This window comes from Lithobates pipiens, unplaced genomic scaffold, assembly GCF_037356315.1.
Source record: "Lithobates pipiens isolate NorthernLeopardFrog02 unplaced genomic scaffold, aLitPip1_a1.2 Scaffold_3, whole genome shotgun sequence".
NCBI classification, from domain to species: domain Eukaryota; kingdom Metazoa; phylum Chordata; class Amphibia; order Anura; family Ranidae; genus Lithobates; species Lithobates pipiens.
Window position 1 is genome coordinate 38,492,407 of NW_027507790.1, and position 71,365 is coordinate 38,563,771.

Consider the following 71,365-nt stretch of genomic DNA (forward strand, 5'->3'; position numbering starts at 1 on the left):
GAGAGAGAGAGAGAGAGAGAGAGAGAGAATAGTATAGTATGGTGGTCAGTTAGTATAGTGTAGTATGATGTGTAGTGGTCAGTCAGTGGTATGGTGGATAGTGTAGTGTAGTATGGTGTGTAGTGTAGTGGTCAGTGTAGTGTATGGTATAGTTCTCAGTATAGTGGTTAGTATAGTTCTCAGTGTAGAGGACAGTATAGTTCTCAGTATAGTGGACAGTACAGTTCTCAGTATAGTGGTTAGTATAGTTCTCAGTGTAGGGGTCAGTATAGTATAGTGGACAGTGTAGTGGACAGTATAGTATAGTGGTCCGTGTAGTGGACAGTATAGTATAGTGGTCAGTGTAGTGTGTAATGGTCAGAAAAGGAATCTGGTTGGTCAGCAGTAGTACTATTGTATTGTTGGAAGGGACTTGGAGTGTTAAAAGTCCACAGGTTAGGGGTCGCAAATTACTTGCCTTGCCCCGGGTGCTGACAACCCACGCTACGCCACTGGGGGTATAGCCATCCAGCCTCCACCCAGGAACATACACACTCCAAGTCAGCTGTGTGCCTCACTCAGGCAACGTAGTAAAGCTCATGCATCAGAGAAAAGAAAAGACTCATCGTGCAATATGTAATGATATTTATTAATTGATAAAAAGTATTGCACCTACAAGAAAAAGGATAAAAAAAAACATTTACCCAGCAGATTAGTGACATCTCAGCTCCTGTGTTACTGGACATGTTTTCGTATAACAGGCATTATCTGGGGTTGCAGGATAGAGCTGGGACATCAGTCACTCGTTTATAAAGCAATCAAGATACCGGATAGGTAATGTGAAGCATGTTAACCTGGAGTCACAGTCCAATGACTTCTAGTAGTAAAATAATAAGTCAACTTCAAGTGATAGAGCTAGAAGAGGAAAGATGAAGACCTCTTACTCTAAATCGATCCAAATACTTATTGAATAGATTTTGAGTATTTTCCAATACTGCACTATAATTTGGAAATGTATTTGGACATTAAGCACTTGATGTGTTAATATTACCATTTATAAGAGTGCACCATATATTTTAGACTTTTTGTTCAGGATTATTCCAATTTTTTTCATGTATTGATTTATTTTCGTAAATGCACTGGTGGTTACTATGTAACATTGAAACAATTGTAACAACATTGGTTCACTATATCACCTTCACTTTATTGTTGTGGTTGGAATAGCAGACAAGAGCAGTCTTTTATAACTTTTTACATTTTTATTTGTTTCTTAATTTGGAAATGTAAAAGTGCAGCAGTCTGCGGTATAAATAATTATACTTTTATTCACTGAATTGTATATCCTGTTTATTTTTTAATTCATATGTAATGGAAGGATTTACAACTTTAAAGTGTGCGTCAAGCCAACATTTTTTTTCAATTTTTAGACTGGTGAAGGATTAGAACTCCTGTCAGGTGTTTACAATTTGGGGACTCTAATCCTTCCCTCTCTGCTCAAAACAAAGAAATAACAATTTTGAGTGGACATACACGTTAAAATGATTGAGCTTAGGTTTATTTGTGACTGTTAGACACAAAGGGTTAATCATGCATTTCCACTAGGGCTCTGCTAGTAAAGAAAGGGTTAATCATCAGGGATCTGGTAGCAATGAAATAGTTAATCATGTTCAGCCTCAGGGGATCTGCTAGCTTTGAAAGGAATGTACAGCCAGCAAGGATCTGCTAGAAATAAAAAGGTTAATCATGTCTCTCTATCCACCAGGGATCTTACAGCCTGAAACCTGGTACACACTATAGGTTTTTTGCCGTTTAACCCAGCAGGTTGAATGACAAAGAACTATCAGCTTCGGTTGGAGTCGCTGTACTCACTATGCGAAGTACAGCGATCTCCCCCACTGAGCTGTTGTATTCTCACCCCCCCCAGAACACTCAGATCAGCGCTCTCCACAATTGGCTGAGAGAGCTGATCAGGAGGCGGTCGGCTGCTGGTTTTCCAGCGTGCACGTCCGACAAAACAATGGCAGATGGCCGGCTTCTGTCGGACAGACCGACATACATATGGGCCGAATGTCGGCCATTTATTTTTTTATCCGGCCGTTGTCTCCCGGCATTTGGCCCATGTGTATCTGGCTTTACTGGCATGATTAACCCTTTTATTGCTAGCTCATCCCTGGTGGCTGGACATGATTAACTATTTCATTGCTGATAGATCCCTGATGGAAGCACATGATTAACCTTCTTATAGAATCATGCCCATATTAAATGAATGTCCCACCCCTAATTAAAGTACATGCTCCGCCTACAGCTGCTTTCTGGATACAGAGAAAAAAAGACGTCCCTAAAACCTTTTTTTAAATGTTGGCAACATGTGTTCCCTCTACCCTTCCTTCTCATGCTAGTGTCCTCTGTCCTACAATTCTCATTACTTCCTCTCCATGGCTTATATACAACCTCTTCCATATTACTGCATTCATCACCTCCTGCAAATACTGAACCCACATGCTGACCTTAACACCAGGACAGAGAGGTATGTGCACTCATATACTGTACATCCCTCTCCCATCTTACTTTCCTCACTCTCCTTCTTTTCCTAATCCTGCCCCCGTTAACCAATCTTGTCTCAAAATATCACCCAAACCGTCCCCTCTTTCCAAGACCTCCTTCTCTTCAGCTCCCTTGTCTCCTCCTCCACCCCGAGTTTAGAGGGGTATACAGTGCCTTGAAAAAGTATTCACACCCCTTTTCCACATTTTGCCAGGTTACAACAAAAAACGTAAATGTATTTTTTTGGGATATTATGTGATAGACCAACACAAAGTGGCACATAATTGTGAAGTGGAAGGAAAATGATAAATGCTTTTAAAAATGTTCTACATATACATATCTGATAAGTGTGGCGTGCATTTGTATTCAGCCCCCCAGTCAATACTTTGTAGAACCACATTTCGCTGTAATTACAGCTGCAATCCTTTGGGGTATGTCTCTACCAGCTTTGCACATCTAGAGAGTGAAATGTTTTCCCATTCTTCTTTGCAAAATCGCTCAAGCTCTGTCAGATTGGATGAAGAGCATCTGTGAACAACAATTTTCAAGTCTTGCTGCAGATTCTCAATTGGATTTAGGTCTGGCCTTTGACTGGCCAATCTGACACATGAATATGCTTTGATCTAACCATTCCATAGTAGCTCTGGCTGTATGTTTAGGGTCATTATCCTGCTGAAAGGTGAACCTCTGCCCCCAAACAGGTTTTCTTCTAAGATTGCTTTAAGGCCAAAAAGTTAAATTTTGGTCTTGTCTGACCAGACTACCTAATTCCACATGTTCGCTGTGTCCCCCGTATGGCTTCTCCCAAACTGCAAAGGGGACTTCTTATGGTTTTCTTTAAACAATGGCTTTCTTGCCACTCTTCCATAAAGGCCAGAATTGTGGAGTGCACAACTAATAGTTGTTGACAGATTGTCCCACCTGAGCTATGGATCTCTGCAGCTCCTTTGGAGCTGCCATGGGCCTATGGCTGTTTCTCTGATTAATGCTCTCCTTGCCCGACCTGTCAGTTTAGGTGGATGGCCATGTCTTGGTAGGCTTACAGTTGTGCCATACTCTATCCATTTTTGGATGATGGGTTGAACAGTGCTCTGTGAGATGTTCAAAGCTTGGGTCATTTTTATAATCTAACCCATGCTTTAAACATATCCACAACTTTTTCCCTGACCTGTCTGGTGTGTTCTTTAGCCTTCATGATGATTTTTGGTTCACTAAGGTTCTCTAACAAACCTCTGAGGGCTTCACAGAACATCTGTATTTATACTGAGATTAAATTACACACAGGTGGACTCTGTTTACTAATTAGGTGACTTCTGAAGGCAATTGGTTCCACTAGATTTTAGTTAGGGTTATCAGAGTAAAGGGGGTTGAGTACAACTGCATGCCACACTTTTCAGATATTTGTAAAAAAAAAATTGGAAATCATTTATCATTTTCCTTCCACTTCACAATTATGTGCCACTTTGTGTTGGCCTACCACATAAAATGCCAATAAAATACATTTACCTTTTTAGGTTGTAACGTGACAAAATGTGGAAAATTTCAAGGGGAATGAATACTTTTTCAAGGCATTGTAATGGAGTAAAGCATATGCATGAATTTTGCTCCTTGGAAGAGGAGTTAGAAAAGGTAGAAACTTTTGAGTTATACAGTATAATGAGCAGGTCAATGCTATCTAGCCTGTTGCAGGCAGACCTCTTTTTCCTGGTAGCTCAGTAATTTGATTAGGAAGGGTCTGAGCAGCTTTCCCAATGGGTCCACTTGGTACCCTGTGGGCCCTAAAACTGAGCTGAGAAACGTTTCCCCTTCCCCAACAATGTACCCTCATAGTCCTCAGAGAGGCTGTCAAGGTGATCAAGGAGCACAAGGGATCTACTGGTGTGCTTTCCAGCAGGGCCGGTGCTACCACAAGGCAAACTAGGCAGCCGCCTAGGGCGCAATGCTGCTTAGGGCACCTAGCCACTGGTGTTCCTACTCTCTTCTCTCTGCAGCAAGCAACCAAGTCCCTGTATCAGCAGGCAGCCAATGCTCCGTTCGCACATAGAGACATGGGCACAGCGGTGGCGGAGGACTGTGTCCCAACACCGAAAGGATGGAAGCAAGCAAACAATCATTGATGGGCACTGGAAGGCTGCATTGATAGGCTCTGGTGAGATTGCATTTGATGGGGGCTGGTGGGGCTGCATTTGATGGGTGCCTCGTTAAACAGGTGGTGTGTACATGGGCAGGACGAAGGGGGTGGGGCTAAGGGGGCACGGTAAAATGAGGTTTTGCCTAGGGTGTCAAAAATCCTTGCACCAGCCCTGCTTTCCAGCAGATCTCATTTGCGGGTGTGGAGGTAAAGTATCCAAGCTTGGCTGCCACCTCCTTGCTCCTATTGGAATTAGATCCAGCACCATCTTGGACTATGTAGTCTGATCCCAGAAACACTACTTATTTTTAAACAATCAGACTTTTTACACTTAAAGTGTTACTAAACCCACAACAGTAAAATCAGTCTGTATATGCAGTAAAGCATGCTTGTTATTCTCACTGTGGAACCTAAGGGGTTAATCCTCTGCATTGTGTAAAAAGGCTGTTTGATCCTGTCTTCTCTGATCCTCCTCTTTTTGCACTGTCCTCAAATATCTGCTGATACAACAGAGCCTTGGGGGCAAGCTGCACATGCTCAGTTTGGTCTGTATTGCTAGAGAGTTTTTTTATTTTTTTACATAGTAGGTGAGGTTGAAAAAAGACAGAAGTCCATCAAGTCCAACCCATGTGTGTGATGATATGTCAGTATTACATTGTATATCCTTGTATGTTGCGGTTGTTCAAGCACTTATCTAATAGTTTCTTGACACTATTGAGACCACCACCTGTGGAAGGGAATTCGGCATCCTTGTCGCTCTTACAGTAAAGAACCCTCTACGTAGTTTAAGGTTAAACCTCTTTTCTTCTAATTTTAATAAGTGGTCACGAGTCTTGTTAAACTCCCTTCTGCAAAAAAGTTTTATCCCTATTGTGGGGTCACCAGTATGGTATTTGTAAATTGAAATCATATCCCCTCTCAAGCGTCCCTTCTCCAGAGAGAATAAGTTCAGTGCTCACAACCTTTCTTCATAACTAATATCCTCCAGACCCTTTATTAGCTTTGTTGCCCTTCTTTGTACTCACTCCATTTCCAGTACATCCTTCCTGAGGACCGGTGCCCAGAACTGGACAGCATACTCCAGGTGCGGCCGGACCAGAGTCTTGTAGAGCGGGAGAATTATTGTTTTATCTCTGGAGTTGATCCCCTTTTTAATGCATGCCAATATTCTGTTTGCTTTGTTAGCAGCAGCTTGGCACTGCATGCCATTGCTGATCCTATCATCTACTAGGACCCCCAGGCCCTTTTCCATCTTAGATTCCCCCCAGAGGTTCTCCCCCAGTGTATAGAGTGCATTCATATTTTTGCCACCCAAATGCATTATTTTACATTTTTCTACGTTGAATCTCATTTGCCATGTAGTTGCCCACCCCATTAATTTGTTCAGATCTTTTTGCAAGGTTTCCACATCCTGCGGAGAAGTTATTGCCCTGCTTAGCTTAGTATCGTCCGCAAATACAGATTGAACTGTTTACCCCATCCTTCAGGTCGTTTATGAACAAATTAAATAGGATTGATCCCAGCACAGAACCCTGGGGAACCCCACTACCCATCCCTGACCATTCCGAATACTCCCCCATTTATCACCACCCTCTGAACTCACCCTTGTAGCTAGTTTTCAATCCATGTACTCACCCTATGGTCCATGCCAACGGACCTTATTTTGTACAGTAAATGTTTATGGGGAACTGTGTCAAATGCTTTTGCAAAATCCAAATACACCACGTCCAAGGGCCTTCCTTTATCTAGATGGCAACTCACCTCCTCATAAAAGATTAATAGATTGGTTTGGCAAGAACGGTTCTTCATGAATCCATGCAGATTACTGCTAATGATACCATTCTCATTACTAAAATCTTGTATATAGTCCCTTATCATCCTCTCCAAGAGTTTACATACTATTGATGTTAGGCAAACTGGTCTGTAATTCCCAGGGATGTATTTTGGACCCTTTTTAAATATTGGTGCTACATTGGCTTTTCTCCAATCAGTTGGTACCATTCCAGTCAGTAGACTGTCAGTAAAAATTACCATTCCAGTCAGTAGACTGTCAGTAAAAATGGTCTGGCAATTACTTGACTGATGATTTATTAATGTTAAGTTTCCCAAGTCTAATTTTAATTCTGTCCTCTGTTAACCATGGAGGTGCTTCCTGTGATGTGTCATGAGGATAAACACTGCAGTTTTGGTTACTGAAGACCTCGATTCCCTTGGAAAGACTCAGGAGAAGAATAAATTCAATGCCTTCGCCATCTCTCCATCCTTTGTAACCAGATGTCCTTCCTCATTCTTTATAGGGCTAATATGGTCTGTCCTCCCTTTTTACTGTTTACATACTTAAAGAATTTCTTGTTTGTTTTTTTTTGCTCTCCTCCACTATGTGTCTTTCATGTTCTATCTTAGCTGTCCTTATTGCACCCTTACATTTCTTGTTGCATTCTTTATAAAGTCTGAATACCAATGATGGTCCCTCAACCTTGTATTTTTTTGAAGGCCTTCTCCTTTGCTTTTTTATGCATTTTTACATTGGAGTTAAGCCATCCAGGACTTTTGTTTGCTCTTTTAAATGTATTACCAAATGGGATGCATTGGCTAATGCCCTTATTTAATATGCTCTTAAAGCAAACGCATCTCTCCTCCGTGTTCTTTGTTCCCAATGTTATCCCTATTTATGCCTTCTAGCAAGGCTCATCATTTAGGGAAGGTGGCTCTTTTGAAATTCAATGTCTTTGTATTCCCCTTATGTTTCCCATTTGTGTGATTTATACTGAAGCCAATTGACCTGTGATCGCTGTTACCTAAATTGCCCCATCCGTGGTAAGGTCTGTATTGTTCGTAATCAGTAGATCCAGTAATGCTTTATTTCTAGGTGGTGTGTCTACCATCTGACCCATAAAATTGTCCTGAAAGATGTTTATGAACTGGCGAGCTTTAGATGAATGTGCGGTTCCCTCTGCCCAGTCTATGTCTGGATAGTTAAAATCCCCCATTATGATGACACTCCTTGCTGCTAATCCAAATTGTGATAGGAGATCTTTCTCCCCTTCCTCCCTCTTGGGGGAGGGCATATGATCAGCACAGGGCCAATCAGCACTCTCCAGAGGGTCAGGGGCCCTGTAGCCTCATATGACAGAGTAGAATGAATACTCCTCCTACAAGCTTTAACCAGACACTGATAGAAGTCACAAGGCTGCTATATACTGCTGATGAGAAAAGGTATTTAGCAGTTTATATTTACTAAAACTATTGCATTTCCATGTGCTGTGTGCTGTGGGAGACCAGATAAAGTGAATGCAAGATCCTAGGTTTAGTAACACTTTAAAGTTTCTTCTTGTATTTATTATGGCCCTTCCCACACACATCTTGATTGAACACAAACTAATATCAGTTTACATGGCTGAAGCAGTAAAATTCTGCTAGTTTGCTAAAATGATATTGAACACAACCAAGAAAACCTTATGGCTGAAGCCACATCCAAATACCTTATTCAAGTTAGGACTTGTGTGATCTCCTACAAGAGAAAGTCACTAAAAATAGTCAGGATGCACCTGGATTGATTTCTCAAGATAAAAAGAGGAGACGTTAGGATATTTTGGACATAAAACAAACCGGAGATCAGGCCAGAAAAGCCATATATTTTAGTGTGGGTGTGGGTAAAGTTTAAGGGATCAAAATCTCCTCTTTCTCTGCCAGTCAGCAGCAGTCTTCACTGGTAGATACTTTCTTCCAACCTCAGGCATGGCTGACTGTTCTCTGCTGTTCTAGATAACTCTTACTTCAAATTCCAGTCTTCATAGTTCAGCAACGCATTGCTTTGATATTTACCTCAAGGCAACTAGGAGGAGCAAATACCAATGACATCAAAGAACTGTTTTTGTACATTTTTTGCATTTTTGTATTTCTATATTGGCATGTTGTGCTACCAAAAGAATGACATGACTTGTAATTAACAAATGCATGGATTCAATTGTTTTTGGACTTCCCTGCCTCTTTTTTGTTTTCTGCAGCTGTGGGTCATTATAAAAAGTTGTTCATTGTATGCTATTTTATTATGATTAAGGCCTCCACAAGAGGCTGAAATGCATCAATCTTTTACAAGGAATTGATTCATTTTTAATGTCTTGTTGGAGAAGAAAAAATGATTCATTTTAATCCAAGATGCTTTGGTGCCAGACTCTCACTTCACTGAATTAACGGCAAGTGCCACGTGAGTCTGGGCATAGGTGTCTGGATCTCGTCCTATTCATATGGGATTGTTGGGGTAAAAGCAACTTTACCTTTTGTATAAAAGCCCTTCCGTCTTTCGTTGGAGGTAACAATCTCGCCAGTAGCTTTTAAGGTTCAACATTTAAGTTTCCTACAAGGAGCAGTTGACCATGGATTGTTTCTTTAAAAAAATATCTCAGCCCCCTATTTATCTATTGTTCATTTGAGACACAGCTGTTTATAGAAGATTAACCATAAATAAATGGGGTTTGCAGCCACTTATAGGAATAGAAAATATGTGTACAATAAAGCTCCCTTTGTGTAGGGAACAGCTCCCTTTGGGGGCTTAATCCCACAACTGTAAGATTGTTAGTTCATTTTACTAACATCAAAGGCGTAGCACCTGATTTTCCACAGTTCCAAGTCCTCCTGTTTAAAAGTGTAAAAAATCCTTGGTGAAGTAAGACCACAGGCAGCACTGAGAAGCCTTCTTCGAGGTGGGCCCCCACTTATGCCTTGGAAGGTAGGGAAAGGGTTCTAGCTTTCATTAGCTTCTAGGTTAGTCATATTTTGAATGCCAAGGTTTGCAAAGTAGTTTCTCCAGGCTACAAAATAGAATACCACTCTGTTCCACTAGAGTATTTGTGTAGGTCCGATCTCCAGCTGACCCCCCAGAGGGGGACAAGACAATTGGATGGCCATCAAGGAACTCTTGGCACCAGGGCTAATTATTCTCACTCCAACTATGGACAGATTCAGATAGTTCTATTTGAGACAATTTACTGTTGCCAAAGCCAAGGTCCAATTCATCATAGACTTGAAGGCTCACAATGTACTCTTTTTTTTCCAATAACTCAATTAAGACAACCAAATGGAAGTTAAACGCTTATTTATTTTGCACTTGCATTAATACCATGCAGGTAACAGTACAATACACAGTAATGTATATCAATACATTTCCCCAAAAATAATATGCAGGTATGTTATATACATAACGGATTGCCAACCCAACCCCGTAATTTCTAGAAATCTGTACATTTTCTGAGAATCAAAAGGTACATCCATAAATTAAGATTTCCTTTCATCAATGGATATACACAATACATATCTACACAAGGGACCAGTGTTTGCTGAGATTCACTGTATTTCCCATTCCAGCCCTGTCCTCCTCTCTTTAAAGCTCCAGCTTGTGGGCGCTCCCTTGGCATCATCACATACCGTGCAGGACTATTAACCTTGTATAGTCTTTGGATGAGGTGTGACTACAGTGAATGGAAAGTGATTATTGCGCTTACCAAAAAAATTTTAAATAAAGAAGTAAGTAGCTACACAAGAATGTGACAAAAATTCTGAAAATGGTGAAGGTGAATATGTAGCACTAAAAAAGCGAATTATATAAAAATCACTAAATAATATACAACTTAAAAGGGAAAATTGATAAAAACAATTAAAATAAATTGTGCTAAAAGTCCCCAAATGAATCACATTTAATAAAAATGTCCATCATAAAAATGAAGGGATATCCCGATGATGATGATGTCCTAAAGCCGTATAGACCGTCGCATTGAAATTTCTTTCAGACAACTTCTACTGGGGCATCTGATGAAAAGCGTCGGGCCAGGTACACCATTCCCCATATTGCTTGTATTGAATTGTGGTCACGTTTATTCCCGTATGCCGGTTTTTATTGATTAAAACCCACCTGTTTTGACCTGCACTATTGGAGCCCCTATTTTATCTCTTCCTTCCATGTTCTGTGGATGAAAGTTTTTTGGGTTCTTCTACCAGGTCGGTGTCACCCCTGTAAGGAGGACTCCATACCAGCATTTATCAATTTCCATCAGATTTCTTGCTGACACCTTCAGCTGTTTAATCCATCTATACGGCTCGATATCAACATATGATTGTTTGCAACCCATCCATCAGTCTTCTCTGTGGTTAACACCATTGGGAGAGCAGCGTAGCGCATCTACAAGTCTCCTGGATTTCGATGACAGTCCGGTCTACTTGCTGATTGGAATGATCTATGCTCGATTGATCCGTTGTCGCTGACAGTCTGGTCCACCAGCTTCAGTAAGCGTGTATAAGTCATACCAGTTGTCTGAAAGAAATTTTAATGCAACGGTCTATACGGCTTTAGGACATCATCATCATCGGGATATCCCTTCATTTTTATTATGGACATTTTCATTACATGTGATTCATTTGGGGACTTTTAGCACAATTTATTTTAATTGTTTTTATCACTTTTCCCTTTTAAGTTGTATATTATTTAGTGATTTTTATATAATTCGCTTTTTTAGTGCTACATATTCACCTTCACCATACGTGTGACTACAGCCATGAGCAGCTTAGATGAGACAGTGCTGGACAAATCGCATTGATAGGGGGAGCCTGTTGGAGCACAGAATAAGGTATTTCTCTCTATTCCTGCACCCCTAAATATAATAAGCATTTAACCGCATTTAACCCTTGCAGCGCAGGGAGGCCCCACTGCAAAGGTATTTTTTGTTCCAGCTTGAAGAGCTTTCTATGATGGCATATAATCTGTACATCAATGGTACAGCCTGAATCCAAAGGAACTCCAATCATCCCAGGTCAAGTAATCCATGAGCATGAGGATTAGGAAGAACTAAATCTTAACATACGTGTTACAATTTAAACATACAATCTACATACAATCAGTTTTAGATCTACCAAAACTATGCAATATGAAGACCTACCTGAGCTCCAATCAATTTATATCTATCCGGACAGGCTCTTGCAACTACATACTTGTTTGTAGACCTAAGAAGATAGTACAATCAGTAACTAGAGTTTTGTCAGGAAGGGCATTAGGGAACAGGCAAGCAGCACAACTTTTCAGTTTAGCAGTGGTCGCTGTCAATTCTCACAACACCAGTAGAAAGATGTATAGTACCCATGATCCCCATGCAAGCAGATATTGAGGGCTTGGACAGCCCTGGTATGAGAACGAAGGGACATACATTTTTCCTAGGGAAGAAGGATATTTGACAGAGCCATGACCAGCATTAGACCCAGGTGTTACAATCTGTGAGATGCTCCATCGTGGACTTCAGCAGGTTGAGGATCCAACCATAGCTCCGCAGGGCTTGTACTATCTGTTGGATGTTGGTGAACAGAAGATCATCCCGGTACCCTACAACATAAATTCCCTGGGTACGGAGCAGAGACATAATCGAAACAAGAACCTTGGTAAAAACCCAGAGGGCTATGGGTAGGTCCATGGAATGGGTGACAAATTGGTAAAGTTGATTGTCACCACAAGTAACTAAGCAGTCTATAGAGGCCAGAGAATTTCCATCAGAAAGGGGGAGGTTATGACCAACCTGGCAGTCAGTTTTTGAACCCATAGGAACTCATTGAGAGTCTTCAGATCCAGAATGGACCCGACTCCTTTGGTTTGGGAACTGTAAAAAGGATGGAATAGAAACCTTGAAAAGGTTCTTCTGTTGGTACAAGGGGACCATAGCTGCTGCAAGTAGATCCGTCTGCCGTGATGGGGAAGGAGACAAGTTTGACAGCAAGAAGCTTGGAGGAGGCAGAGTGCAAAACGTACAAAATTACAGTAAGTACTTCATAGGAAATTTTCAGTTTTATAGACCCTGGAAAGGAAACTCTGGATCTAGGCGCCTGAGATTTTGTCAGACCATAAGGCCTCCAGATGCCCCCTAATCTCCACACACTTTTAGTAGCATGGGCATCCCATCACCAGGAAGAGGTTGTGGAACCAGCATTTGCTGGTTTGGAGGGCCATGTCTTCTTAGATACATTCCCATTTAAAACTTGACATTGTAAGACTGAGAGGCAAGAAACTATCTTCAGGAGCAGAAGTTCTACTGGTAGAGGTGCAATCTCTATTTCTGGAGAATAAGATTATTACTACCCTCTGTGATCACATTCATTTCTTTATCCAAGGAGGGACCAAGAGTGCATTCGCTTTGAAATGGTCACCGTTCAAGACTGCTTGGGAGTGCAACTGACCAGTATTAAAGCCAAAGAATTGTGGATATGCATGTGGATAGTGGGAAGTCTTGAGGTGGCATAAGGAAGTAGGTAAAAAAGGTTAAATTACTGTGAACAGAGGAAACTAAAGATAGAAGTAGGGTTCTGGGCCATGCATTTAGTCCAAACAATTTTGGTCTGGCAGACTGCCATAGAGGCAACAACTAGCATATACAAACAGTGGTATTAGCCAGGGACTTTTAGAGAAACCTATGGATATAAGGAAAACACTGCATATATTGAAAAAAAAAAAAACATAACATTTTTGTTATAACATTCAATAAAAGCAAAAACACATGTACATTCACATGTACTCCTGAAGAAGATCTATCAAAACACGTTAAGTCTCCATAGTGTATTGGATCTAAACAAATACTTGAACCCTATATTTAATATTTTATTGTCTGGTTTGTGTTTTGCCTTTTATTGAATGTTATAATAAAATGTATGGTTTTTATACATAGTGTTTTCCTTGCATCTATATGATCCTTTAGAAATCCTTGGCTACTACCACTGTTGCTTGTACAAGTTATATTAGCTTTCAAGTTGGATGAAATCTCATTTAAAGGTGTGTTATTCTGATCTGATTCCTCAACTGTATCTCCTTCTCATGTAATGTGTCAGGTGAAGTAAAAGACCAATTCAGGAGGGTAGGTCAAAGGGGCAGGGCTTTGACCCTTGCTATCTATGGCCTCAATAGACCTAGAAATCCTGCTCATGAAATCTAACATTGTGGTAAATAATGCCTCTCCAGACAGAAAAGAGGAAACGGGTGTTGCAGGTCAGCGGAATAGTCAGGGGAAGGCAAAGTCAGTGCAGGGGCAACCCAGAGTAGAGGATACTAGGGCCCTAAATGGATAAACTACCATCCTCAGTGGAGATAAAAGACTGAGCTAGGAAGTCCATCTGACCTTTATCCCTGCTCAAATGATCTGCCGTGCTTGTGATCATTGCCCCCAGAGGGGTACTCACGATCCCCACAGCAGTAGAGATAGAGGGGCAATGCTTTGGTGACAATCATTTGAAGGCCATGGTAACCCAGGTAAAAGCTGCTATGTTTTTGCATACAGGAGATGTTTCTGGTCAAAAAGTTCCACCCAGGAGGAATAGTCAGGGCATGCATCTGCAATAAACCTAATGAAAAAGAGGTCTATGCATGCGCACTGAGTGCCATTCTGGGGGCACAGAGGAACGCAGCCATAAGAAAAAGGTGCTATCTTCTCAAAATGAAATGGAAATATCCATACCTGGCTGGATGTCTCTCTAGCATCCTTGGTCTCTTGATGAGCAGCAGCACCAGCATTCTCAGGCATCCAGCAGCACATCAGCAGTGGACTGCCCTAGCCTACCTTAAAACGTTTTAGAGCTTATTTACATTCCCCTTTAAGCTGCAAAGCCAGTGGCCAGGGGGTGTACACATGCTGCAGATGCAATTCTTTGCCCACCGAATGCGACCCATTTTGCCTCCTCACCCTGTCAAATGCTCTCTTAAAAAAGCGATTTGAGAGCAGAACACTTTTCAGAAGAGCAGCCGTCTCTACCGCAAATGTAAATGAGCCCTTGGGGACCGACCACAAAACCACATTCCTTTAGTTTTCTCCCCACCCACTTCTTCATCACCCCCCCTCAATCTAGCCATGCGCAGAAAGGGACCTAAGAGGAGCCCCTGATGAAACATAGGTAAAAACTTACCATGGAATAGAAAAAGGGACACCAGCAATTCTAAATCCCTGCCAAACCAGAAATGAATGGATGTATTGAGCATTCAACTGTGATCAAGGTACGCTGCCTTGTCCCACGTGGAACGTCTATTGCTAAACCTGAAGATTACAGCTGCCATGCTCAGCCTCAGGAAGGAGCAGCATGTCATTACTTCCACCTTAAGCCTGCTGCAAGGCCTGGGGATGACTCAGGACTTAAACCCAGGAGGCAACAGGTGATTCCCCAACTCCCTTTACCCCTTTTCGCCCTCAGGCTGGGACCTTAAAGAGGAAGTAAAGCCTTACTAAAAATAAAAATAGACCCTGCAAGGCAAAGGCATAATGAGATAGTATGCATAGCATACTAGCTCATTATGAATAACTTACCTGAGATGGAAGCCCCCGAAGCGACCCTCGTTATCCTCCTCCAAAATGATACCCAGAGTGACTTCCGGGTATCGCGGCTCCAGCACTGTGACTGACCGGAGCCATGATGACGTCATCCCCGCTCATGCGCACGGGAGCCGCCACTAACGGCATGATTGCTGTTAGCAGAGGCATGCTTAGTGCGTGCCGCTGTCTACGGCGCATGTGCGGCATGCATAGTGCGTGCCGCTGTCTACGACGCACGTGCCGTAGACAGCGGTGCCTGTCATTTGCAAATATCTCCTAGGCAGTGTAGGTTTAGGAGATATTTCTTGGACCTACAGGTAAGCCTTAATCTAGGCTTATCTGTAGGTCAAAGTGGTCTGTAAGGGTTTACAACCACTTTAATGGATTCTCTCCCCTTTGAATTACACCTGCTAGGTGGAAGGGACCAGCCTGAATGGGAGACACTGAAAAAAGCTCAATGTTCCATGGCATTACTCACTTTGATCTTGCTCATGTGAGGGACAGGAAATCACTGATGTGGTGCTTGAGTATGCTTAATTTATTCACTCTTTCTATTTCATGTTCCTTGCAGGTGAGCAGTCCCTCAGGTGTACTGTCATAGCACATTGTGAAAATACCAGGTTCACTAGCCAGATCAGTGCAGCATTGCTCTATCACTGATGGAAATGCAGCAGAGCCTCTCTTACCAAAGCTGGTTATTCTGTGCCTCAGTATAGAGGTCCTGCCACAGATCACCAGTGTTATGTAACCCTTAAACTAGAACTATATGCTTTTCTCATTGCTTTTTTCATTTTTTTATAGAATGGGAGGGGCATAATAACCCTTCAGATTTTATTTTGCCATCCGTGTTCCAATGCAACATTTCCCTGTACTTCCTGTCCCATAGCCAAACATGAATTGAGAGGAACTCCCTGCAAATTAAGGGAATTCCTTGGGAACCCCCAGGCAACAAGACAGCCCCCTCTATTACTTTTCTGGGGACAGCCTAAAATTTGTGATTTTCTTTTACTTTCAATAATGGTAAACAGGACAAATAGAGAGGGAGAATCTCCTTAATGGGGGCACAGACGGCAATAAAAACTGACATGTGTTCTAATCCATCTACACTATATCCAAAACAAAAAAAAAAAAAGTTTTGCCTTTTAGTTATACTTTAAATAGGAATTATTAGTGATAAGGATTAACTTCTCTGCAGGATGTGGAAGCCTTACAACAAGATCTGAACAACTGCATGGAAAATGAGGTTCAATGTAGAAAAATGTAAAATAATGCATTTGGGTGGCAAAAATATGAATGCAATCAATACACTGGGGGAGAACCTCTGGGGGAATCTAGGATGGAAAAGAACCTGGGGGTCCTAGTAGATGATAGGCTCAGCAATGGCATGCAGTGCCAAGCTGCTGCTAACAAAGCAAACAGAATATTGGCATGCATTAAAAAGGGGATCAACTCCAGAGATAAAACAATAATTCTCCCGCTCTACAAGACTCTGGTCCAGCCTCACCTAGAGTATGCTGTTCAGTTCTGGGCACAAGTCCTCAGGAAGGATGTACTGGAAATGGAGCGAGTACAAAGAATGTCAACAAAGCTAATAAAAGGTCTGGAGGATATTAGTTATGGAGAAAGGTTGCGAGCACTGAACGTATACTCTCTGTACTCTCTGGAAAAGAGATGCTTGAGAGGGGATATGATTTCAATTTACAAATACCATACTGGTGACCCCACAATAGGGATAAAACTTTTTTGCAGAAGGGAGTTTAACGAGACTAGTGGCCACTCATTAAAATTAGAAGAACCTTAAACTATGTAGGGGGTTCTTTACTATAAGAGTGGCAAGTATGTGGAATTCCCTTCCACATGCGGTGGTCTCAGCGGGGGGGGGGCATCGATAGTTTCAAGAAACTATTAGATAAGCACCTGAATGACCATAACATACAGGGGTATACAAGATAATACTGACATATAATCACATAGGTTGGACTTGTGCCTTTTTTCAACCTTACCTACTATGTAACATCATATTGAAAAATCCATGCAACACTAAACGTTATGCCTGTACATTTCCATGCCATTAGGGAGCTCCTGCACAGCCTGGGAGCTGCTAGCAACTCTGGATGGGAGACATGCTTTGATAAACATGGAAGTCAACATATCTTACCTCTCCTTCTGAAAAGCTGGTTACCTTGCTGTCATGCTGATCTACTGGCTTTAGTGCTTTCTCAACGGATGATCAAGTTCATGCTGAATTCGCTGTCCGCATGCTTGCTCTATAACAGTGATTTTGACATAGATTAAAAAGAACATTGCATGGAAACACAAGGTTCACTTATGCCTAGTATACACGATCAAAGAAATTGGAGAAAAAATTGTGCTTTCAAAACGATTGTTCAATATGTCTGATCATTAGTACACAACTTTCGAAAACTGATCACGATGGTTCATGCAAAATTATCTGAAGGGACAAACAGGAAAAAATGTATTTTACGATATCAGATTATACGATTTTTTTTTAACCACTTCCCAACCATGCTATAGCTGAATGAAGGCTAAAGCGCAGTCATCCAGTTCTGGGAGGGCATAAAATTATGTCTTCCCATGCTGCTGTGGCATGCTGTGATCGTTGTATTCTTAGGACAGAGCTGAACACAAGCCGGTTATCGTCATTCCTTCATGAAAAGAGTCGTTAACCGACTTGTGTGAAAGGGACATCTACACTGATTATCAGTGCAGTCCCAACAGTGCTGCCAAGCAGTGTCACCTATCAGTGCTGCCTACCAGTGCCGCCTCATCGGTGAAGGAGAAAAATTACCTGTTGGCTAAATTTCATAACAAACTATGAAAAAGTTTTTTTTGGTCTTTTTTCGTTTATTTAACAAAAAATAAAAAAAAACAGTGGTGATTAAATACCAAAAATGAAAATTGGCCCGGGCAGGAAGGGGTGAAAGCACCCTGTAGGCAAGTGGTTAATCAGTACAGTATTCATCCAAGACCACACATGCTCAGAAACGACAGGGTACATTACAATACAACATATTACATCACTTACGAAGTTGCATTCTGTCGTATGTTTTGTAACTTTAGTAACCTATTGATTTTTTGATATGAGACTATTACGGTTGCACCGATACTGGGCATTTACTTGTACTCGTGCAAATGCTCCGATGCTTGACCTGACACTTTAGAAGCCTCAGAGATAATTGGTGCGGCGGTGAGAGGAGTTACAAGCACCGCTCTCCCTGTATAGCTTTTCTGACAGACGCTTCTCCTCCTCTCCCTCCCATGGCTGTCAGGGAGATCAGTGGCTTGTAACTGCCCCCACCGCCGCCCAAACACCCTCAGCTGCCCCCCTCTGTGCTCTGTGTCCTCCTCCGGGTCCTGATCCAATTCGTCCTCCAGGTCCCCCTGCAGCCTCCTCCGGTCTCCGCTCATCCTGGAGCTTTCAGGATGAAGAGCAGAGGAAGGAGCCAGTAAAAATGTCATTTACCAGTTCCTTTCTTTTCCGAATGCACAGAGTCAGTGATCACTGACTGTCCATTCATAACAGAGCATCGTAAACTGTGTTTCCTCTGCTTCAGTTTGTGAATGGAGAGGAGCCTCTGTCCATTCATCTTCAGTGCAGCGAAGTCTGCAGAGAAAGGGACCGGGGAATCTCTATCCTCAGTAGAGCTGGGCGATTAAAAAAAAAAAAAACTTGGTGGACACTGCATCTGTCCTGAAGAGCTGCGGACATGAGTTTTTAGGCGAGGCCGCGGCTTCGGCCTAGTCTGCGGCCTCACCTAAAAACTCCTGCCCGCAGCTCCTCAGGCCCGTTGAGGTGTCAGCGTTGGTCCTGGGAGCTGCAGGCAGGAGTTTTTAGGCGTGGACTGGGCCGAAGTCGCGGCCTCGCCTAAAAACTCCTGTCCGTAGCACTGGTGCAGTGTCAGTGCCGGTCATGGTGAAAAAGAAAAAAAATCTAAAAAAATCGATTTGCTGAAATTTTTAATCGATTTGACCTCTCAACTCGATTCAAGATTTAAATCGATTTTCCCCCCAGCCCTTTCCCGGTCTCAAAGGGGAGATATCGGGGGGTCTGTGTAGACCCCTGATATCTCACCAACCCCCAACAGAGCTGATAAAGTAAAAAAAAAAAACACTTACACTGTTCACCCCCCCCCCCCCCCCCCAAAAAATTAGAAAGCATTGTAAAAAAACAATATAACAAAAAAATATAAAATTGTAAAAAAAAAGACTGACTGACACAGTCCACACCTCATCAGTGCTGCATTAGTGCCACTGTCACATGACATTAAAAAAAGTAGTATCAGTACTTGTACTCGGTCTTAAAGAGGAAGTAAACCCTGATAGGTTTTACTTCTTCCTTTGCTTCCCGCAAGGTCTGCAAATTAAAAGCATAATAGGCTAGTATGCATCACATACTAGCCCATTATATGACACTTACCTGCAAACGAACCCATCGCTGTCCCCTGTGCAGGCCACGTCCATCTTCGCCCCTCTTCCTTCCAGGACTGTGGACTCCGGCTCTGTGACTGGCCGAGGCCACGTGACGTCGCATGCGCGCAGGGGCCGTCAGTCACGGCACACGCTAGGAGAAGAAATGGCGCGGTGGCCCGCTTCTTCACAGCGCACACGCTGATGATGACATTGGTGCACTATACGTGAAATATCTCCTAAACAGCACATATTTAGGAGACATTTCCACTATCTATAGGTAAGCCTTATTCTAGGCTTACCTATAGATAAAAGTAAGACAAAAGGGTTTACAACCACTTTAAAAAAAAGTGGTATTGGCGCAATCCTAAAGAGTATCATGCAAAAAAACAAAAAAAAAGATCATTCGTCTGATATTCGCATCGTGTGTAGGAAGTCCCACAATATCAAATTTATAAAAACATGCACATGGGGGGTTTGTTTTTAAGGATGAGCTCAGGCGTGCTCGCATACTCCATGTGCAGAGCCCACTAGGAAGTCAGGAGACATTGCCCCGATGCACGCCTGCAGAGATCGGCAATGGGGGTTATTTACGAAAGGCAAATGCACTTTGCACTGGAAGTGCAGTCACTCTAAATCTAAGGGGTAGATCTGAAATGAGTGGAAGCTCTGCTGATTTTATCATCCAATCATGTGCAAGCCAAAATGCTGTTTTTTTATTTTCCTTGCATGTCCCCCTCGGATCTACAGCGACTGCACTTCCAAGTGCACTTGCAGCGCAAAGTGGATTTTCCTTTAGTAAATAACACACCCAATGTCTCACTGCCTGTGATTAGCGCAACGCTGCGCCACCTTCCTGGCAGGCTCTGCACGTGGGCCATGCGAACACACCGGAGCTCATTCCTATTAATTACAGGTTTTGGTAGGTGGTGGTGAACAAACTGGACCTCAAGGTAGGTTCCTGGGAAAGCTCAGGATTCCACAATGTGTGACAGGGCACTCCACTACCACATTCCTAAGATTTGGGCTCTTCAGTTTTCTCAGTGACCCCATTATATACAAATATGATCCACAAGATAAGGTGTCAGCTTAGGATTTTCCACATTGTTTTTCTTAAGCACTTTTTATTCAAAGATGGCTGCAGGACCTTCCTTTTCCATGCTGAGACAGCCAGCCCACATTTCTTAGAACTGGCCCTCCTATAATCACCCGAAGAGCGGGTCTTTGTGTGTCCGCCCCCTCAGGACAAACAGTCCAGGTGGCCAGACTGGTTCCTAGCCGCCGAGCACAGTCTTTGTGCCATTCTTCTTCCTCCTCCTTAGTCGCGCTCCCGCAGCCACCTCCCACAATATCGCGCGCCTTCGCCACCACTTCCGCTCTCAGCTACATCCGGTGCTCTCCCGCCGTGCTCTGCGCGGCCGGTCACAGGAAGCGTAAGGATGTCTAGCTGGGAGCGTGAGAGCGGACGGAGCTCCGGGGATGGGCGGATCTATGTGGGGAATCTGCCGTCCGATGTGCGGGAAAAGGAGCTGGAGGAGCTCTTCCATCGATACGGCCGAATCCGCACCATCGAGTTAAAGAATCGTGGCGGTGCCGCCGCTCCGTTCGCCTTCATCAGCTTCCAGGACCCGAGGTAAGAGGAGGGCAGATGGGTGGCCTTGTGTGTGGGATCGGGCGGTGGTGGGGGCCGGTTGTATGGGATGAAGGGCGCACATGGAGAGTTTGTAGTCGGGGATGGCGGGAGAGGCGGTGGGGGGAGGGGACTCCCTCCCATGTGGGACTCTGTGACTTAGCTCTGCCTTCTTCTCACAGGGATGCGGAAGATGCCGTGTTCGGGCGGAACGGATACGAGTTCGGATCTTGTCGGTTACGGGTGGAGTTCCCGCGATCTAACAGAGGGCCCGGGGGCGGTTATGGCGGACCTCGAGGAAGGAACGGCCCCCCATCCCGGAGATCGGAGTACCGGGTCCTTGTATCAGGTAGGTGCCGTGTGTGTATATGTGATAGGCTGAGAGCTCACCCTCTGATTACAGCTGGCCAATCAATGGAAGATCATTGATCAGATCCGTGTCTTCATCACACAAAGGAGCTGGGCCACAAACATGGCAGGCTGATCACACCTTCATCTCTCGCTAATCCTACTTTCTACATATCGATCCTTCCACAGCTAACACTGTGCAATGTGTCTCCCATACTGTACAATTTCTCCCCCCCCCCTCCTATGTACTATTCTCTGTATGGGCCTACACACAGTCGCGTCCCATAGTAGTCAATGGCTCTGATTATGTATACAACTCAAGATGTGTAAGTGCTGCCTTTTGCCTATAATGGTACATCATTATTATACAGAGTTTATATAGCGCCCAACAGTTTGTGCAGCACTTTACAACATGAAGGCAGATAGTACAGAATACATTTACAATGAACTTTTGTCCATACTATGCAGATTAAAGCCCCATACACAGTATCCTTCAGATTTACCAAAACCATATAATGAGGTCAAACCTTAGGAGTTTCAACTTGTATGCAATCAGGCAGGCCCTTCCACTACATGGTTTTGGTAAATCTGACGGAAAAACTGATTGTATGGGGTTTAAAGCATTAAAGTAAAAGTCTGGCCTAAAACTCCACAGAAAACCAAGGGGTAAAGAAGACGTGATTTCATCACCTCTAATTTTGAATCTCTCCACAATGCCCTTAGATACAGAGGCTGATGAGGGTAACGGACACGTGATTTCATCACCTCTTCTCTGATTGAAGATGAATGTTTTCACAATGCCCGTAGATACAGAGGCTGATGAGGGTTTGTCCAAAGTGCTTTTACAGCCTAAGATTAAAGTATAAATTCCCTAGTTAGGCTGAAAAAAGACACAAGTCCATCCAGTTCAACCATAAAAATTAATATATAAAAAAAAACTTATCCTTCAACAGTTGATCCAGAGGAAGACCAAAAAGCCCAGCTAAGCATGACCCACTTTGCTACAGCAGGGGGGGAAAAAATCCTCCTTGATCCCCCCAGAAGGCACTCAGATTTTCCCTGGATCGACTTTACCTATAAGTCTAGAGTAATGTTTGTTACCCCATCACTCCTGACATGTACTTTTATGAGAAAGTATCCTGTTCTTTGCTTCCTTTGCATGAAATCCCCCCGGTGTTCCTGCCTGTCCCTCTGGTTTCCTAATAATAATAAAAACTGACCACACTAAGCAGAAGAGCACAGCATGTTCAGTTCTCCAGCTATGCTGGGAATTCTATTATTTAGGATTTACATTGTGCCAACAGTTTGCACAGCACTTTACAACATGATGGCAGACAGTACAGATACATTACAGGAGGAATCGGATGATCCGATTTCTCCTGACACGCCTCCTCTGCACAGCCATTCACTGGGAAGCTCCGTGTGCTGTTGCGCGCCCCCCCCCCCAGCTCTTATGCAGCTGAGAACAGAGGCAATGTGATCACTTAAACATTTTATTCATATATATATATATATATATATATATATATATATATATATATATATATATATATATATATATATACACTTTTTTTTTTGTTAATCTATACAAACATGTTTTGCCGTTCATTTCTATTTTAAACTGAATGGGTTGTTTTACAAGGTGATCATTTTACAATCACTTTGGACCTGCTCCCACCCCTATTGAAAGCCCTATACTAGCTATCCTGTAAAGCAGTGTTTCTCAAACTTTTGTGTCTTGCGGTGCACAAAAAAAAAAATCGCAGCACACCTGAAAAGATTTAACCATTTTTGTGTATATGTGTGTGTGTGTGTGTGTGTGTGTATATGTATATATATATATATATATATATATATATATATATATATATATATATATATATATATATATATATATATATATGTATATGTATATATGTATGTGTGTGTATATAAAAAACATTTTAGTGAAGGCTGTGCCTGCTTTCCAGAGCAAATCGGATTGAAGCGAGGCTCATTGGTGATCATGTTCTTCCAAGATCTTGCACAAGTCTCCCATTACAAAAGGAACCAATGAATGACATTTTTTTTACTTTTGCAACATTGATTTACTATTTAACTTTTCAATATGTTCAAGGTTTCAAAACACTAGCGATTTTAAATATTTCTCAAAACTCCCACGGGACACAGTTTGAGAACCACTGCTGAAGTATGCGTGCTCAATTTGTGGCCCTCCAGCTGTTGCCAAACTACAATTCTCATTATGCCTCTGCTTTTGGGAGTCATGCTTGTAACTGTCTGCTTTGAAATGCCCCATGGGACTTGTAGTTCTACAGCAGCTGGGGAGCCAAGGTTGAGCACCCATACTGTAAGGAAAGATGTGTATATACTTAATCTAAAGAGGTCCAGTCACATGCTCTCTCCAGCAGCCAGCTTTAGTGCAGAGGAGGAAGCAGTGATGTCACCCATAGACTTGCTATGTGATATCCGCTGTCCCTCTCCCCTGAACTTGGCGCTGGAAGCTGATCATGCGACTGGACCCAGTGCGCCATTAGATTAGGTAAATATACACCTCATTCCTTTATAGGCTAGTTAGTATAAGGCTTAGAATGGGGTGGGAGCAAGTTTAAAGCCGGGTTCCCTCCAAAAGCGGAACTTGCGCTCATTTGTTGCCGCCTGTGGTGAATTACTCCAGCAGCTCAGCTCCATTCCCCGCTGCCAGGCCAGTAGGCGACCGGAGCGAAGCTGTAACACTTCATTACCGGCGATGTCAGCACCCGACGGAAACATCAGCTGCGGTGCCAAGATCACTGGATTCCAGGACAGGTAAGTGTCCTTTTAAAAGCCAACAGCTGCAGTTTATGTAGCTGCTGTCTTTTAATTTTTACAGGGGCCGTCCACTTTGAGCCCAAATAGCTTTAGACTGGACTTCTACTTTATTGTCTGATTAAGCGGTGCTTTAACAAAGCTCTCATTCACTTCTGTATCTGAAGACTTTCATCTTCACAAGAGGCAATGAGATCACTATCACATCCCCTTTACTCATTTGCTTTCTGTGGAGAACAGAATTTTGGCAGTCTGGCTGTACTGTCGCAGCAGGCGATGTTGGGGGCTCATGTATATGGACATATTGGGTCATATTTTACCACTTGGGAACCACTGGTGTTGCCTACAGCCTGTACGAATGAGTTGAATTATACAGCTGTATGTAGGTATACGCAACTACAAGATTAGACATAGGTACGCTTTCAGACATATAAAGAATCTCAACACAGGAAAAATTGGTTGCCTATAGAGACTAAAGACTCTAGAAGACTAAATTCAAGGGGTTAATAGTACAAAAATAGCTTTATTGAAAATCTGTAACAATGCACAAGTACTTTAAATTTGATTATTCCTACATCCATAACCACATAAAAACGATATTGTCAGTCACATCAAACCTATAACGGATGTCAGGATTTGGTCACAAACACGGTGGACCAGGCGCACCCGTGTGCATTTTCTTGTGTTCAGATCCTTTCTTTACACTAACCCCTTTTTCTGTAGGTCATTTTTGGTTACGAGAGACTGCACACTGTGTAGGCGTGTCACAGGGTTATTTATACTTTCCTCCTTAAGTTACACTTTAAGACATATGCCCCTAGGCAAGGACAGTCTGCATTCGGGGCCTTACATCTGCACCAATATTTACACTTGGACCTTTGTATATATGTGCTCAGGTTGTTGTACACAACACCTGTGGTTTCTGGGTGTATTATACTTTATATTCCCCAATATGTCTGTGTGCATGAGGCCAACTGAGCTCTGAGCCTGTCATCTTTGCAAATTATTTCACAATGGATGCAGTGAGGGGAGTCAGCAAGAGCTTGTTTGAAAGCTCTCAACGTTTGTTAAAGCTGATCACCAGCTTACAGTGAAGTTTAAATGGTTTGTTTGGGCTAGGCTAGTCTACAGGAACTATTGTCTTCTCTAAAGAAAAATGTAGTACCAGGAGCACTGTATGAACTGTTATTCTTTAAAGTGGTTTTAAAGGCAGAAAGGTGTGTTTTTGTTTGGGGGTTTTTTTTTTTCCCCCTTAAAGGGGTTGTAAAAGTAAATGTTTTCACCTTCATGCAGTCTATGCATGAAGGTGAAAAAACATCTCACACTGCTGGTGCCCCCAGTCCCCCCGTTTTACTTACCTGACCCCTCAAAAATCCCGCGCTCGCCCCCGCCTTCCTCTTCGCCTTCTCAGCCTGGCCGCTGATTGGCTGGAGTGGATGGATTGAAAGCAGCGCAGCCATTGTCTCGCGCTGTTGTCAATCTCATCCAATGACGGAACGCGCCGGGGGCGGGGCCGCGTGATACAGTGAGCGGCTATAGCCGCCGGCTGTATCACGGGAGTGCGCCCGCAGGGGCTTCTCACCATGCGAGGGAGCTCGCATGAACGTGAGAAGTACCTGCGGGAGGAAGCAGAGACAGCCGCCGAGGGACCCCAGAAGAGCAGGTTAGGGGCCACTCTGCAAAACGAGCTGCACAGCGGAGGTAAGTATAACATGTTTGTTATTTTAAAAAAGTAAAAAATGTTACTTTACAATCCCTACGCCACTGTCCGTCAAATCCTGTGAGGGGCTGAGCCTGGCTGTGTGTGTCTATGAACAACACACAGCCATGTGTGTAGCCCCCCCCCCATGGGAAGAGGAGGTTTGGGGCTGCTCTGTGCAAGGGTATTGCACAGGTAGGTATAAAATCTTTATTTTAATTCAGAAAAAAAAAACTTACAACCACTTGAGTTGTACCTAAGCAGTTGCGATGGGAGAATGTTTAGTTTGCAGCAAAGTTCTGATTAAATCTTTCCCACCATCTCTTGTAAAGATCTAAAGTAGAGGTTTATATTTATGCGCATTGTTTTTCTGCGTGCCCCTAAAATGCAAGACTGCGGATTCCCATTTAGGCTAGGTTTGCAGTCCAATACGGTTTTGTTCACCGGTTCAGGTGCAAATTTTTACTTGAATTCAGACCCAAAATCGCACAGGAACCTTTTCAAAAACAGACTGCAGCCACCCCATATGTGTGAACTGGGTCCATTGAAAGCCGGTCTGATTCACGTTATGCGAATTGGATTGGTTTAAAAACGCATCAGAGTCTCATAGCTATGAACCAAACTTTAATAGTGTAGTATGGATGACCACTCTGAGGCCATGTGACCCATTTTGCTCTTTGTTTCTTTGCAGTACGCCCTTTTGAGATTCATGCAGGTTTGCAGTCAAAAGCATGTCTTTGAGTAGCATTGCATTCAAATGCAATGCAAATGCAATAAGTCTGCATTTGTAAACAACCCCTTAATAGTCCAGAGTGTTTTCAGCTCATAAAGTGCCTGAAAAACACCCAACAAGCAAAATCCCATTAATTTCAATGGCACCTGTTCAAATCGGAGTGTTTTGTCACCTGATGCAAAACACCCAAAGCTCAAAAAAGAACATGAGCTTCTCTGGGGCAGATTACAGGCGTTTTTCTGCCTTTTACATTAGTGACGGGAACAAAAATTGCAGTCAAAACGCACAACTTTGCTGTTCACAAGGGGCGAACACAGAAGTAGCACCTACAGCCAGTCAGATTTAATGTTTCATTTCGAACATCAAAGTAAAAAATGTATATCTGAAGTAAATTTATTTTATTTTTTAAGAACACTGGCAAGTAGATGCTGTCAGTATCTCTTGACTTGGATATAGCTGATTAAAAATGCACTTCCATATAGTTTCATATTGCCCCCTAACGAGTGTTTATCTGCATGTACCACATCAAATAACAAAAAATGTATGTTCATACAGGAAAGTCTTACTGAGGAAAATAGGAGGGCAGGGATCACTGTAATTGGGCTCAGGTGGCACATACCACAGTTCTGTGTTCTACAGCAAAAATGAAGCCGCATGTTCCTTTTCGGGGGCTACTGGCTGTAATGAATTCTACAGTATACTGCAAATACTCGTTTCCTTTGCGCCAAAACTTGAGGTTCTAAACTGGAACAAGCATGTGGATCGGGAAAGTCACTTGGTGCATGCTTGGAATGGGCTAGTGACTTAGAAGTCAGAGGAGGGTAAGGAGATCCAGTGGGAGCTGGTGGCTTCTTGGTGTGAGTCTTGTGGAAGGCAGTTTTTTTTTTCGTAGCCTCCAGACAGCTGACTCAAAGAGGTCCCCATTCTGCCATGAGATTCAATGAGTGATGGTAAACCCAAGACAGCATTCTGGTGTAGCTTGGTATCCCACATATTTCTTGCACAGTTCCCAAACCAAATGGGCCCCCTTCATCACCAATGGAGAGATTTCCTTTTACTTCCTGTTTTTAATGATTCAACAGGAAGTAAGGACTGTTTTACCTCATCCTAAATAGTGACTGAATTGCTGTTTGTGGCACAATTTAAGATAATCTCACTTCCTGTCCTAATTATATAAAATTCATGAATGCAGTTTACAAAATTAACGTGGCTAGAACATCAACTTTTATGTGTGTAAATTATGAAAACTGTAAGCTATCATTCCTGACCTTTCCTTTTGAAAGTGCTAGTTGGCAGGCTATCATGCCTTTTTGCTTTGGTACTTGAGTTGCTGAGTTAGGATACTCCAATATGCATACATGTTCAGTGAAGCCTGTGGGTCAGCATGGCAGGCAGGCAACTAGTATTTTAAGAGTGGTCAAATGGCCTTGCCCATGACGGGTCTAATTTACACCTTAATGTTATACTGTGAATGTAGCGTTTCCTTGTGAATTAAAGACCGGCTTTTTTTAATCTATATTCTAGGTCTTCCACCATCAGGGAGCTGGCAGGATTTGAAGGATCATATGAGAGAAGCTGGTGATGTCTGTTATGCTGATGTACACAAAGATGGAATGGGAATAGTGGAATTTATACGAAAAGAAGACATGGAATACGCTTTGAGGAAACTGGATGACACTAAATTTCGGTCTCATGAAGTAAGCAGTGGCCACATTACCACAAAATGAAACCAATGCATGCAGTTGATCGTGCATAACCTTATTTTTCTTTTTTAGGGTGAAACTTCTTATATTCGTGTCTGTGCAGAAAGAAATGCCAGTTACTCGCGATCCAGATCTCGCTCTCGCTCCCGGTCCAGAGGTCGTGATTCTCCTTATCAAAGTCGTCGTTCTCCTCGTTATGCCTCCCCCTTCCGACAGTACTGAGCTGCCACACAGGGACACTTTCTATAAAATCAAATCTGAAGACCATCTGCTCTTACATTCCACAACTGATGGAGTTCATTATCTTTTATACCATTATTTCTGCCCCTACTTTTTTTTCTTAATTTTTTTTTTTTTTCTTTTTTTTTTTTAAAGGAAAGTGTGATCTTTGCATCAGATGTACTTGTTTTCTTTTACATTTTGTCATCTTTTAAAAGGCAACAGACGGTATTGTGCCTGATCTGATGTTCTTTGCATAAGTGTGCAGTGACAGTGAATGATAGCTCTATGGGGTATATAAAAACAAAATGTGGAATGTTGTGGCACCGGGGCAAACATAAGGGAAGGTACATGTTTGTCCTTTATATATAGACCTTTTCCCACCTCAATTTGTTAGAACGATATTATTTGAAATAACTTTTAATCCTCCTCAATCAAGTTTGTATGTGTGTTTTTTTTTTTTTTCCTTTTTATTATGAAAGTGTTTCAGTTAAAGTAAACATCTGTAGCTGTCCTAATAAAACAGTGAGATTTCCAAAAGGTGTAGTCTTTGCCTGTTTTCCCCCTTCAGTCCACCACGTTTGCAAATTCATCTCCTTTGGAGGATATATCATTTTCCTTTTGTGGTAAGGGAATATTTCCTGTTGGCATAACAAACATTAGTGTATAGACTAGAATGTTTTTTTTTTTTAATATGAGCATTTTGCCAAGCAATTTTTTTTATACCTGGAGGAGCTACAAAATAATCTTCAACTACTGAGCTGGCATTTTGAAGTAGAATTTCTGAGCAACTGCCAGACGTAACTGTATCACTTCTTAAATACAATGCCCTACAGGAAGAAAACAAGATGTTCATTATGTACATGAACCAACTGTCCCAATCGAGCTGTTGATGCTTACCTGTCCTCTAACACAGAGTCAAGTGGCTCTATGCCATCGGTGTTCACACTGTGGAGCTGATTTGCAAACTGAATTGCACTCTGCAGGCGCTGTACTCCCTCTTGATTACGAAAGTCTACAAGGGCTAACCTCTCTAGGTGATCGATGACCTCTGGAGTGACATGGCAGTCCTGGTAATTGCACAAAAAACTAGTTATGAAAATGTATCTCTTGGAATTGCACAGAATTAGTTGTGAAAATGGATTGCCAGAACTGCTTGGATACCAGCTTTTGTGACATATGGATGGATAACGCATGATAACGACTTGCAAAGCAAGTTGGGTGCAGTAAATTAACAGACTTTGGTCATGTATAATGGTAACTGCAAAATGCAATAAGCACAAACACATTAGTGTTATCTTGACGTGAAGCTAGTTTTGTACCTTTCTATAATTTTCCTATATGTACTCCAAGGATTTTTGGAAAAAGCCAATTCATACTTTTGTAAATGTGTCTAGGAACTATTACATGCAAGTGGAATCATCTGCCTAGCATAATCATATGGTTTGACTATCAGTAGGGAAAATTGTCTTAAATTATACAAATACCTCTTAAAATGAAAAGCTAACTGCTGTAAACCTAAGGACAGTGGGCCTTAAACTGATTGTAAAGCTTTATTTTTAAGCCACATACATGTTGTCATACTTACCTGAATCCTTTCCTCTGGTCCCCTGTCAGCACTTCTGGCTCCTCCCCCCTAGCTCTGCTCATGAGTTTTGACTAAAAGCAGGAGCCAATGGCCCTAGCTGCTCTTAGCCAAGCCTGTTAGAGCAGGGAGAGAGGAGCTGCTGCAGATGTGCACTCGACTGAGATTGGGTTACTCCAGACAATACAAAATCTTTTACCTTTTTTAGAATCACTTTAAAAGAAGTGCGGGGTTTAAAAAAAAAAAAAAAAACAATCATACTTTTCCTAGCTGTCACCTCTAAGACCAATGATCATTCAGTTCTTGGTCTTAGCCACTGCCCAATTCTCACCTCTATCAGTCATCAGCCCCCTGCTCGGTCCCTCCAGCGCTGTACTGTGGAGGGGTAGGAGCAGCTGGCTCAGTCTCTCAGCAGCAGATTGAGACAGCTGCCCATTAGGCATTTGGGATCCCTAAAGTCTGAAATGGCTGAGTGACATCAGCCGACACACTTTAGCCTGCTGTTGGCTAAGGTTACAGGACGAAGTGTATTCCTGTGACCCACAGGAGAAGTAAGGCCAAAACTCTATTGGCCAAACTTCTCCTTTTAAAGTGGAAACACTGGAATTATTTTTTTTTATTTATATAGATGTTTTCCTGCAAGTGTAAACTATGCGGTACACATTGGGAAGTTGGCCATATTGTGCTAATATACTGTACTGGCACTTTATGGCAAAAGCTACTGGGAATCCAAAATTGTTTCCTCTTGTTAGATCTACTTTAAAGCCCAAATAAACTTTGTGGGAAGTGTTCAAATGCATTCCAGATGCATCAAAACAGATGTTACTATACAGCAGGGATATGCATTTAGCTGACCTCAGCTGTTGCAAAACTGCAAGTCCCATCATGCCTCTGCAAATCATGCTTGTGGCTGTCGGTCTTGCAATGCCTCATGGGACTTGTAGTTCTGTAACAGCTGGAGGTCCACTAATTGCATATCCCTGCTATACAGGATTTATATAGTGCCAACAGTTTGTGCAGTGCTTTACAATAGGACAAACATTACAATACAGGAGGAAACGGGGTCCTTCTCATTAGAGCCTACAATTTAAACATAGAAAGTATCTATAACCTGAGCAGAAAAGCCTTTCCCCTGCCAGTATGTTGAAGAGAGGGACTCTGGAAGAATGGTCTTTCTGCAGAGAGACTGTTGCTTCATATTTAGGCCATGGTTACTTTCCAAAGAAAATAAACCATAAGACTTTCTACACCTTTTATATTATTGCAATTGGAATATTTTTGGCTGATTTTAATTGAAAGTACTGTTGAATTGTAGCCTTTGCAAAAGCAGAACTGTGGAAAATACATGTCTATAAAAAGGAAATTGTAATGTTTGTTTTAGTGTACACACTCACGGATGACTGTAATTTTAAAGCTAAACGCAGTAGTATGAGGCCGGTATTGTAATCCATACACCTCTACCACACAGTACAGAGCATAATTCCTGCCAGCAGGACTGTGTAGTCCTGTCTACTTTCTAGTATCAGCACGTGTACTGTGACACTTGCCTGACAAACTCCAGGTGCTTGTAAAGGTTTACATGAGGCTACCAAGACAAATTCAAGCGCTTACACTTGTTGAATTTAAAGCTGTTCTAAATAGGCTCAGATTCCTTTTTTTTTTTCTTCTTAAAATAAACATGTTATTTACCTGCTCAGTGACCTCCTCTTGTGTGTCTGCCCCCCAAAGCAAGCACTTGCTACGGTGGCTGACGAGTGGGTTCGCTCCTGAGCTAGGCTATGTGTCCATAGAGACGCATACACAGTATGGCCCAGTCCCACCCCTCCTCACAGGATTTAACTGACCGTAGCAGGAGCCAATGGCTCTCGCTGCTGCCTCTGCCTTGTGGGGGAGATCATAAAGAGAGCAGTGTGGGCACTCGGGCTCAGTTCACATTGATGCAATGCGAGAAACCCTGCAAATCCACTGCTGGTTCCTGCATCGCACCTGACTCACGTGCAGTTCACACTGCCTTATGTGAACCTCTGGGAGCAGCAATACAAAGTTAATGACACCCCCAGTTCGTTACGCATATTGCAGTGTGACTTGGAATCGGGTGGCATGGGTGTTCACACTGGTGCCGCCAAAAAAAAAAAAGGGGTGGGTCCTGCAGGACTTTGGTCCAAATGCGATGCAAATTCAGCCATGCCATCTTTCACTGAATTCACATTGCATGCGAATTGGACAGCAGTGTGGCATGAATTGCTTGCGATTCAATTCCTGTCTGAATTGACGGTTCACACTGCGATATGCGAACCTATCAGGGTGTCATTATCTTTGTATTGATATTCCCAGCGGTTCACAAAGGGCAGTTCACACTGCCTGCGAGTCAGGTGCGATGGGGGAATCCACGGTGGATTTGCAGGGTTTCCCCCATCGCACCAATGCGAAGCGAGCCTCAACTAGGTTGGAGGAGAAGCAGTTTAATTGTAAACTGCGTAGGGGGTTCTTTACGGTTAAAGCAGTAAGGATGTGAAACTCCATGTAAACAGTTGGTATTGTCAGCAGGGAGCATTGATAATAAAAAAAAAAAACACTTTTAGATGGGTATCCTAGGAAATGCAATATATGGGAAATGGTTGCCTGAAAGGGATTCTAAGACCCCTTTCACACTGGGGCAGGGTTGGCGGTAAAACGCCACTATCTTTTAGCAGCGCTTTACCACCAATTTCGTGACACTATTCGGCTGCTAGCGGGGACAAGAAATCTGTCATCCAACAAAAATGAACATAGTGACATACTATGTGTAATTTGTGTCTTGCATACTAACGGCACACAATTGTCGGCCAACAAACATGAGCGTAGTGACATACTACGAGAAATCTCAGCTCCTGAGCGCCACCCTTTGGGCACCTTCTGCTAATGTGTTTGGCGAGCATTGATTCTTAGCATGCATGTTTGGACTTTTGTGTGACGGACTTGTGTACACACTTTATGAAAATCTGACAACAGACCGTTTTCCGCCAAAAATTTACTAGCCTGCCATCCAACATTTGTTGGCAGAAAGTTGGACAGCAATTGTCTGAAGGAGCATACTGACGGTCGGATTTTAGGCAGTCTGTCATCATACGATTCCCTGCCAAATATCCGATCGTGTGTACAAGGCTTTAGGCTGGATTCACACATGTGCGAAGAGAAAGCTGCTGTTCAGCGATTCCTCTCCATTGTATCTGTGGATCAGCCGAGCAGGGAAAATGCTTGTTCACTAACGGAACGCATCTGCAAATCATGTGTTCCCATAGAACATTATGTGCCTGCAATTGGCACCGCAATGCCCAGAAAAACACTTTTTTTGGGCAATGTGGAGTGCGAATGTAATGCACAGATGTGCACCAACCTCATTCAAATTAACAGATTTTAAAATGTCCTGCGAATTGGATGCCGTGTAAGCCACATTCAATTCACATAGGTGTGAACCCAGTCTAAAGCCAAAAACAGCAGCTGTAAAAACTTCCAGTGTGCATGAGGCCTTATACTCACCTGCTCTGTGTAATGGTTTTGCACAGAGCAGCCCCAATCCTCTTCTTTTTGAGGCCCCCTGCTGGTGGTTTTGACTCCTCCCCCCTAGCCTCTTGAGCAGGTTTGCACCCGCGCTCTGTGTGTCCATTTGCCCCTGCTCTCTCCTCATTGGCTGCGATTGATGGCAATAGGAGCCAATGGGCTTCTGCTGCTGTGTGAGCGAATGAGGGGGGAGAGAGAGAGACCCAGTAGAGCTATTGCTCTCATGCACATCACTGGATTGAGATAGGGCTTGGGTAAGTATAAGGCGGAGCTGCATCTGGAAGGTAGTTTACCTTAAAGGCTCAAGGCCCCAGTCCTTACTCTGAGCCCCATCACGATCCAGCGATGTGCACGAGAGCCTCGGCTCTACGTAGACTCTCACTCCTCACTGTCAGCAGCCAGTGAACAAATGGGGAGGGGGGGGGCTAAGGCAAATCTCTGTGTGTAAATTGACACAGAGCAGCAGCTTGGGTGTCCCAGAGCAAGCTGCTTGCTCTGGGGACCCCAAGCTGGAGGGAGGGACCAGGAGCCTCTGAGCTGCTCTGTGCAAAACCACAGAGCAGGTAATAATAAAATGTTTGTTTTTTCTTGCTTTTATTTATTTTAAAACCAAGCCTTAAATATCACTTTAATGCATATAACAGTGATGGCGAACCTTGGCACCCCAGATGTTTTGAAACTACATTTCCCATAATGCTCACGCACTCTCCAGTGTAGTGAAGCATCATGGGAAATGTAGTTCCAAAACATCTGGGGTGCCAAGGTTCGCCATCACTGGCATATAAGGTTAAAAAAAAAAAAAAAACCTTGAGCCCTTACAATCACTTTAAACACACAATATCACACGTTGGACTGGTGTCTTTATTAACCACTTTGCGCCCACGCTATAGCCAAAAGATGGCTACAGCGTGGATGATAACTTCTAGGTGGACGTTGTCCTGTTTACTTCTGCTCTGCGTGTCGCCGTGGGCACGCATTGGGGAAGTTCTATGTTGGCCATGTCCCTTGGACACAGCCAATCACAGATCATGCATTTAAATGGCCAACCATAGCGGCCATTTAGCACTCGATCGGCCTGTCCAATGGGAGGTGATCTCATATGTAAACATTAGATCGTCTCTCATCGCCGGCTCCCCTCCTCACACAGGGACAGCGTGTGAGGAGGGAGAGCTTCCGTGCTGCAGCGTCCGTGAGTTAACACTAACAGTGAAACACACAACACACATGCCCACCTGTCCCCAGTGCCACCTATCAGTGCCATCTGTCCCCAGTGCCACCTGCCATCAGTGTCATTGTCCTGGTGCTCCAGGGCCTTCAAAAGTGTAATAGGTAGTCAAGAAGTTAGATGTGTAATTTATGCTCCTAGAACACGTGACGGCGCTCCTTGCATGTTGGACCTCTCTATGTGGCCAGGCTGTGAAAAGTCCCAAACATGTGGTATACCACAGGAGTAGCAGAATGTATTTTGAGGCATTATTTGTGGTATACACATGCCATGTGAGAGAAATAACCTATTACAATGACAATTTTGTGGCAAAAATTACAACATCAAAAACCTCACCATGCCTCTTCCTAAATACCTTTGAATGTCTGCTTTCCAAAAAGGGGTCATTTGGGGGGTATTTGTACTTTCCTGGCTTGTTCGGGTCGCAAGAATTGGAGATTCAATTTTTTACAATTTGCACCACAGCTTGTGGACTCTGACTTTCACACAGACCAAATAATATCCACTAATTTGGGTTATTTTTTACCAAAGATATGCAGCAGTATAAATTGTGGCTAAAATTCATGAAGAAAAAATAATAATTTGCTAAATTTTATCACAGAAACAAAGAAAAATAGTTTTTTCTAAATTTTCAGTCTTTTATCATTTATAGCGCAAAGAAAAAAAAAAAACCCAGAGGTGATCAAATACCACCAAGAGAAAGCTCTATTTGTATTAAAAAAAAAGGACAAAAAAAATAATTTGGGTACAGTCTTACATGATTAATTGTCATTCAAAGTGAGAGCACTGAAAATTGGTCTGGGCAGGAGGGGGGTTTAAGTGGCAAGTGGTTAAACCTTGCCAACTATGTAAATACCTCCACCCCAGCGACATGATGCTCTGAGACAACAACTAAGGTTGAAGATCTCCTTTACTAGTGTGTGCTAAAAGTGCTCAATTCAGAGTTGACAAACTCCAAGCTAGAAAGCCAGGTGCTGTTGGAGCAGTGGAGAAATGAGGGGGATTAATGGACCCCTGATGTCTTCATAAAGAGAACCTATAACAACTTCTCAAATTATATCACATAGAGGCTTGTTATTCCCGGTGTGATAGCAATAAAGTTTAAGGGGTTGTAAACCCTAAGACCACTTTCACACTGAGGCACTTTTCAGGCGCTTTCATGCTAAAAACAGTGCCTAAAAAGCTCCCGAAAACGTATTTCCGTTAAAATCAATGAACGCTTTCACACTGGGGCAGTATGCTGGCAGGGCTGTGAAAAACTCCCCTCTCCATTGAAATGAATGGAAAGCTCTTCAAAAGCGCTCAGTGTTTTTACTGGCAGTTTGGAAGTGCCTCAGTGTGAAAGTGGCCTTAGGGTTGTTAAAAGTGCAGCTTGTTCTGCATGCATAGTGTGTGGGGAAGTTGTGTCCAGAAAAACTCAGAACTGACTCATGCAGGCAACAGAGAAGCTTTGGATTCAGGCAAGTACACACTATACTTCCAGAAAACCGAATATTCTGGTGCTTTTAAATCCTTTTCTAGCCAAAAATGTAGATTTTAACATGTGAAAGATGAACCTATGATTGTGGCTCAGGAGCCATCGCAACGCAAATCCCATCTACCTGCGATTGTGGCTCAGGAGCCATCGCAACGCAAATCCCATCTACCTGCGATTGTGGCTCAGGAGCCATCGCAACGCAAATCCCATCTACCTGCGATTGTGGCTCAGGAGCCATCGCAACGCAAATCCCATCTACCTGCGATTGTGGCTCAGGAGCCATCGCAACGCAAATCCCATCTACCTGCGATTGTGGCTCAGGAGCCATCGCAACGCAAATCCCATCTACCTGCGATTGTGGCTCAGGAGCCATCGCAACGCAAATCCCATCTACCTGCGATTGTGGCTCAGGAGCCATCGCAACGCAAATCCCATCTACCTGCGATTGTGGCTCAGGAGCCATCGCAACGCAAATCCCATCTACCTGCGATTGTGGCTCAGGAGCCATCTCAACGCAAATCCCATCTACCTGCGATTGTGGCTCAGGAGACATCTCAACGCAAATCCCATCTACCTGCGATTGTGGCTCAGGAGCCATCTCAACGCAAATCCCATCTACCTGCGATTGTGGCTCAGGAGCCATCTCAACGCAAATCCCATCTACCTGCGATTGTGGCTCAGGAGCCATCTCAACGCAAATCCCATCTACCTGCGATTGTGGCTCAGGAGCCATCGCAACCCAAATCCCATCTACCTGCGATTGCGGCTCAGGAGCCATCGCAACGCAAATCCCTTCTACCTGCGATTGCGACTCAGGAGCCATCACAACACAAATCTCATATACCTGCGATTGCGGCTCAGGAGCCATCACAACACAAATCCCATCTACCTGCGATTTTGGCTCAGGAGCCATCACAACGCAAATCCCATCTACCTGCGATTTTGGCTCAGGAGCCATCACAACGCAAATCCCATCTACCTGCGATTGTGGCTCAGGAGCCATCACAACACAAATCTCATATACCTGCGATTGCGGCTCAGGAGCTATCACAATACAAATCCCATCTACCTGCGATTGCGGCTCAGGGGCCATCACAATACAAATCCCATCTACCTGCGATTGTGGCTCAGGGGCCATCACAATACAAATCCCATCTACCTGCGATTGTGGCTCAGGGGCCATCACAATACAAATCCCATATACCTGTGATTCTGGCTCAGGCTCAATTCTCCAAGTCGGATTCTGCGGTACCTTCAGAGGATGAAAATCATATTGTTTAATGCCAACATTCATTACATCCTATGTATAATAGCCATCTGCTCGGGCACTACAGGTCCCAGCAGGTTCTTCATCGCACTGTGCACAGAGACCCCCCCGGGACATGTAGTCTCTGATCAGATGGAGGATAATGAGCACTCTGATACCTTACTCTGAGAGGACAAAAGGCGTACAAACCCAGCCGCCCTCCACAGTCTCACAGCTACCGTCTGTACCCACATTTTCACAGGGTCGCCTTCCAATGACGCCTAAAGCGGCGCGACGGCTGACGTGACCTTGAGCAAGGAGCAGCCATCTTTAGAAAGGGCACAAGAGGCATTGTTGGGTATGGTGCGCGTTGTCCGGTAGAAAGACAGGCAGCCAGCGACATGAACAGTGTGGGCGAGGAATGCACGGACATGAAGCGGGAATATGACCAGTGCTTCAACCGGTGGTTCGCCGAGAAGTTTCTGAAAGGGGAGGGCAGCGGGGACCCATGCACCGAGCTCTTCCGGCGGTACCGCTCCTGTGTCCAGGTGAGACCTCCGGCGAGGGGACTAAAGAAAGAAATACACGGTTCTTTAACGAATGTGACATACATAGAACCTCCTGCCAGGCTTGTAGTGCTCTCTGTGTCTCCATTGGGGGCATTTCTTTCACTTCCTGTAGCAGTGGAACGATATATATATATATATATATATATATAAACTTACAACGGTCCATTAGAAACTATTTAATCGTCTGAGGAACAAGGCACACTGAACGGGAACTCTGCTCATCTTTTACAAAAAGAAAAGTCAAAATTTACAAATATGTTAAAATGTAAATAGGCAGGTTCTTTATTGCAGAAGAGACATGCATTGTTTCCTCTGCAATCAACTCCACTTACCTGCCTATTTGCAGTCCTCAGAAATGTACCTTCCAGCAGTGTGTCTTGAGTAGGGATGAGCTCAGGCGTGTTTGTATGCTCCATGTGCAGAGCCCGCCAGGAAGTTGTTGCTGCGCTAATCACAGGCAGTGAGACATTTCCCGATCTCTGCAGCCACGCATCAATGTCTCATTGTCTGTGATTAGCGCAGCTCTGCGCCGACTTCCTGGCGGGCTCTGCACGTGGAGTGTGCGAACATGCCTGAGCTCATCCTTAGTCTGGAGTGACATCATCCTGCAAAAGACAAACCTATATAAGAACTTGGGGAGAAAATGCCACACCCGCAAAGGAACTTGCGGGTGTCTATTGGAAACGGTAAGTATGTGTGCCTTTAATTCCACTTTAAGTTCCCCCGCCCCCTCTGACAATGAAAGTTGGCGCATGGATCTAGCCACCCTTTGGACTGTCTCCTGCCATACAAAGGCGCTAATAGTTTGGTCAAGTTTTAGGTATACTAATAGGGTTGTGTCTAAACGCATAAAAACTTAGGGAGGAAGGACATTTTAATTCAATTTACTCTACCCACTGGCTCAAGTGGCAAATTTTTCCAGATTGAATATTTCTGAAGAAATCGCTGTAGGACCGGACGAACATTGGCCATATAACTTGGTAGATGTCTAATAAGTGCCAGGGCAGCTTCAAGGATTGGCGGGGGTCGTTAAGATAGAGAAGGGTATGGTCTGCATACATTGACACTTTTTCCACAATGGGGTGCACCGATGTGACTGTAGGGGAAGATTGGAGCAGCATTGCCAATGCCTCAATAGTGAGAGCAAATGGGGCCGGGGAGAGGGGGCAGCCCTGTCTAGTGCCCAGGTGGAGCGGGAACGATGCAGAGAGAAGGCCGTTCGTCCAAACCCTGGCCATCAGGTTGTAATATAACAGCCGCAACCATGAAAAGTTGAACCAAAGCCAAATCCGTGCAACACATTCCATAAATATTCCCACTCCAGCAAGTCAAATGCCAGTGAGGTGCAGTGGGTTTTGAAGACTTCGGCTAGGAGGTCATCCTCTCCAGGAGTCTTACCTGTCTGCATAGACGCAATAGCCATCTGAATTTCTTACAGAGTGAGTGGTGCGTCCTGTCTTCAAACAGGCCTCCTCAGACGAAACGGGGAAGTCATTTGCATCCAGAAAGGAATGGAGTTCTTCCAGGGTGTAGCCCACCTTGGGGGAATACAGGTCCTCATAGTAGAAAGCAAAGCAGGAGTTGATTTCCCCAGGGTTTAACTACAATCTCCCAGTTCTATCCCTAATATTAGCGATGTGAGCAGACATTGTTTGTTCCCTGAAGAGCCATGCAAGCAGACGCATCATCTTCTCCCCCTGTTCAAACACTCTGCGATTTCTGTAGTATTTTTTTTTTGGCTGCTGAAAGCCTGAGGAGCTGAACCTCCCTCAGAACTGCAAACAAATCCATCCTCTGACTCTCCTCCCCAGTCATTACATTGTGCTTCCAGCATCTGAGCGTTGGCCTCAGCTTGGTGAGTGAGTGAGGCCACAAGCAGTTAGGTGGGGTTACTGTAGTTTATAACTTCAAGAGGACAAGGGCATGGTCCAAGATACTGCTAGGGAGGACAGGCACCTCCCACACCTTAGCCAGGATGGGGCTGCTGACATACATGAGGTCGATACGTGACATAGCTGTGTTTTGTGGCAGAACTGCAAGTGTATCCTCTAGCCCAGGGGTATTGCCATCACCAAAAGTAGCCACCCAGTGGGAAAGTGAAGAGTCTAAGGCCGTATCGGGAGTCATTTTGTCCATAGTGGGACAAGGGTCCATGTTGAAGTCCCTAGCCAAAACCACTGCAGCAGTCGGGTAGGCCGCTACCACTTGCTTTATTTTGGTGAGGAGACCAACTGTGGCTGGATGAGGTTATAAAACCCACCAATATCAAAGGCATACCATCAACAACCGCATGTAGTACTACATATTTGCCCTCGGGATCCAGATGCAGGTCCTTTAGTACAAAAGGTAGAGATTTTGGAATGAGAATACTAACCCTCCCGGCATGGGTGGTATAAGTGGCATGATAGTAATATCCCACCCATGGCTTCCTAAGGAAGGATTCTACTCCCCACAAGATGTTTCTTGCAATATGCAAATGTACAGGCAATAATTTTTAAGGAATTTGAAAACTAGAGCCCGTTAAATTTGGGAGTTCAGCCCCTGGACTTTCCATGAGATCAGTGTCAGTGGGGCCATGGAGAAAGAGGGAGAGAGGCATGAGGGAAGGTCCAGTCACCACATTTAAATCCCTAGGGAGGGTCACAAAAGGAAGAAGCAACCATGGGAAATTAAATGGCGGTGCAGTCCTGGCTGCAACACCCGTCTACCACATAGATCCAACATTCCTTCAAAAACCAAGTTAGAACATAAAGAAAACAAAACAGTAACAGTATCCCCAACTCCCCCCCCCCACCCTGTACATTCACCCCAACTCAAATGCACTTGGATCCCCAAAGCAAACATGGTTACAAACCAATAGGGTTTATGAACAATAGTCAAGTAACCCGGGCACAACGTGCATAGGTGTACTGCAGAGATGCCACCGATGGGGAGGAAATGCAAAGGATTAGTATCACCCTGCAAAGCCAGGGGGAAAAACTTAAACATTCATTGTCCAGTGCAGAATTTGGGATCTCAGTCAAAGGTAGTTGCTGGAACTAGGTGTATGGAGTCATCTAGGCTAGGGCAGTGGCAAAGTTGAAAATTCATGTACAGCATAATGGCAGGTGAAAGGTACATCCAACCTATAGGCTACATAGGAGAGAGTGAGTTCAATGCTGTCAACAGGGAGACCTGTCATACTCCAGCAGCTCCAGAGCCTAAGAGTGTCCTTCGCCATTAGGCGGCAAGGGGGCCCATCCCATAATGGCAGCAGGAGCACGCATGTGAACGTTCAATGGCACCCCACCTTCATAGCATCCCGTTTTCCAAGAGAGAGGTCCACATGAGGCCCAAATATAGCGTCAGGCCCGCCCAGCCCAGAGAACAGAAAATGAACCTGTCCGGCAGTACTCGCGCAGCATATTCCCAACAAGGGGTCCCAACTTCATATGCGGGGTAAGTTATTGATCCATTGTGCAGCTTCCTTAGGCGTGGTGAAAAAAGCAGATGGTTTCTTCATCAACCACCTTCAAATGTGCAAGGAACAACATGCTGTACTTGATATTCCGGGAGTGGAGGGACTGCTTGACCACGTTGAATGATTTTCAGAGCTTCTGGGTGTTGACCGTGAAGTCCGGGAAAAACATAAGTCGGGCTGCTTCATGGCAGATGGAATCCACTTTCCAAGCCTCTCTAAGAATCAGGTCGTGGTCTCCAAAGTTCATCAACCTGAAAATGAATGTACGGGGTGCACCCGGGGGACCAGGAGTGAGTGGCATTTTATGGACCCTCTCCTTGACAAAATGAGAGGAGAAGGGCGCCCGAGGAAGGAGCGTGCAGAGGAGGCGCTCTGAAAGCCGGTGTGTCAATGTCCTCTGCCTCAGGCAAGCCAATGATATGGAGGTCGTTACACTGGTTGCGATTCTCTGTGTCTTGAGCCCTAGACTCCAGGTGCTTCAGTCTCACCTGGATCGTATGCAGGGTAGCATTGTGGTCCCTCACAGAGTCTTCAGTGTCGCCCACACTTTGCTCGGCCTTGTCCACCTGATGGCGTATCTTGTCCATAGTCCTTCCTCATGAGACCCATCTCGAGCTGCAGGGAGTCAATTTTAGATGTGAGGGCAGCTTGGCATCTGTTGATTGCCTGCATTAGGGTCAAAAAATTGGCTTGCTCCGTGAGGGCCGGTTCAGCCTCCGAAGTTCGTGTTGCCATGTTGGAAGTCCTCTCTACGTGTGCTGCCACACCGGCAGGCTTAGCTGGTGCTTCCCCTCACTGCTGCGGTCGGGTCCCTGATTGTATTTTGCACTTCAGGACTATCTACCTGGGCACTCAGATGAAAGGAGTAGGCTGCAGAGCTCTGCGCCTAGACGTCTGACCTGGTCACCATCTTGCTCACGCCCCCCCGAGCTCCTCTTTAAAGCATTTGCTAACCCCCAAAAATGGATCCTGCTCCTTTTTAAAGCATGTTATGACACAGTGCTTGTCATGTGTCATTTGGCCCCCTGTAACACCTGATAAACCTGGCTGATCCTGCCAGTTTCTGCCCTCCCCTCTGTAAACTGACCACGGTGTATCATGGCTGCTGAGCCCTGACACCATGGTCAGTTTACATGCCGCCATCATCAGCAGCTTCTGTGTGTCCCCCTCCCACTGCTCTCATAACACTAACCTGTATACACCATCAGCACTGCCTCCTATTGCAATGTCCCCCTCTGTGAATGATTTAGAAATATAAATGCAGTAAATACCTCATTTAAAAGATGAGATTGCGATCACATGACTGACCAGTTTTCTCCTTTCCTCCTCTGAGAGATGCTGCTTAAAATGGGGTGCCCCTTAAAAAAAAAAAAAAAAAAAAATAAAAAAAAAAATTTAAAAGTCAGCAGCTACAAATACTGCAGCTGCTGACTTTTAATAATCGTACACTTACCTGTCCCAATGTCCGCTCGTCCCCCCCTCCCTCCGCTCGGCGGCGCCGGCATTCCTACTGTGAAGCCACAGCCGGGCACCCACTGCGCATGCGCACGTTGCGCCATGATACACCGCGCAGTCATCTGGGACTTGTCACATGTCCCAGATGAGACTGCACTGAGGGGAAGTGACGTCGGGTGCCCGGGCACTGAAGGAGGCAGACTACGAGGGACCCCCTAGCAATAGGCATTTAGAGGTGAGTTAAAAAAAATATATATATTTCCAATTTCTTTTTTTTTCCTTTTTGGGAGTTTTACTCCACTTTTTTTTTTTTTTTTGGGCGGAAACACCACTTTATGTGTGTCTCAAACCAAATGTATAGTTCACGAATAAAAAAATACATTTTATATATATATATATATATATATATATATATATATATATATATATATATATATATATATATAATTTGTGGGAGATTAGCTCGTGGGGATCACCTTTTCTGGAAAAAAAAGGTCAGCATGCAGGCAATTTCCTATAAATGTGGTGGGTTGCCAGGTTTATTTAGCAGGTTGTCAAAATAATGAAAACAAACAAACATCTAAAACAAATCCTTGGCCTCCGGTGCTAAACAGTACAGTAGTCTCCTCCTCCTTATACGGTGTGGGGCTGGTCCCCAGCACAAAACGTGTAGCAAAGCAAACCTTCTTTTAAGTCCAAACAGAGCTCTCTGATTCCCTTCTGAGTCTCAGGCCAGAGCTACCCTGTGCTCTCTTCCTGCTCATTCAACCTCTTGCCGACCGCCCGCCGTCGGCAGAATAGCTCCCCTGTGCAAATCGCCGTAGCTGTACGGTGGCCTATTTAAGGGGTATAGGGGGCGCGCATGTGCCGCTGCGGTACTGAGGAGCCAATGTGCGTGCCTGGTGGTTGCAATGTTTGCTGGACACCCGCGATCGCTCTTGACAGAGCCAGAACGAGGATCTGTATGTATGTGTAAACACACAAATCCACGTTCTGGCAGGGGAGAGGAGACAGATCGTGTGTTTCTAGTATATAAGAACACCGATCGGTCTACTCCCCTAGCCAGTCCCATCCCTCCTACAGGATGCTATAACTTTTGCGCAAACCAATGAATGTACGCTTAATTCTTTGTTTTTTTTTTTTTTTTACCAAAAATACGTAGAAGAATATATATTGGCCTAAACTGAGAAGATTTTTTTTTTTTTTTTTTAATTGTGGGGATATTTATTATAGCAAAAAGTAAAAAAAAATATTGTGTTTTTTTGGTTTTTCAAAATTGTCGCTCCTCCTTCTTCTTCTTTTTTTTTTTTTTTTATAGCGCAAAAAAAAATAAACGCAGAGGTGATTAAATACCACCAAAAGAAAGCTCTATTTGTGGGGAAAAAAGGATGTCAATTTTGTTTGGGTACATCATCGCACAACCTCGCAATTGTCAGTTAAAGCATCGAAGTGCCGTATCGCAAAAAAATGGCACAATCAGGAAGGGGGTAAATCCTTCCCGGGCTCAAGTGGTTAAAGTCCACCTGAGCGTGGACTCAAGTGGACCACAATATCCAGACCAGAACCAAGCCTGCCACAGAGGCTGGAAAAACCTTGGCCGGATTCTGCTTCAGTCTCCTGCAACAAAACGCATGCGAGGTGAAATATATTCATTATCCATTACCTCAGCTCGCATACCATCACTATATATGTTCTTGTAAGTGATTTTCCAAAATGGCTTATGCTAAAAATGGCCTTAAAGTAACTTTTCAAAGTGACTTATGCAGGAAACTGATCAAAACTTTGTGCTCTCTTCTCGGTTCCACACGCACCAGATAGCAGCACCCCTGCAGGTGTAAAACATATATAAACAAATCTGCCCTTCGTCTTGGTGTCCAATGGAAATGCCTCCTCCTTAGCGTATCAGATCATGGAATGTGAATGGATGGAAAAGATTGACACTCATAGTGTAAATTTAATAAAGGAATTTTATTTCTGCCTGAAACTATAACAAGGCAGCTTGTTAACACCCTTGTGATAGCAATAAAGTTAAATAAAAAAAAATTAAAAAGCGTATACGATTTTTTTTTTTTCAAAGAAAATAAAAATAATTAAAAACAAAGTAAAAGCACCCCTGACACCCTATGCATACACGCAAACACACACGTCTGGCAAGCATATGTAAACAGTGATTGCACCACGCATTTGGGATACAATTGTGCTCATAAGTTTTACGTACCCTGGCAGAATTTATGATTTCTTAGCCATTTTCCAGAGAATTTCAATGATGACACAAAAACTTTTCTTTAACTCATGGTTAGTGTTTGGCTGAAGCCATTTATTATCGATCAACTGTCTTTTTAAATCATAATGACAACAGAAACTACCCAAATGACCCTGATCAAAAGTTTACATACCCTAGTTCTTAATATTGTGTATTGTTCCCTTTAACATCAATGACAGCTTGAAGTCTTTTGTGGCATTTGTGGATGAGGCTCTTTATCTTCTCAGATGGTAAAGACGCCCATTTCTCTTGGCAAAAAGCCTCCAGTTCCTGTAAATTCTTGGGCTGTCTTGCATGAACTGAAGGTCTGAGATCTCCCCAGGGTGGCTCAATGATATTGAGGTCAGGAGACTGAGATGGCCATTCAAGAACCTTCACTTTAGTCTGCTGTAGCCAATGACAGGTCAACTTGGCCTTGTGTTTTGGATCATTGTCATGTTGGAATGTCCAAGTACGTCCCATAAGCAGCTTCCTGGCTGATGAATGCAAATGTTCCTCCAGTATTTTTTGAAAACATACTGCATTCATCTTGCCATTCATTTTGACCAAATTTCCTGTGCCTTTGTAGCTCGCACAACCCCAAAACATCAGCGATCCACCTCTGTCTTTCACAGTAGGAATGGTGTACCTTTCATCATAGGCCTTGTTGACTCCTCTCCAAATGTAGCATTTATGGTTGTGGCCAAAAAGCTCAATTTTGGTCTCATAACTCCAAATGACTTTGTGCCAGAAGGTTTGAGGCTTGTCTCTGTGCTGTTTGGCATATTGTAAAAGGGATACTTTGTGGCATGTGCTTAGTAATGGCTTTCTTCTGGGGACTTGACCATGCAGCCCATCTTTTTTCAAGTGCCTCCTTATTGTGCATCCTGAAACAGCCACACCACATGTTTTCCGAGAGTCCTGTATTTCACCTGAAGTTATTTGTGGGTTTTTCTTTGCATCCCGAACAATTTTCCTGGCGGTTGTACCTGGAATTTTAGTTGGTCTACCTGACCGTGGTTTGGTTTCAACAGAACCCTTCATTTTCCACTTCTTGATTAGCGTTTGAACACTGCTGATTGGCATTCTCAATTATATCTCTTTATATCCCTTTCCTGTTTTATACAGTTGAACTACCTTTTTCCCGCAGATCCTTTGACAATTGTTTTGCTTTCCCATGCCTCAGAATTCAGAGACATCAGTGCAGCACTGGATGAAAGATGCAAGGGTCTGTCAGAAGTCCACAAACTCACTAACCTTTTTATACATTCACACTAATTACAAGCAAACGGATCACAGGTGAGGATGGTTACCTTTTTTTAATAGCCATTCAAACCCTTTGGGTCCGTTCACACAGGGGCAACACTACTTTCAACACGACTTTTGGAGGCAACTTGGACATGACCTGAACGCGACTTACAACACGACTTTAAGTCGCCCCAGGCCAGGTGACTTTTGCCGCGGCCAGTCAGAGAATGAGCTCTCGAGGGAACTCCACGTCAAATTTATGAAAATAAATTGGCGTGGGTTCCCCCTCCGAGAGCATATCAGGCCCTTAGTTCTGGTATGGATTTTAAGGGGAACCCCCTACGCCAAAAAAACGACATGGGGGTCCCCCCCCAGATCCATACCAGGCCCTTATCCGAGCACGCTACCCGGCCAGGAAAGGGGGTGGGGACGAGCGAGCGCCCCCTCCTGAGCCGTACCAGGCCGCGCGACCTCAACATGGGGGCGAGTGAGGTCTTGTCCCCCCCTCTTTGGTTCTTCTTGCTGGGCCACCGTGCCTTCTAGCTTTTTTACAAGCGGTGGCTTGTGTTTTTTTTTTTTTTTTTTCTTCACAGGTGGATGTTCATCCGCAGACACCCGCTATCCCATAGGGATGCATGTATGTCCGTATTTCATCCGCAAACGGATGGATGAAATATGGACATAATGTCTGCATGTGTGAAAGGGGCCCTTAAAGCGGTTCTTCACCCTAAAGGGGAAGTTCCGCTAGTATTATCCCTCCCCCCCTCCGGTGCCACAATCGGCACCTTTCGGGGGGGAGGGGGGTGCAGTTACCTGGATAATCCAGGTAACTGCACCCACTTCCGGCCAGACCGCTGCATGGCTCCACCCCCCCGTTGTGTTCTGGGAAACACACAGTTCCCAGAGACACAGCGGGGAACCAGCGCAGCACGACTCGCGCATGCGCAGTAGGGAACCGGGCAGTGAAGCCCTCTTGCTTCACTTCCCGATTCCCTGACAGAGGATGGCGGCGGTGGCTGCAGCGAGACGAGCGATCGCTCGTCATCTGCCGCCGACATCGCTGGAACCTGGGACAGGTAAGTGTGATATTATTAAAAGTCAGCAGCTGCAATATTAGTAGCTGCTGGCTTTTAATATTTTTTTTTTTTTTTTGTGCAGCTCCTCTTTAACTCTAAACCATTAGCCTGTAAAAGCTTTTAAGGCATCACCCATGTACAATTTTTGGTACCATAGTTTAATGCAATGTAAAAGGTATGCACAGTTCTAAATCTTGGCATGGTTGGTATCTATTTACTCAATGCAACAACCTCTTTTGTGTTTGTGTGTATTAAAATGAATTTAAAGTATAACTAAAGGCAAAACTTTTTTGTTATTGTTTTGGACACTGTGAAGATAGATTGACCCCTGTCAGCTTTGTTTGTTGTTTTTTTTTGCTGTCTGTGCCCCTGTTGGGGAGAGTCACCCTGTCTGCTTGTCCTGTTTACCATTTATCATTGAAAGTAAAAGGAAATTCCTAATTTAGAAGGGAGATCTTCCAATTGGGACACTAGTTTTTGTGACCTGGGGGGTCCCCAAGGAATTCCCTTAACCACTTTGCATCCAGGCCAATTCTGATACTTCGCTCCTACATGTAAAAATCATCTTTTTTTTAATTTTTTGCTCTAAAATGACATAGAACCCTCAAACATTATATATGCGACACTTTAAATTTTTTTACTGGTTACGTGTTTTGAGTTACAGAGGAGGTCTAGGGCTAGAATTATTGCTCTCGCTCTACCGATCACGTTTTCATATGTGGGCGGGACTTACGTATGCGTTCGCGTCTGCATGCGAGCACATGGGGACAGGGGCGCTTTAAAAAAATTATTTTTACACTTTAAAAAAATAAATACATTTTGATCACTTTTATTCCAGAACAGAACCTATTTACAGTGAGATATCAGGTCAATAAGAAAAAAAAAAAACGATCACTGCTTCCCAGCTGAGGTGGCGACTGTTTTTTGAACGCAGAGGCTGGGCGGGACGTCATAACATCGCGCCCGGGCCTCCGAAGATCATAGAGACTCCGGCGACCATCTGGTCTGCCGGAAATCTCTATGATCAACATCCAGGGCCGGTGGATCCTCTGTCTGACTCACCGATCGTTGCGGCGAGAAGCATCGGTGGGAGGGGGGACCCCCCTTTCGTCGCCCGTAAGAACGATCAAGCTGTGATCGTTCTTATGGTGTAGAAAATCGCCGGCTGAAAATTCCGATCTCTGAATGATGTCTGTAGCTTCAGTCATACGACGGCCTGCAGATGCCAAGTGGTTAAAGTGATTTGAAAGTCTATTTTTCTTTCCTATAAGAATAACAAACATGTTATACTTGCCTGCTTTGTGAAGTGAATTTGCACAGGGCAGCCCAGATCCACCCCTTATCGGGTCCTTCTTGTGTGCTACTGGCCCCTCCCTCCTTTTGTGTGCCCCCATATCACACTATTGAGGCTTTTTATTTCCCATTATTCCTGAGATACTGCGTGCGAAGCCCAGGATTCTGTCACCATTATAAAACCCAGGGATGGTTGTCGCACGCTCTAAGGTGAGCATTCAATACCTAGGGGGTCACTGGAATAAGAGCACAAATGCATGATCGGAAACACCTGTCAATAATTTTTAGACGCATGGATTTATAATCAGCAGTGCTATTACTGGATACCACGCATATGCACTTTTTTTCAACAGGACTGTCACAGCATTGTTTATAAAAAGACTTGTTTTTTGCACAATAGCACTTTTTGCTATTTAAAGTGTGACTATTGTCGTCCCCTATATACCACCGGACACTTATATCTGTGTTACAAAGCACTTGGATGCACATGAGCACTTTATTATTAATGTTTTATTTGACATTTATTTTTGTCATATCACATCTATGTCACATATGTCACTTGCGTCACATTAACACTACATGTGTTTGTTTTAATTTTCAGCACGCATTTATTGTGTAATATTCTAAAGACCCCTTTCACACTGGGGTGTTTTTCAGGTGCTTTAGGCACCTGTAAAGCACTTGAAAGAAGCCTCATCTGCAGTCCCAATGTGAAATCCCAAGTGCTTTACGAGCCCTTTCACAATGTCAGCGCTCATAAAGCTCCGCTTAAACTAGCAGCGCTTTACCAGCATTTTTCGAGCATTATTGGGGTGCTTTTAACCCCTGCTAGTGGCCAAATAAAGAGTTAAAAGCGCCCACAAAACGCTGCTGCCAATAGCGCTTTTCAGGTGTTTTACAGGCGCTTCCCATTGATTTCAATGGGAAGGGGCGCTTTAAGAGTGTTGTATTCACCGCTCCAAAAGCGCTGCAAAGAAGCTGCTTGTGGGACTTTTTTTGACGCCCTGCCAGCGCAGCGCCTCGGTGTGAAAGCACTCGGGATTTTACATTGGGATTGCAGTTGTGGCTTCTTTCAGGCGCTTTACATTCGCTTTTTTTTAAAGCTAAAGCGCCTGAAAAACGCCCCAGTGTGAAAGGGATCTCAGTGTGGAAACACTCGGGCTTTTACATTGGGATTGCAGTTGCAGCTTCTTTCAAGCACTTTTTTGAACGCTAAAGCGCCTGAAAAACGCCCGAAAAATGCCCCAGTGTGGAAGGGGACAAAGCGCAGCATATAATTTACTATTTTTGTCTATGTGCACGAGCTTATGAGACGTGTGTAATGCTTGCAGCTGGTTAGTGATATCTATTAGGCTTTGGTTTGATGGAGGCTCGCAGGAATTTTATTACTTGGTTAAACCTGTATTATTTGTGTCTGTCCTGCTTTAAGATCTCTAAGGCCTCTTTCACATGAGGGGTATGATCAGGTTTGCCTGTCTGTTTTTCTGGCAGACCCAATGGGACCCTCCATTCTTTCCCCCCATCCAATTCGATTGTCAGGAGATTGTGACCAGCTCTTTATGGATCTCCGGAGCGGCTACGGTGCGAATTGCACAGGAGTCCTGTGCATCTCCTGGTCTGTTTCAGGTCAAAATTCAGACTGAAATCGGCCCTGAAACGGTGAACAGGGATGCAGCGGACCCCTGCTGTGAGCCGTTCCGTACTGCGATGTGAACCCAGCCTTAGAGAGTGGGAGCCAACCTCAGTACTTACAGATATAATATGTTGAGAAGTGGCCATGTTCAACTCCTATAATTTAACTCTTGCACTCGTGTTTGTTGGTGGATTAAGGCTCCCATAAAACGAGATGTTGATTTTTGAAATTACACTGAGTTATATGCACATATTATGACGTGCACATGTGCTTTACAGGATTCAGCTTTCCTCTTGCTTTTATATTTTATTATTTCATTATTTCAATTTGCACTGTTTACTATGCAAAAACCTTTGAAAAATAGTATAGTAAATATGCAATTTCTGTGCTGTGGTGGGCTGTAGTCCTCCCAGGATGTTACTGGCCATAGAGGGCTTAAAGATCTGTTTCAGGCATTTTAACATGAACTATTACATTTACTATATTGTTTTTCTTTTGTAGAAAGCTATCAAGGACAAGGACATCCCTGTTGATGGAATAGAGTTCATGGGACCCAACAAAGACAAGCCAGAATCGAATACGGATTCTTGACCCAGTGTGGGCCCTGCACTTATGGGGCCCCCAACGTCACATTTTCCACATACTAGTTTAAATGGGAAATACTTTGTGCAGCCAGACTGGAACAATTGTACTGATATCACAGCCACAATGAGCTGTATAGGTCCTCATAAGAATATTTTTACAAGTGGGCTCATTCAAAATATCGCAGTTACTCCTGTTTTATACATTTTGCTTACTTATCAATGCATATTAATGATTTGTCATAGAAAAGTCTTAATCTGTAATGTTGCATTCTGCTTCATAAATTAGATAATAATTATTCATGTGTAATTTATTACTGTATTGTGTCTAAAACTCCAAGTGCCCTGAGCAGCATGTTCGTAGTTTATTCACACTACCTACAGCTCTGCAAATGGCCCGTACAGAGGAACAGGCAACAGAGGTAGTTGTGTAGTAGTTTGTGAGTAGTGTGTGCAAACAGACCGCTGGAGGTAGTGGAATCAAACAAAATACAAAGTATTTTGTATACATAGATCAAAGTATACCCATCAGGGTTGAATAGATGGTCACTTGTTCTAGGTCAACCCAAAGTTTGTTTTCCAATTGCACACACCATTCCATTATTCTGGTCAAATGAGAGGCATCATAATATCTTACCGGGTCAGGGAAGCCTATACCCCCTCTTATTTTAGGCAGTGTCAAGATGGATCTATGTAATAGTGGCTTTTTACCCATCCAGATAAAAAGTGTAAACCTCCTCCTCAACTCATTCAAGTAACTCCTTGAAAGTTTATTGGGTAGCGTTTGAAAAAGATAGATTAATCTAGGCATTGGTTTCATCTTTAAAATACTTGAGCAACCAAACCAAGTAGAAGTTTCCTTATCCCAAGGTAGGAGGTCTGATTTGAGGGTTCGAAGAAGGGGGCAAAAAAATGAATTTAAAGATCCTACGGAGGTTCAGGCTCCTGCTTTTAAATAAAAATAAAATAATGTACATTTTTTTTTTTTACTTGCAATATTATGTGTGTTTATTTTTTTTATGTAAAGGTAAACTTAGCTTTTAAACATTATTGAACTAAAGACTAATGTAATTAGTTGGAATTGTTTTCTGAAGTGTCCTATTTCAACTTGATCCTGTCAAGGCCTGTGGCAGAAAAAAAAAACTGCTTGTTTATTTATTTTATTAAATATGAGATATATTGCATACATTATTTTGGAGCTTTGCACCAAACTAAACATTTGTTGCCATGAATGTGCTGACTCATTAAAGTATATCTACAGTTACAAACAAATATACATTTTAGCTTACTAGCCCTTATATATGGTGAATACAATAGTATTTTGTTCTCATTTTATTTTCACCTGGTGATTCTGTGATTAACACACTTTCTGTGCCGTCATGTCTGCAAAAATTTATGGGGCAAAAACACAAAAGGATCAATGGCAATGTCATATAATCTAATGTGAATGGGTATAGATAAGTGAAAAGTGTCCCAGAAATCATATAACAGTCCTGATGGTCCTTCGATCTGGTCCATGACCCATCCTACAGGAAGTGAAAACTGGACGTGCACTAAAACAGTGTGGCTGGATGACAGTTCCTGTGTAGCTGAGGGGACTCCAATTAATAGTAGACATTGGCACTTTTTTTTTTTTTTTAACCACTTGCTTACTGGGCCCTTAACCCCCCCTACCCAGACCAATTTTCAGCGCTGATGCACTTTGAATGACAATTGTGCGGTCGTACAACACTGTACCCAAATTTAATTTTTATAATTTTTCCCCACAAATGGAGCTTTTCATTTTTTTTGGTGGTATTTGATCACCTAGCCGGTTTTTATTTTTTGTTAAAAAGTTTTTAAAAAGACCGAATTTAAAAAAAAATGTTTTGTATTTTGTTTCCAATATTTTTTATAAAATTTTTCAGATAGAAATACAAAATTTGCATTTATCATTGTAAGCGAGAAAAATCAGTGTACACAAACATTGAAAAATGTGTTACATAATTGTAGAACCTCTATACACTGGAGTCTATATTGATTCATGTACTTATTTGGGTCAAAACTGAACCGAATTTGCGACCCACCATCTGATTTTGTATTTTTTTTATAAAATTTTGCAAACAGGTAATTTTTCTCCTTCATTGATGTACACTGATGAGGTGGCAATAATGGGCACTGGTTATACTGATATGCAAGCACTGCTAGGTTGCACTGATTGGCAATACTGGGCATTGATAGGTGGCAGTTGTGGGCACTGGCAGGGGGTACGGGTGGCACATATGAGGCAGATGGGCCTCCTTCCTCTTCAGGACCGATGTCCCTTGCAGATAAGCCTGTGATCGGTGAACAATTACCAAGCTTTTGTTTAGATCATGTGATCAGCTGTCATTGGCTGACAGCTGATCACGTGGTAAGGGTCCAGGACCGGCCCCTTTCTCCGATCTGTGATCAGTGATCACAGTGCGCTCTCTGGAGGGGGCGCATGCAAAGTGGAGGCCGTCATATGATGGCCTCCTGGATATTCAGGTCAGCGCTGTGGCCATCATTCGGCTATAGCGTGGACATCAAGAGGTTAAACAAATAGTTTTTATTTAATTTTTTTCATTATACAACAAAACTCAAAACCTCGCAAAACATTTCCATCCAACAACCCCACCAAACAAACAAAAAAATTATTAATATTTGCGTCCACCAGACTACACTTCAACAATTGCTCAGGACCTGCCATCATGTCAAACCCAATAATGACCCTCCTCTCAGATAAGGGTAACAGCATTATGAAACTAAACAAAGTATTCAATTAAATTTTTTAGTTTACGAGCTATATACATAGATCTCAACCACATCACATGCATTTCAGCTGGGAGAGTGCCTTCTGATACAATCGTTAGCAATGCTATTTCTGGATCAAAATTAACCTGTGTAGAACATAAGGAAATTAAGGTATATCAAATACACACTCCTACTAGCGATGCAATTTGGGACATCGCCACAGCATATGTATTAGTGTACCTGTATCAGTAGTACACCTTGGACAATCTGATGTGGTTGCTTTGCCCCAGGAGTGTAACTTTAAAGGATTGTAGTGGGATCTATGAATGATAAATAACTGAGTCAAACACTGAGGAGGATAGGAATAGCTCAAATACATCTTTTCAGAGCTTGCTCCCATTCCGCATCACAAAGTGTCTCCAAATCTCTACGCCAATGTCTAGAGCTACCCTCTTGTATATTATAACTATCATTTGTAGAGAACAGTATATACCCCCAATGAGTCCCTGTTTAGAGCATCTTATAGTTACTGCGATAGTTAAAATTGATGAAGGATTATATTTTAATGAAAAGTTCATTGCCTGGCTCTGTAAAGCATGCCATATCTAGGGATGAGCCGAACAACCCTTGGTTTGGTTCGCAGCAGAACATGCGAACAGGCAAAAAATTCACAAAGGTGAAAAAAATCAAAAGTGCAAATTTTAAAGGGACCAGGGTCCTGCCCCAGGGGACATGTATCAATGCAAAAAAAGTTTTAAAAAGGCCCTTTTTTTTGGTAGACACCAGGAAGTCCCCTTAATAGAGTGCAGCAACTACTGAGCGAACTGATTCCATTCTGAACCTCTACTTTTACAAAACAATTGAGGGCTTTTAGGTCCAAGATTGGATGTACCCCCTTCCTTTTAGGGAACTACAGATTGGAGTAGAACCCCTGGAATCTTTCCGGCTCCGGAACAGGTACTATCACCCGCGACTCAGCAGGTCCCTTACCGCCTCCATTTGGGCCTCCCTGCGAGCTGGGAGTAAGGGTATACTGGAGGGGAAGAATCTGGTGGCCAAGAGAGAAACTATCTTGTAGCCAGAGGAAATCAGATCGCAGACCCATTGGTCGAACAACCGAGAGGCCCACCGGGCTGCAAACTCCCGAGGTGTTGCGGGCGGGTGCAAACCTTCATGCAGTAGCACTTTTGCTCGCAGGCTTGTTAGGCTTGCGGTTGCAGGGATGCTTTTGTCCTTCAGAGGTCGTCCTGTCGGGCTGGGGAAGTTTGGCCAAAGCCCCGGGTGGACGAAAAAGCTGTGAGCGGAAAATGAGAGCCCTTGCCTACGGCATGGCTCCTTAGCCTTCCTGGCCTGTGTGAGTAAGATACTCTTACCACCTATGGCATTCTTAATAATGTCATCCAATGAGGCTCCAAAGAGGGGAAGGAAGGGTAAATCCGTCAGGGCTTTTTTAGATGCCTGGTCAGCCAACCAGCGTTTTAGCCAAATCAGGCGCCTCAGCACCACTGCTGATACTGAAACCCTGGATAACAGAGGGAGGATATCCAGGGCTGCGTCACAAACGTACTTAAGGCCTTTAACGAACTGGTCTGCTAGTTCCACGCAGACAGGAGAAGCCTGTTGCTCCCCCAATTTGCGGTGCAAACATTTTGCCCACTTAGTGTCTGTGACACAAATGCGGATGCCAGTACTGGTCGCATTGCTGACCCCACGACCGTAAACAACGAACGGGCCACTGCCTCGGCCTTCCTGTCCTTGGGGTCCTTAAAGGCAGGAGTCCCCTCTACCGGGATCGTGGTTACTTTGGTTAACCTGGATACTGGGGAGTCCACGACCAGAGGAGCAGACCATTTTTTGAGAAGGCTTTCCTCAAAGGGGTAATGCACCGCCGTGTATTTGGAGACCAAAAAGGTCTGTTGCGGTCGACCTCATTCCTTGTATATGAACTTATCGAAATAAGTCAGATACGGAAACACCCCAGGCTGGCTTACAGGACCCAAAAGGGACCGCTACATCAGCAGAATTTTCAGGGTATCACGCACAGCTGTGATAAGTGCTCCAACAAGCGCTTTGTCGCGCGCGGACCTGGATGGGGACTCATCCTCGCTGTCCCATCAGTCCTTGTCAGCGTCATCTGAAACAACAGAGCAGGGGTCACCAGCCTCAGCGGGGCCAGAGTCTGCGTAAGAGCTCTCCCCGGAGGATGGGGTGGCAGGGGCCGCTTTTTACCACCTTTGTGCCCATGCACCGCCTCCATCTTGGCAATGAACATGTTAAGGACCGCCGACAAAGTGTCCAGGGGCACTGCACTGTCTGCAGGCGAACTGGTTGCAATTGAGTGGATTTCAGGAGAAGAAAATCCAGTTTCTGAAGCCATGCTGACCCTACCCTGTCTGCCACCCAAAGGGGACTTAGGACATTGATGGTCCCACCCTCCTAACTGCTGCAGGCTGAGGCTGCAGGACTCACCACCCTGACAGAGTTCTGCGCTGTCCAGCTAGGTGTGCCTGTGTCAGCTCCCAGATGCCTATGAGAGAAAACCGCACTGTGCTGAGTATCAGAGGACATGAAAAATGTGTTCAGGCTTCAACAAAATGGCAGCCGAGCGTCCAGTACAAAGGACATAATCACAGGGAAAATGGCCGCCAGACTACAGAAAAATGGAGTCTGACCATGCTTCTCCCTGGTCTCACCAAAGTGGCTGCCGAGCACTGTATACATGAGAGACAGTGAAAAAACAGGTAGAGGAAATGGCGTCAAACAGCGCTGCAGCGATCAGCAGACACAGACCTCCAGACACCCAGGAGAGTGACATTACGGACATCCAGGGCAGGGCCACCCAGCGCAGCCCCCACCCAAGGTGAGAGCCCCCCCCAGGGGCCCCTGTCTATGTAGCACACACACTGCTCAGTAGCCCATGCAGCATCCCCACAGGGGGAGGGAAGATAGGGACCGTGTTGCAGAGCGGCCGCCGAACACAGAGCCAGCCAGCACTGTGATCAAGAGGGTAACATGCAGCCCATACAGTCCGCCCTGTGTGCCTGGATAGGAGGATCAGCAGGGGGCTGCATATAGAGGAAATGAGCTTTCTAGATAGAAGAGGAGAATCAAGCATTTCCTCTATATGCAGCCCCCCTGCTGATACTCCTATACAACTTCTTTTACTGCCCCCCCCCCCCCACAGTTCTCTCCACCCCTGTTCTTTCTGCCCCCCAACCCAAACCTGCTCTCCAGTTCTGCCCATCCTTCTCTAACCACCATCCCAGTGCTATCCACTCCCCCCAGTGCTCTCTCCCCCGTGCTCTTCACCCCCTCCCCCAGTGCTCTTCTCCCCCTGTGCACTTTTCCCCCCTGTCCCCCCCAGTGCACTCCACTCCCCCCCTGTTCTGCCCCCCCTCAGTGCGCTCCATTCCCCCTAGTGCGCTCCATTCCCCCTAGTGCTCTCCACTCCCCCCAGTGATATCCACTCCCCCAGTGCTCCCCCCTGTTCTCCCCCCCAGTGCTCTCCACTCCCCCCTATTCTTCCCCCCCAGTGCTCTCCACTCCCCCCAGTGCTCCCCCTGTTCTTCCCCCCCCCCCAGTGCTCTCCCCCCCTGTCCTACCGCCCCAGTGCTCTCCACTCCTCCACTATTCTTCCCCCCAGTGCTCTCCACTCCCCCCAGTGCTCCCCCCTGTTCTTCCCCCCCAGTGCTCTCCACTCCCCCCAGTGCTCCCCCACCCCCCTGTTCTTTCCCCCTCCAGTGCTCTCCCCCTGTTCTATCCCCCAGTGCTCTCTGCCCTTGTTCTTCCCCCCCTTGTTCCTTCCCCCCAGTGCTCTCCCCCCCTGTTCTTTCTCACCCCCCCAGTGCTCTCCAGCTCTCCCCATCACTCTCCAGCCCCCACCCCAGTGCTCTCCATTCTCCCCACCCCTGTTCTTTCTGACCCCCTGGTGCTCTCAAGCTCCACTCATCACTCTTCAGCCCCCCCCCCCCCCCCGTGCTCTCTACTCCTGTTCTTTTTGGCTCCCCCAGCACTCTCCACTCCTCACCCCTGTACTCTCCACTCCCCCCTGCATTTTGCCCGCACCTGTGTGCTCTCCACCTCCCATAATGTTCTCCAGCCCCCGTGCTCTCCACTCTTGTTTTTCTGCCCCCCAGTGTTCTTTGCTACCCCACACTTTTAGCCCCCTCAGTGCTCTCAGCCTACCATGCTCTCCACCACTGTTCTTTTTGGCCCCCCCAGTACTCTCAAGTTCCCCATAGCACTCTCTGCTCCCCACCCCTGTGATCTTCACTCCCCCCTGCTCTTTGCCCCCACCCATGTGTTCTTCAACCTCGCCAGTACTCTATGCTCCCCCTTCTCTCCAGCTCCCACCCAGTGCTCTCCACTTCCCCAGGACCAGAGGACAGGCTGACTGGGGCCTGAAAATGGGGACGGCTGAAGGTGCAGGTGGCCAGGGACCACTTCATCTCACAGCAAACAGATCCTCTGGAAGGAGCACCGTCCCCATCCAAAACGAGAACAGACCCTGCCTGCTGCTGCCCGTCATGGATATCCTGCTAGCATGCAAGGTACCGTACCGAGCATAAACAACACACCTTCCCACAGACAGGGACTGGGACATGGGGCACAGGAGGGGCTGCATTCATGGGGACAGTGGGCTGCATTCACGGCACAGTAAAGCTGCATTTGATGGGCACAGTGAGACTGCATTCACGGGCAGAGTAAAGCTGCATTTGGTGGGCACCCACCCCCCTTACCTTAGTGTATTCTTTCTGTGGCAGGTGCCCCCCCCCTCCCCCACGTTCTGAGTTCCCTGGTGTCCCCCTTGATGATTGTCACTTACCACTTCTAACTGGAATTTGTATATGTATATATATATATATATATATATATATATATATATCCCTATGTGATTTCATATCTATATATCACTCTTCATCAAATGTGCTTTAAAATGTATGGTTTTACCTTTCATGAACAAGAAAATAATGACGTTATGCTGTTGGGCTGGTATAATAATGCTGTGGGGCTGGTATGAATTTTTTTCCCAGGGCTGGTTTTTATTCCCAGTCCGGCCCTGGTTGTTACTGAAGGGATCGCCCCTTGGGCAGAACTAGAAAGTTCTAGTGTTGTTGTACATGTTAACATGTTCTGCCTAGTACTCTCCTGAAGGTGGCGTAACAACCTGATGGTCTAAGTAAAAGAGCTGTGTCAGTGAATGCAAGAGAAATATTTATTAGGCAGATGACATTTCTCTGCCAATTTATCAAATGTTTTTAGGACCTCATTGTCAAAAAGTTGCTAAAGAAGCAGAATACTGGCCTTTTCCATGAATCAATATTTTCTAGTTTCGCTACCTCAGGTAATTGCTGATTATTTCATATGGGCATGTATTGAGTATATCCCTCATAGTAAGTATCTTGTTGGATAGTTCAAATCTTATGAATTAAATAGAATGTGGGATAACCAAGTTTACTATAGAAGTGGTAGGCTACTATTAGCTGCATCGGTGGATCTACCGGAAATTGAGAAAATATAATTTGCTGTATGGGATCCTCACGATCTATAAGGCCCCTTTCACACAGGATGGATCAGTAATGATCCAAATAAGATCTCTAATCAAGGTATCTACTTGTTAAAAAAAAAATCATAGGAAGTCATACAGGACAGTTATGTAGAACATATAATAGTTGTGGTATCCATATCATATTTATCAAGTTATCTCTACCTATTATCGTTAGAGGTAGCTTACTCCAAAATGTCCCCACTTGTTTAAAGCGCTTAAGTAGTGAAGCTAAATTCCTCTACATATGCACTCGCTTGTGGTGTAACTTGTACACCTAGATATTTACATGTAGAGACTACAGCTATTTGGGACGTAGAGGTTGGCAGATTAGTCACCAGGGGATCTACAGGTAAAAAAACTAACTTATCCCAATTTATTGTAAAGCCTGAAAAAGAGCCATATGCATTAATTAACCACTTACCACCCGCCGTCATTATACGGCGGCTGTTTGAAGAGGAAGCAGTAGGAAAAGAAAATGCCGCTTCAGGTGAGTGATGGATCCAGGTAGGCTGGGAAATCCCAGGGGTGCTAGCCACGGCTCGCCGGCTGTGGATCTCTTTATTGTAAAATCTGTAACATAAATAACACCACAGGACAGGCAAACAGGTACAGGTAAACGTGTTCCACACAGCAACGTTGCACTTATTCATTACCCTGAAACGTTCCAGTGACATCCCTTAACCACTTAATGCAATTATACGTCGGCACAATGGCACGGACAGGCACAAGCACGTACCCGTACGTGCCTGCCTTCCGCTGGCTGCGGCGGTCCGTTTTGCTTCAGGAGCGATCAGGGATGAGAGGATGGCCGTTAGTTTCTGGCCATCCCCTCGCGATCGCTCCTGGCGAATGAGAAGCTTCCCCTGCCTGTGTAGTGTAAACACAGGCAGGAGAAAGTGATGTCACTCTCCTTGTGTCGGTCTTTTTGACCGGACGGCGAGGAGAGAAGACATCATAGTAAGTGCACCAACACTACACTGACATGCAGGTACACATAGGCACACTTTCACCCCCAGTCACCCCCCGATCGCCCCCTCCCAGTCACAGTGTCACTGATTGCAGTGATCATTTATTTACTGAACACTGCATTTAGTGTCAGTTGTGACTGTAAAAAGTGTCAGGACAGTTAGTGTTAGGTCCAGGGTGGACCCCTACCCCCCCCAATAAAGGTTTAACCCCTTGATTGCCCCCAGGTAACCCTTTCACTCCCTTTTGCCAGTGTCACTAAGCAATCGTTTTTCTGATCGCTGCATTAGTGTCACTGGTGCCGCTAGGTAGCTAGTTATTTTTTAGGTTCACCGTCAGGTTTTTATATAGCGTCAGGGACCCCATATAGTACCTAATAAAGGTTTTAACCCCCTGATTGCCCCTAGAGTTAACCCTTTCACCAGTGATCACCGTATAAGTGTCACTGGTGACGCTGGTTAGCCAGTTAGTTATTTCGTTATTTAGGTTCCCTGTCAGGTTTTTATATAGCATCAGGTACCCCCATATACTACCTAATAAAGGTTACTGTGATCACCATATAAGTGTTACGTTTGCTTTTTATAGCATCAGGGCACCCGCCATTTATTACCCAATAAAGGTTTAAACCCCTGATCACCCGGCAGGTAATATCAATTAGGTTTTAGGGTCAGATAGGGTCTGCGTCGCCCCAGGCAGCGCTAGGTTAGTGCCAGTACCGCTAACACCCACGTGCAAAGCAAACACCTCCCATAGTGGTATAGTATCTGAACAGATCAATATCTGATCTGATCAGATCTATACTAGCGTCCCCAGCAGTTTAGGGTTCCAAAAAACGCATTGTTAGCGGGATCAGTCCAGATACCTGCTAGCACCTGCGTTTTGCCCCTCCTCCCAGCCCACTCAAATGCAGTATCGATCGATCACTGTCACTTACAAAACACTAAACACATAACTGTTTTCGCACAGTCAGGCCTGATCCCTACGATCGCTAACAGTTTTTTTTGGTAGCGTTTTATACATTCGCTGACAGCCTAGGTGCTTTTTTACCTGTGAATCTCACTAGTGTACCCCTAAATTTAGAGCCCAAAATGGCAAAGCGAAGGTACACTAGTGAAGAGGCCTACACGTTTCTGAGCATGACAGATAGTGAAGAGTAGTGATGGCCGAACGGTTCGCCCGGCGGTCGTTTCGCGGCGAATTTCCGACTTTCGCCGTCCGCGGGTTCGAACGCCTTTTTCCGTCGTTCGCCCCGGCGGACTTACGTGTTTAATGTATACAAGAACTTTAACCTTTCGTGACACGTTTATCATGTGTTACAGGACAACCAATTGAGACATGACAGCTCATGGACACTTGGACATTCCCCCTAACCTATAAATACACCCGATCCGGTGGCCATTTTACATTCTTTCTTCTGTCACTGTAGGGAAAGGATCCTGTGTGGAGTAGGGACAGAGAAAACGCTAGCTATTTGGTACACAAAAGTTCTTTTCAGGACTGGTATAGGTGTTAGGTCAGCAGCCTGAGTTTCTTTTGTCAGTTTAGATAAAGGGACAGAGCGCTGTATGCTGCTATTTTAGGGACAGCTCAGCCAGATTAGTCTTTCTTCATCATCATCATCATCATCATCATTAGCTGTTACTATCAGGTCCACAAAAGAGCTGTTCCAGCTAATCGTTCCAGCCTACTCTTTTTTGCCAATTTGTATAGGGACAGGCAGGAAGCAGTGTGTCAGGCAGTGAGGATAATTTTAAAGACTTGCTGTTACTATTAGTTCCACAAAGGTTCTTTTCAGGACTGGTATCAGTGGTACGGTAATAGGCTTGTACACGTATAATATTCTTTCTTCCAAATATAGAAAGAATATTATACTTGACTGCTGCCCTTCTGCTGCAGTCTGCTAATCATTCACAACTCACTTGTTCCACAAAGCTCTTTATCAGGACTGGTAACTTGGTCTGTCTAGGGTGCTACGGTACATAGGCTTGGGTGCGGTACAGTCTGCTGTTCTGTAAGGACCGCTATCGGTCCACAATACATAGAGTTGCCGTGCACTACTGCTGACCGCTGCCCTATACTGCAGCAGTCCTTCATTGGTATAGGGACTGACGTACAGTCTGCTAATCACTAACACACAACCTGCTTGGTCCACAAAAGTTCTTATAAGGACTGGTAACTTGGTATAGGGTGCTACGGTACATAGGCCTGAGTGCGTTACAGTCTGCTGTTCTGTAAGGACCGCTATCGGTCCACAATACATAGGGTTGCCGTGCACTACTGCTGACCGCTGCCCTATACTGCAGCAGTCCTTCAGCGGTATAGGGACTGACGCACAGTCTGCTAAACACTAACACACAACCTGCTTGGTCCACAAAAGTTTTTATAAGGACTGGTAACTTGGTATAGGGTGCTACGGTACATAGGCCTGAGTGCAGTACAGTCTGCTGTTCTGTAAGGACCGCTATCGGTCCACAATACATAGGGTTGCCGTGCACTACTGCTGACCGCTGCCCTATACTGCAGCAGTCCTTCATTGGTATAGGGACTGACGTACAGTCTGCTAATCACTAACACACAACCTGCTTGGTCCACAAAAGTTCTTATAAGGACTGGTAACTTGGTATAGGGTGCTACGGTACATAGGCCTGAGTGCGTTACAGTCTGCTGTTCTGTAAGGACCGCTATCGGTCCACAATACATAGGGTTGACGTGCACCACTGCTGACCGCTGCCCTATACTGCAGCAGTCCTTCATTGGTATAGGGACTGACGTACAGTCTGCTAATCACTAACACACAACCTGCTTGGTCCACAAAAGTTCTTATAAGGACTGGTAACTTGGTATAGGGTGCTACGGTACATAGGCCTGAGTGCGTTACAGTCTGCTGTTCTGTAAGGACCGCTATCGGTCCACAATACATAGGGTTGCCGTGCACTACTGCTGACCGCTGCCCTATACTGCAGCAGTCCTTCAGCGGTATAGGGACTGACGCACAGTCTGCTAAACACTAACACACAACCTGCTTGGTCCACAAAAGTTCTTATAAGGACTGGTAACTTGGTATAGGGTGCTACGGTACATAGGCCTGAGTGCAGTACAGTCTGCTGTTCTGTAAGGACCGCTATCGGTCCACAATACATAGGGTTGCCGTGCACTACTGCTGACCGCTGCCCTATACTGCAGCAGTCCTTCATTGGTATAGGGACTGACGTACAGTCTGCTAATCACTAACACACAACCTGCTTGTTCCACAAAAGTTCTTATAAGGACTGGTAACTTGGTATAGGGTGCTACGGTACATAGGCTTGAGTGCGGTACAGTCTGCTGTTCTGTAAGGACCGCTATCGGTCCACAATAGATAGGGTTGACGTGCACCACTGCTGACCGCTGCCCTATACTGCAGCAGTCCTTCAGCGGTATAGGGACTGACGTACAGTCTGCTAAACACTAATACACAACCTGCTTGGTCCACAAAAGTTCTTATAAGGACTGGTAACTTGGTATAGGGTGCTACGGTACATAGGCTTGAGTGCGGTACAGTCTGCTGTTCTGTAAGGACCGCTATCGGTCCACAATAGATAGGGTTGACGTGCACCACTGCTGACCGCTGCCCTATACTGCAGCAGTCCTTCAGCGGTATAGGGACTGACGTACAGTCTGCTAAACACTAATACACAACCTGCTTGGTCCACAAAAGTTCTTATAAGGACTGGTAACTTGGTATAGGGTGCTACGGTACATAGGCTTGAGTGCGGTACAGTCTGCTGTTCTGTAAGGACCGCTATAGGTCCACAATAGATAGGGTTGACGTGCACCACTGCTGACCGCTCACCTATACTGCAGCAGTCCTTCAGCGGTATAGGGACTAAGAGTTTTGTCACAGGGTCATTTAAAAAATGACATGCAGAGGAAGAGGCAGGCCCTTCCGCAGGGGTGGTAGGGGTAGGGCAGGAGCAACAGGCTTGAGCCAAAGTGGGAAGTTGCAGAAGGTGCGTTCAATTACTTTAAAGGATGCACCAGACTTGGTTGAGTGGCTCGCTCAGCCTTACTCTTCTGCACCCTCCTCATCCTCTCGATCTGCACCCTCTTCTTCACTCTCTGCTATGTGCACCCCCAAAGACACTACCACCAACAACACGACCACCACCACCACCACCACATACCTTCCGCTTGAGTCACTGGAATTATTTTCCGATCCATATCAAGAGGACATTTCTGATGCGCAGCCACTCTTGGTATTGGATCAGGAAGAGGAGGTAGCAACAAGCGCTACTCAGCAGTCTGACGCCAGTACCCAGATCAGCCCAAGGAGGAGGTTGGTCCCCGGTGTTGCTGCCTACTCTACTTATAGCGGTGGGGAAGGTGACGTTGATGATGACGTGTCTAGTGATGTCACGTGGGTGCCCACAAGAGAGGAAGAGGAGGGGAGTTCAGAGGGAGATATGGACCAGCAGATAGGGAGGAGAAGCAGCAATGACTTACATTGCACAGCAGGGACAAAGCAGACTGCAAATGTATCAGGAGCGAGTCATCGACCATGTACGGTCACATCTGGCGCTCCCAGGACACCGGCACATGGCTCCGCAGTGTGGGCTTTTTTTAACGTGTCCGCTGCTGACAATAGCGTTGCCATCTGCAATCTTTGCAGTCAACGCGTTAGTCGCGGTAAGCCCAATACTCACCTAGGGACGACCGCCTTAAGAAGGCACATGAGCAGCCATCACCGAGCCCAGTGGGAGCAACGGAACACACAAAGCCACACTGCAGGCTCTCACCGTCCAGCCTCGTCTTCTACTTCTCCTTCTCCTCTCTCCTCACAATTGTCCTCCACTCCACCTTCCATCACGCCAAGCTCACATTTTTCTGCAAAAAGGCAGGCTTCCGTGGGCCTAATGTTTGAGCGTAAAAAAATGATGACGCCGGATAACCCTCTTGCCCAACGGTTGGCGGCTGGCTTGTCAGAACTCATAGCCCGCCAACTACTGCCATATAAACTGGTGGACTCGGAGGCCTTTCGCAAATTTGTGGCCATTGGAACACCACAATGGAAGGTCCCAGGAAGGAAGTATTTCTCAGAGAAGGGCATCCCAGAGCTATATGGCCATGTTCAGCGGCAAGTGAATGTATCTCTGGCACACAGTGTCGGTGCCAAGATACATCTGACCACAGACACGTGGTCTAGCAAACACGGGCAGGGAAGGTATATCAGTTTTACTGCCCACTGGGTGAACCTTCTGACGGCCGTCAAGCATGTAACCCGTGGCACCCGTGTAGATTTGGTTTTACCGCCACGGATTGCATGCAGGCCTGACTCTTCTTCTCCTCCTCCTACTCCATCCTCCTCCCTCTCCTCCTCAGCTGCCTCCTCCTTTTCCGCTGCTAGCGTCTCTTCCACTGCACCGCCCAAGCTCCCCAGAACCTATTCCACATGCCAGGTGAGACGTTGCCATGCCGTGCTGCGTCTGTTGTGCCTGGAAGCAAAGAGCCACACTGGCCCGGCACTCCTTTCAGCTTTGCGTTCACAGGCAGATGAGTGGCTAACACCGCTCAATTTGACAGTTGGTAAAGTGGTGTGTGACAACGGTGCCAATCTGCTTAGCGCATTGAAACAGGGCAAAATCACGCACGTGCCGTGCATGGCACACGTCTTAAACTTGGTCGTGCAGCGATTCCTTGTCAAATACCCTGGGGTCCAGGACATCTTGCGGCAGGCAAGGAAAATCTCGGCCCATTTCAGAAGATCTTACACGGCCATGGCTCGCCTTGCTGACATTCAGCGGCGACACCATCTGCCGGTCAGACGTCTTATTTGCGATTGCCCGACGCGATGGAACTCAACCTTCTATATGCTTGATAGGCTGCTCCAGCAGAAACGTGCAGTTAACGTCTACCTGTATGAACTCTGCGAAAGAAACGGTTCTGGGGAGCTGGGTTTTTTTTCACCGCGCCAGTGGCTGCTCATGCGCGACACATGCAGACTTCTGCGGCCATTTGAGGAGATCACCAAACTGGTCAGTCGCAGCCATGGCGCCATCAGTGACATGGTACCTTATGCCTTCTTTCTGGAGCGTGCATTGCGTCGTGTCATTGATCAGGCTGTGGAGGAGCAGGAGCGGGAAGATGAGGAAGTCGCAATGCTGGATGAATTCCCAGGGGGGGCTACTCTATCTGAGACAAGTCAACAACAGGAGTCTGATGAGGAGTCAGAGGAGGATGGTGCCGGGGCGGATGAGCAGGAGCAAGAAGAGCATGCTTTAAACCTTTCTGGGATCCCTGTTGTGCGAGGATGGGGAGAGGAGAATGAAGAGGACGACATTATCCTGGATGATGAGCAGGAGCCAGGCCACCACACCGCTTCCACTTTAGTGCAAATGGGGGCCTTCATGCTCCAGTGTTTTAATAGGGACCCCCGTATAAAAAGCATGAGGGTCAAGGACCAGTACTGGGTGGCAACGTACTTAGACCCCCGGTACAAACACAAAATGGCGGAAATGTTACCGCCGTCGCAGAGGGCTGTCAGAATGCAGCACTTCCAGGCCTTGCTTCGAGAAATGCTGCATTCTGCTTTTGCGTGCGCTGGCAGAGGAGCAATTCCCACTCCCAGAGAAGGATTTGCGGGTACCAATCCAACAGCGCCTGCAAGAAGAGGCCGGTTTGAAGATGTGTTGGTGACTTCGGATATGAGGTCATTCTTTCAGCCGACCCATCGACAGGTGTCATCCGGATCCAGCATCAGGGAACGCCTAGACCGTCAGGTGTCCGACTACATTGGGTTAACGGCCGATGTGGACGCTCTGAGGAGTGATGAACCCCTAGACTACTGGGTGGGCAGGCTTGACCTCTGGCCAGAGCTTGCCCAATTTGCAATCGAACTGTTGGCTTGCCCCTCATCCAGTGTCCTGTCCGAAAGGACGTTCAGCGCAGCAGGGGGGATTGTGACCGATAAGCGTACTCGCCTAGCTCACCACAGTGTTAACTACCTCACATTTCTAAAAATGAATGAGGCATGGATCTCGGAGGAATTCAACACATGTGATCAGTAGACCATGTATATGTCTATAAACAATTTTTGGAATCAAGCACACAGACCTTCTTAATTCATTTGGCTCACTTCCCTGACCCAAAAAAGCACACCGTACTATATGCCCCTACCCTCCTCTTTGAAGAGGTTGAGCGGTGTCATATTTCTACTGGGGCTGCTTATTATGAGGGGTTCCCACCATCCCTGTGCTGTGCTGACTTCCTCCTGGGTGTTCTTATTATGAGGGGCTCCCACCATCCCTGTGCTGTGCTGACTTCCTCCTGGGGGTTCTTATTATGAGGGGATCACACCATCCCTGTGCTGTGCTGACTTCCTCCTGGGGCTGCTTACGGTGCTGCTGTCAGCGCTGTATGTCACGGAGCTGCTGTCAGCGCTGTATGTCACGGAGCTGCTGTCAGCGCTGTATGTCACGGAGCTGCTGTCAGCGCTGTATGTCACGGAGCTGCTGTCAGCGCTGTATGTCACGGAGCTGCTGTCAGCGCTGTATGTCACGGAGCTGCTGTCAGCGCTGTATGTCACGGAGCTGCTGTCAGCGCTGTATGTCACGGAGCTGCTGTCAGCGCTGTATGTCACGGAGCTGCTGTCAGCGCTGTATGTCACGGAGCTGCTGTCAGCGCTGTATGTCACGGAGCTGCTGTCAGCGCTGTATGTCACGGTGCTGCTGTCAGCGCTGTATGTCACGGAGCTGCTGTCAGCGCTGTATGTCACGGAGCTGCTGTCAGTGCTGTATGTCACGGAGCTGCTGTCAGCGCTGTATGTCACGGAGCTGCTGTCAGCGCTGTATGTCACGGAGCTGCTGTCAGCGCTGTATGTCACGGTGCTGCTGTCAGCGCTGTATGTCACGGAGCTGCTGTCAGCGCTGTATGTCACGGAGCTGCTGTCAGCGCTGTATGTCACGGAGCTGCTGTCAGCGCTGTATGTCACGGAGCTGCTGTCAGCGCTGTATGTCACGGAGCTGCTGTCAGCGCTGTATGTCACGGTGCTGATGTCAGCGCTGTATGTCACGGAGCTGCTGTCAGCGCTGTATGTCACGGAGCTGCTGTCAGCGCTGTATGTCACGGAGCTGCTGTCAGCGCTGTATGTCACGGAGCTGCTGTCAGCGCTGTATGTCACGGAGCTGCTGTCAGCGCTGTATGTCACGGAGCTGCTGTCAGCGCTGTATGTCACGGAGCTGCTGTCAGCGCTGTATGTCACGGTGCTGCTGTCAGCGCTGTATGTCACGGAGCTGCTGTCAGCGCTGTATGTCACGGAGCTGCTGTCAGCGCTGTATGTCACGGAGCTGCTGTCAGCGCTGTATGTCACGGAGCTGCTGTCAGCGCTGTATGTCACGGAGCTGCTGTCAGCGCTGTATGTCACGGAGCTGCTGTCAGCGCTGTATGTCACGGAGCTGCTGTCAGCGCTGTATGTCACGGTGCTGCTGTCAGCGCTGTATGTCACGGAGCTGCTGTCAGCGCTGTATGTCACGGAGCTGCTGTCAGTGCTGTATGTCACGGAGCTGCTGTCAGCGCTGTATGTCACGGAGCTGCTGTCAGCGCTGTATGTCACGGAGCTGCTGTCAGCGCTGTATGTCACGGTGCTGCTGTCAGCGCTGTATGTCACGGAGCTGCTGTCAGCGCTGTATGTCACGGAGCTGCTGTCAGCGCTGTATGTCACGGAGCTGCTGTCAGCGCTGTATGTCACGGAGCTGCTGTCAGCGCTGTATGTCACGGAGCTGCTGTCAGCGCTGTATGTCACGGTGCTGCTGTCAGCGCTGTATGTCACGGAGCTGCTGTCAGCGCTGTATGTCACGGAGCTGCTGTCAGTGCTGTATGTCACGGAGCTGCTGTCAGCGCTGTATGTCACGGAGCTGCTGTCAGCGCTGTATGTCACGGAGCTGCTGTCAGCGCTGTATGTCACGGTGCTGCTGTCAGCGCTGTATGTCACGGAGCTGCTGTCAGCGCTGTATGTCACGGAGCTGCTGTCAGCGCTGTATGTCACGGAGCTGCTGTCAGCGCTGTATGTCACGGAGCTGCTGTCAGCGCTGTATGTCACGGAGCTGCTGTCAGCGCTGTATGTCACGGTGCTGATGTCAGTGCTCTGTATTACGGTGCTGCTGTCAGTGCTCTGTATCTCCTGCACCCTCTTGTTTGCCTACCCTGGTCCCTGACCTTCCCTCTCCTCCATTGCCTTCATTAGCTCCATAGTCCTGAATTGTCAGAACAATTTCCCAAATAAAAAAAAAATGCTTGTAGTTATCGATCCCAAATTCACCTCATACATGTATTATGCTATTGTCCAGGTGGTGGGACTACGTGCTACCCCCTAATAATTACCCCGTGGCCGCAAATTCGACCTAAAGGTTTGCGAAATTCGCCTCCCATTGAAGTCAATGGAGCCCGCGGCGAACGGTCGTTTTCGCGAACGTTTGTGTCCGTTCGCGTTTCGCGTTCGCGAAACGTCCCGTCGGAAGTTCGTCCATCACTAGTGAAGAGGAAGTCACTCATCTGTCAGATTCAGGCTCAGTGAAATAAAAAATGAATGCCCTTAGAAATCCTGAAGGCGGTGCTTGGTTTTCGGGGTCCCGTACGCGGCTAGGCTCCCAAAAAGTCCCCCATATGTGGTATCCCCGTACTCAGGAGAAGCAGCAGAATGTATTTTGGGGTGTCATTTCACATATGCCCATAGCATGTGTGAGCAATATATCATTTAGTGACAGCTCTGTGCAAAAAAAAAAAGTTTGTAATATTCCCGCAACTTGTGGCAAAATATAAAATATTCCATGGACTCAACATGCCTCTCAGTAAATAGCTTGGGGTGTCTGCTTTTCCTAATGGGGTCATTTGGGGGGGTTTTGTGCTATTTTGGCATTTTATGGCCTTCGAAACTGTGATAGGTAGTGAAGAGTGAAATAAAAAATTTGCACCCTTACAAATCCTCAAGGCGGTGATTGGTTTTTGGGGTGCCGTACGCAGCTAGGCTCCCAAAAAGTCCCACATATGTGGTATCCCCGTACTCAGGAGAAGCAGCAGAATATATTTTGGGGTGCAATTCCACATATAGCTATGGCATGTGTGATCAATATATCATTTAGTGACAACTTTTTGTAAACATTTTTTTTTTTTGTCATTATTCAATCACTTGGGACAAAAAAAAATATTCAATGGGCTCAACATGCCTCCCAGCAATTTCCTTGGGGTGTCTACTTTCCAAAATGGGGTCATTTAGGGGGGGGGGGTTGTACTGCCCTGCCATTTTAGCACCTCAAGAAATGAGATAGGCAGTCATAAATTAAAAGCTGTGTAAATTCCAGAAAATGTACTCTAGTTTGTAGACGCTATAACTTTTGTGCAAACCAATAAATACACGCTTATTGACTTTTTTTTTACTAAAGACATGTGGCTGAATACATTTTGGCCTAAACGTATGGCTAAAATTTAGTTTATTCGATTTTTCTTATAACAAAAATTAGAAAATATATTTTTTGTTCCAAATTTTCGGTCTTTTTCTATTTGTATCTTAAAAAATTTAAATCGCAGAGGCAATCAAAACCATCAAAAGAAAGCTCTATTTATGGGAAGAAAAGGACGCAAATTTCATTTAGGTACAACATTACATGACCGCGCAATTACCAGTTAAAGCAGTGCAGTGAGAAATTGTAAAAGGACCTCTGGTCCTTAGACTGACAATAGGTTCGGGGCTTAAGTGGTTAAATAGGGCACCCCCCTTGTGTAAAACACAGGGGAGGACGACGACGTCAGCGGAACATTTAAAATCACTCTCAGCTGTGCACCTTGTTAGAATAATGCAATCATGCAATCATATGAAGTCAATCAGAACTTTGGCTACTACATGCTTAGAGCAACAACTACATAGAAATACACAGACATCATTGTCAGTCAAAA

At 45.1% G+C, this 71,365-nt stretch overlaps 3 protein-coding genes and 1 long non-coding RNA gene across 6 annotated transcripts; 2 read left to right on the forward strand and 2 right to left on the reverse strand.

The window, feature by feature from the left end:
• Window positions 1-9,732: 9,732 nt before the first annotated feature.
• LOC143940280 (uncharacterized) lies at window positions 9,733-19,100 on the reverse strand. Its single transcript, XR_013263846.1, has 2 exons — window positions 11,584-19,100; window positions 9,733-10,122 (listed from the first exon to the last, which is right to left on the reverse strand). It is a non-coding gene; the product is annotated as an uncharacterized LOC143940280 (long non-coding RNA).
• A 1,676-nt stretch (window positions 19,101-20,776) lies between these two features.
• Window positions 20,777-29,084, forward strand: SRSF9 (serine and arginine rich splicing factor 9). The gene is made up of 4 exons (XM_077461470.1): window positions 20,777-21,040; window positions 21,220-21,386; window positions 28,147-28,319; window positions 28,398-29,084. Exons 1-4 carry the CDS (start codon window positions 20,847-20,849, stop codon window positions 28,545-28,547), a joined length of 684 nt encoding a protein of 227 aa, XP_077317596.1. The 5' UTR covers window positions 20,777-20,846; the 3' UTR covers window positions 28,548-29,084.
• On the reverse strand, window positions 28,979-38,623 carry GATC (glutamyl-tRNA amidotransferase subunit C). 3 transcript variants are annotated; one of them, XM_077461471.1, is made up of 5 exons: window positions 37,797-37,948; window positions 37,576-37,623; window positions 29,445-29,614; window positions 29,271-29,374; window positions 28,979-29,185 (listed from the first exon to the last, which is right to left on the reverse strand). In XM_077461471.1, exons 1-5 carry the CDS (start codon window positions 37,869-37,871, stop codon window positions 29,112-29,114), a joined length of 471 nt encoding a protein of 156 aa, XP_077317597.1. In that variant the 5' UTR covers window positions 37,872-37,948; the 3' UTR covers window positions 28,979-29,111. The 3 variants fall into 3 exon arrangements, with proteins under 3 accessions (XP_077317597.1, XP_077317598.1, XP_077317601.1); XM_077461472.1 differs by lacking the exons at window positions 37,576-37,623; window positions 37,797-37,948 and adding an exon at window positions 38,519-38,623; XM_077461475.1 differs by lacking the exon at window positions 37,576-37,623 and having other exon boundaries at window positions 37,797-37,936.
• TRIAP1 (TP53 regulated inhibitor of apoptosis 1) lies at window positions 38,019-52,358 on the forward strand. Its single transcript, XM_077461476.1, has 2 exons — window positions 38,019-38,165; window positions 51,095-52,358. Exons 1-2 carry the CDS (start codon window positions 38,019-38,021, stop codon window positions 51,182-51,184), a joined length of 237 nt encoding a protein of 78 aa, XP_077317602.1. The 3' UTR covers window positions 51,185-52,358.
• The last annotated feature ends 19,007 nt before the right edge of the window (window positions 52,359-71,365 follow it).

Excerpts from the sequence above, each read along its gene's own strand:
- SRSF9 (XM_077461470.1), top strand. The coding sequence starts at position 20,847 with ATGTCTAGCTGGGAGCGTGAGAGCGGACGGAGCTCCGGGGATGGGCGG. Across the intron at positions 21,041-21,219 it reads ATCAGCTTCCAGGACCCGAG|GGATGCGGAAGATGCCGTGT; the intron begins GTAAGAGGAGGG and ends TTCTTCTCACAG. Across the intron at positions 28,320-28,397 it reads CTAAATTTCGGTCTCATGAA|GGTGAAACTTCTTATATTCG; the intron begins GTAAGCAGTGGC and ends TTTCTTTTTTAG.
- GATC (XM_077461471.1), bottom strand. The coding sequence starts at position 37,871 with ATGTGGGTACAGACGGTAGCTGTGAGACTGTGGAGGGCGGCTGGGTTT. Across the intron at positions 29,615-37,575 it reads AGCCTGAGCCAGAATCACAG|GACTGCCATGTCACTCCAGA; the intron begins GTATATGGGATT and ends TGCAATTACCAG. Across the intron at positions 29,375-29,444 it reads GACTCTGTGTTAGAGGACAG|GGCATTGTATTTAAGAAGTG; the intron begins GTAAGCATCAAC and ends TTCTTCCTGTAG.
- TRIAP1 (XM_077461476.1), top strand. The coding sequence starts at position 38,019 with ATGAACAGTGTGGGCGAGGAATGCACGGACATGAAGCGGGAATATGAC. Across the intron at positions 38,166-51,094 it reads GGTACCGCTCCTGTGTCCAG|AAAGCTATCAAGGACAAGGA; the intron begins GTGAGACCTCCG and ends TTTCTTTTGTAG.